The sequence below is a fragment of the Lutra lutra genome, chromosome 7 (genome assembly GCF_902655055.1).
Source record: "Lutra lutra chromosome 7, mLutLut1.2, whole genome shotgun sequence".
NCBI lineage: Eukaryota > Metazoa > Chordata > Mammalia > Carnivora > Mustelidae > Lutra > Lutra lutra.
In genome coordinates this window covers 59,968,562-60,020,736 of record NC_062284.1, presented here as the reverse complement: position 1 = coordinate 60,020,736, position 52,175 = coordinate 59,968,562, and the positions used below count along the sequence as shown (strand labels likewise).

At 55.7% G+C, this 52,175-nt stretch overlaps 2 protein-coding genes across 4 annotated transcripts; one reads left to right on the top strand and one right to left on the bottom strand.

The window, feature by feature from the left end:
* The first annotated feature begins 3,698 nt into the window (after window positions 1-3,698).
* On the top strand, window positions 3,699-5,444 carry ANKRD63 (ankyrin repeat domain 63). The gene has a single exon (XM_047738454.1). The coding sequence runs from the start codon at window positions 4,160-4,162 to the stop codon at window positions 5,306-5,308; it is 1,149 nt and encodes a 382-aa protein (XP_047594410.1). The 5' UTR covers window positions 3,699-4,159; the 3' UTR covers window positions 5,309-5,444.
* A 4,143-nt stretch (window positions 5,445-9,587) lies between these two features.
* PAK6 (p21 (RAC1) activated kinase 6) lies at window positions 9,588-45,650 on the bottom strand. Of its 3 annotated transcripts, none has more exons than XM_047738911.1 (11): window positions 44,937-45,650; window positions 44,076-44,158; window positions 32,796-32,913; window positions 21,842-22,050; window positions 20,265-20,924; window positions 14,115-14,621; window positions 13,869-14,002; window positions 13,392-13,518; window positions 13,147-13,272; window positions 12,569-12,703; window positions 9,588-11,180 (listed from the first exon to the last, which is right to left on the bottom strand). In XM_047738911.1, the coding sequence occupies exons 4-11, from the start codon at window positions 22,043-22,045 to the stop codon at window positions 11,013-11,015; spliced, it is 2,061 nt and encodes a 686-aa protein (XP_047594867.1). In that variant the 5' UTR covers window positions 22,046-22,050; window positions 32,796-32,913; window positions 44,076-44,158; window positions 44,937-45,650; the 3' UTR covers window positions 9,588-11,012. The 3 variants fall into 3 exon arrangements, with proteins under 3 accessions (XP_047594867.1, XP_047594868.1, XP_047594869.1); XM_047738912.1 differs by lacking the exon at window positions 44,937-45,650 and adding an exon at window positions 44,299-44,518; XM_047738913.1 differs by lacking the exons at window positions 44,076-44,158; window positions 44,937-45,650 and adding an exon at window positions 33,480-33,598.
* Between the last annotated feature and the right edge of the window lie 6,525 nt (window positions 45,651-52,175).

Here is a 52,175-nt window from a genome sequence, read left to right as displayed (position 1 = left end):
CCGAAGAGAGCCCACAGGAGAGTCCCCAGCTTCTGCCAATGACTGCTGAGGGCAAGGAGACCAGACCAGGCAGTCTTTGGGCCCCCAGGAATGGGCTAGGAGAGCACAAGAGGCTGGGAGCTTCCTAGGAAGCCCAGATACCCACCTCTCTGCTTCCTGTACTCTGGAAAAAGGGTGGGGTGCCCCCTGGGAAAATGCTGGAGTCTTTGGGCCCTGGAGATGACTTCATCTCTGGCTGCAGGGGAAGTGCTGGGGAGGAGTTAATGCCCTCCCTCAGGGCCCGGGGTAGGTGAATTCCTGTTGTGTACCCTTGAGGCAGGGGCAAGGTTCCCTGTCCACTCATTGTGCCTCAGTTTCACTTTTTACATTAAGGGAAGGGTTCCTACCCCCTTCTTAGTCCCATTGCTGACTCAGATACCAGAGTCCCCTGCTGACTCACCCCATCCCCTGCACCCCCCACTCCTCCTCAGCTCTCTGGATCTCCCAGCCATGTGCCACCAGGCCCAACCCTGCTGAGCTGGTGCAACGTGACAGGCTGAGGGGGCTGGTGATACTTGAGGAGGAAAGAAGGGGGTCTGGGAGGGGGTGGCCAGCGGCAGACGGAGTGACAGACTGCAGACAGGAGCCTAGGAACCTAGCTTAGCGCGCCTCTGGGAAGAAGCCCTTTTGCCAGCCTGGGGCCTGCAAAGGGTGAGGCTCGGTAGGTGGAGGGGAAGTGAGGGGGGAGTGCCGATTGTGCGCCTGCCTGCTCCCTGCCGCAGCTCCTTCTCCTGTCAGCCTTGGGCTCCCAGCTCCCTAAGCGACAGCTTCTAATTCCGGCTGTCGGCTGTCGGGGCCTCAGTGCTCTGCAGCACACGCACAGCGGTTTTCTCCCCCCTCCCCCTTTCAGTTTTGCTATTTCTTTTCTGTTCAGAACGTACTGAGCCTACGGAAAAGTCAGAGCAAAGGCTCTGGGGCCTGAGACCTGCCACTATCCCATCCCACCACAGGCCTGGCCCGGCTGGGGGTACCAGTTGGAGCAAATGCACTGGCTGCTCCTTCCGGAACAGTGGCCAGCAGGGCGCTCTGGAACAGGCCAGGGCGAGGCCCTAACAGGGACCTGCTTCCGCTCCTCAGCTTCCCTGCAACTGTCTCCATCCACCCCAGCAGGAGGGACACAAATGAGGCAGAGTTGTCTCAGAGTAGCTCACAGAGGAGGGGCCCTGGTTCTTTAGGACCAAGCAGGCACCCATGCCATCTTCCCACTGCTTTTCTCCTCTCCCTGCACTGGGTCACCTCCAATTTGTTAGGCTGGCCTGCCACACACAGATTCCAGGGTTACCTCCTTCTCTGACTCTGGAAACAGAAGGAAAGGAAGAAAGCAATTTCCCTCATGCTGCAGAAAAGGGCAATCAATTCATGAAGGGAAGGAAAGCCTTTCTTCTGCTATCTGAGTAGAAGGAGAGCTTTCCTGAAACCCTCCTGGGGTTGGATAGTCTGTGCCCGCCCAGGGTGACACTCCAGGTGAGGCCCCCACGTCTGGGGGTGAGATGTGGCTTTCTACACTCTGAATAACCTAACCGTACAGCTCTTTCCCTGACACTCTCTAGCTTCATCTTGCCTAAAGCAGGCAGAGCTAGTACTCTGGGCTTCGTTTTGCTGAGACGAAGGCCTTGAAGCTGGGACTTAATTCTGAGGTCAAATGCCGTACCCTTTCTGTGGCACCATGAGAGAAAATTGGCAGAGCAGAGGGATTAGAGAATGCAAAAATGATAAAGGGGGTAGGTGCTTGACAGTATATACAGGCATACATCACATGCACTGCCCACCCCCCCCCCCCATAGAGGGAAGTGGGATACCCTGCTCCATGGCTGGGCCCAGGATGCTAGGTGGGCTTCCCTGAAGCCTAGGAGCTAGAGAAAGGCAAGAAGCCTGCAGCGCAGGGCCCTGTGTGCTCTTCGCCACTCACCTATCTGGGCCCACTGTCTCCTTCCCAAAGGTGAATCCTCTCCTTGCCCAGAACCTTTTCCCAGACAGCATCTTATCATGGCTCCGCCCAGCATCACGACAGCTTTATCATTCCCCTCATTTTATATCTTCCATAGGAAGGTACTTGGTAAAGCAGACCTCAGTACTGTCCCCTAGAGGTGTTTTTCTTGCTTCCATGTCTTTGCCTCAGGAACCCTCAGGAATGTCTTATTTCCTGGAAGCCAGATCCCCCCACATCCTTGAAGACCACCTCCAGATTGCCCCAGAGCCCCTCACACCCAGCTCTACCTTTTCCTCTAAGCAGAGGCTTGGTTTTGTTTGGATATAACAGGTGTAGCCAGCCCTCTGCTGATAGCCTCTACATTTTTATGCTGGTCTTGTCTTCCTGCTTGAGAGGGATGGTCTCTTCTATCCAGAACTGAGCTTCTGCTTCTGTATGTCCTACAGCTGGGGAACACAATGCCCAGCTCGGGAAAAGTCTCAGTAAATTCTGTTATGAGTTGATAACTGATTCACTTCTTTAGATTTCACAAATAATTCATTCTACCCCTATACACCTCCACCCCCCCCTACTATCCCCCTCTGAGGAGCCCTGACTCCCCTCAACACAGGCCTGAGCACCACCGCCCCCCACCTCAGGAGGGAGAGGGGATGCGGTAGTTTTTCCACTCCCCAGTGACGCTGGCTCTCTCCTTCCCTTCGAAAGGGGTCAGCTAGTAGTCAAAATCAGAGCCCGGTGGGCTGGGGGTGGTTTTGTGCTTGGGAGGGAGGCGAGGACCGTAGGGGAGCCTTGCGTAGGTCTCTCACATTTTTCCGGGGTGGCGGCCGGCCCCGAAGCGGCGGGGAGGCGGCGCGGGGGAGTCGTGAAAGCGGCAGCAGCACTCTCGAATCCCCAGGCGCCCGCCCTGGCCGCCGCGTCTCGGCTCCGCCCGCCTGTCAACCGCCGGGAACCTGCGCTCGGGCGCGTGGTCGGGGTTGGAGACGTCGGAGATTGGAGGGCGCAGTCTCCCCGCCACCCCCGCTCCGAACGAGCGTGTGCGGGAGGAACAATTGTGTGCGAGTGCGTGATTCGCTACACTTCGAGTGGCAGTTCTCAGCCAGAATAAGCGCCCCTCACCCCGCGCGCAGCGCAGGTACCCCCACACCGCCGCCAATTACTCGCGGTTCGCCTTTTGCCGCCGCCACCCAGCTCCATTATGGTCAGTTCTGCCCTAATGGGGTCCCATTTCCTTCCACCTGGACCGCTGGGAGGCAGTCCTCCGCCTTCCTCGACGGACGCGAGGTCCTAAGTTTGTAAGGCTCGGAGGGCACCGACTCCTGTAGGGGCGGAGGGCGGGGAGACGAGAAGAGACGACTGTGACTTTGGGATTGGCCTGGCCTGGTGCATGTGGCCCCCCAGCTAGCAGCCGCCGCCCGCGCCCCGCAACCGCCGCGGCAGCCCCAGGGGAGCGCGGAGGAGGAGCCGCTCCCCGACTTCGTGGCCCACGAAAGGGTGGGGGTCAGGGGCGGTCTCTCCCGCCGGGTGCGCTTCTGCCCTGAAGGCCCAGCCCGCTTCCAGGGCAGCCATTGCCATGGAGATCCCCGAGGCTATAAAGCCAGATAAGCAGGCAGGCGGCGACTTCCGCGCCGCTGAGCCCCCCAAGTAAGGAGCAAGCGCCCCGGTGTGGCCCGGCCCCCGCGAGCGGGGAGGAGGCGGAGGAGCGGCGCCAGCAGCTTGAGGAGCGGCGCGCCCCGCCAGGGCTGGAGGCAGGCGCTCACGGCGAACGCCACCGTCTCATCGGGGGAGCGGGGGCTGTCCCGGGTGAGGGTGAGTGGCGCGGCTCCAAGCCACAAGGGGCGGAGGGGCACCGGACAAGCGGAAAGCAGCGGGACAGACAGAAGGGGGCCGAGCTTTGGCTCCCGTAGTCTCGTGGCGGGCCAGTCGCGGAGCCCAGAGTAGCAAGCAACCTACACCTCCAGGCGGGAAGCCCAGGGAAGGAGCTGCGAGACGCCAGGCGTGCGGCCCAGGAGCGGCAGGGAAAAGGGATCCACTGGGGCACAAGAGTGGAAACGTCAGGACCCTCGGCTGCAGCCGCCCACGCGCTGAGGGAGCCACACCAGAGCACCAGTGGGGCCCAGAGCCCAGCGGGGCGCGGGAACAGGGGCGCCCCCGTGCGGAGCTGCCGGCCGCCTAGGAGCGGCGGCCCGGGCCATGCTCAAGCCCAAGGACCTGTGCCCCCGAGCGGGTACGCGCACCTTCCTGGAGGCCATGCAGGCGGGCAAAGTGCACCTGGCCCGCTTTGTACTGGATGCGCTGGACCGCAGCATCATCGACTGCCGCGCGGAGCAGGGCCGCACGCCGCTCATGGTGGCGGTGGGGCTGCCGGACCCCGCGCTGCGCTCCCGCTTCGTGCGGCTACTGCTGGAGCAGGGTGCGGCCGTGAACCTGCGGGACGAGCGCGGCCGCACAGCGCTCAGCCTGGCGTGCGAGCGCGGCCACCTGGACGCTGTGCAGCTGTTGGTGCAGTTCAGCGGCGACCCCGAAGCGGCCGACTCGGCGGGCAACAGCCCAGTGATGTGGGCGGCGGCGTGCGGCCACGGGGCGGTGCTCGAGTTCCTGGTGCGCTCTTTCCGCCGCCTCGGCCTGCGCCTCGACCGCACCAACCGAGCGGGTCTCACGGCGCTGCAGCTGGCAGCCGCTCGCGGCCACGGGACCTGCGTGCAAGCCCTCACCGGGCCCTGGGGCCGCGCAGCTGCCGCCGCCGCGGCCCGGGGCTCCAACTCCGACAGCCCCCCCGGCCGTCCGGCTCCCGCGCCCAGCCCGGAGCGCCGACGACCCAGCCCCCGCCGCTTACCTCGGCCTCTCCTGGCGCGCTTTGCGCGAGCTGCCGGCGGCCACGGTCATGGCGGCGAGGCTGGGTCAGGGGGCAAGGGCTCTGGCCGGCACCGCGCACAGGGCAGCGAGAGGCCCGAGCTGGGCCGGAGCATGAGCCTGGCGCTGGGTGCTGTAACCGAGGAGGAAGCGGCTCGGCTGCGGGCGGGAGCACTGATGGCCCGACCACACTCGCCCCAGTCTTCAGGGACCGGGCGGTGGCGTTCGCAGGAGGTGCTGGAGGGAGCGCCTCCGACCTTAGTGCAAGCCCCCATTGGCCTGAGCCCCCACCCGGAGGGCGGCCCCGGCTCTGGCCGTTTGGGTTTGCGCCGACGCTCCACAGCTCCAGACATCCCCAGCCTGGTCGGGGAGGCCTCAGGGCCCGAAAGCGGCGCGGAGTTAGAGGCCAACGCTCTGCCCCACTCGGTGCCTGGGCCTCAGCCTTGGCAGGGGGCCACGGAGGCCGTGGTGCTGCACGCTCAGCGGTAAACAGCGTCGAGGTTGAGCCCTGCTCCCCCTCCTCTTATGTCTCTTCTCTGCTGGGATTTCTTTTTTCCAGGTCCTTCACTTTCCTGGCAGTTTCCCTGGCCTGTGATCCCATAATCTGTCCCCACTGCCCAGACCAGACCCCTAATCCTCTCTCTGAAAAGAAGCCCTATTTTATTTATTTATTTATTTATTTATTTATTTATTTATTTGTGCTCGTCGGTATTCCCTGCCTAGGTCTCTCACCTTCCCTACAGCGTACCTTTCCTGTCCTAGAGGGGAGGAATAGAAGATGGATTCTGGAGGCTAGATAGCCTTTCAGCCAGGAAGATGGACCCCCTACCCTGAGCCCTAAGGCATGGTTCTGAGCCTTGCCGACTCCTGCTGGGTCACCTCCTCCTTACCCCTTTCCCACACCCTGGCAGCCAGGCAGCAGAAGAGCTTGACTTGTAGAACAAAGACCTAGCTTACCCCCGTTGCCTAGTGATGTGCCCCATAATGCCGCAGGCTACTGAAGTCTCCCTCCCTAGGTGTTGGAGACAGAAAGCAAGATCAGCCTTTGAGCCCTTCTGGACAGGAGGGCTGATGATGAAGGAATCTGGAGGTTAAGGTTTTCTGGGGGAAAAGCTCCTGCCTCCAGAAGATGAGATCATATTTAGGGGTGGGAGAAGCCCTGGTATTGAAGGCTAATTGTCCCCTGAAATAGCTTCTGGGTAATTTCAGTTCCCACCGGCAGACCCAGTTTTCACCTTCATGATGTGGGGTCATTGGACTACAGCAACGCCTGGCGAGCCCAGCTCCCAGCACTGAGCCCAGCTTCAGCTGGGCAGCATCTGAGTTGTACCTTTGAGGTCTCACCCCTCAGGGTCCAGCCTTGTTTCCTCTCACTCTTAGAGCCTGAAATGGAAAGGACTTGGCCCTTCCCCGCTCCCACCACTTCCCAGCTCCCCTGGCGGTGCACGTGGGTTCCCCCCCTAGGGTGGAATGGTTGCGAAGGCTTGGCTTAATTGTATTTCTTCCAATCCTCAAAGAACTCGTGTTTTGAGTCTTTGTATATGAAGCCGAAAGCAGCGGGTCTGATCCGAGGCTTAAGAACCTGACAATATCTCTTTAAATAGAAGCTCTGCGAGGGGGATAATTGACTGAAGTGTTTGCCACGTTAAACGGCGGCGCGCGGGAGTCTGGAAGCCCACACGAGCCGCAGGTCCGGGTTTAAATTACATCAAACTCCTGAGAAAGCTAGAAGGGGGCTGTTAAAGGGCTCCTGCTTCTCGCTGGGCCGTTAATGGAGGGCAGGGCGGATGATGGATCCTGGAGGTCGAGACAGGAACCCCTGCCTCTGCCGAGGCGCGTGGGACGCCGGCCCGGCCCAGCTTCATTACTGGGCAGATTAGTGAGTCAGAGGCAACCGTGGAGAGGTGGTTAAATGCCCTTTCCGGCGTGGTCCTTCCTCCTCCCCTCCCTCCCTGCCTTCCCCTTTGTGCAGGCCTGAGAGGCTGGCAGGGGTGGGGAGAGTTTTAGCGGGTCTGGAGAATGCGTGCCCCCAGGATCTTGCGGAAGCGCTAGCACAGGTATCTGTGCGTCCAGCCCGCGGGATCGTTGGCGCTTGGGGGCTCTCTTTGTGAACCCGGAAGGTTGAACGTGCAGCGCCTCACCCGTCTGAAGTGGGGTCCTTTCAAGACGTCGATCTATACGCCTTTGCAGAACGGAAGGTTTCTCACATGAACTCTAAGGAAACTGCCCGGAGCGAGAGTGATCTGTGCTGAGAAACTGGTCCCGGAGGTGAGCGGGCCTGGTGTAGATGTCAGACTGCTCCCCAATCATTCCACTTCCCTAAGGTCTGCAAGGCCGCGCCCTCTCCCCGCGCCCTGCGCTGGACGTGATCTCTGGTGCCCCCTGGTGGCAGCGCTGCGCTTTCCTCGCGGCGCCCGGGCTAGGAGTTTGGACTTCTGGTTTTGCTAGGGATCGTCGCAATGTACTTCTCTCTGTGTGTGCATTGACCCTCTTCCTCTAGTAGTATGTTAAATCCGGATACTTGAAGTCATTTCCCAGCAGTGAAGTGAGGGACAGTAAACACAAAAACTCGGATTTGGAATAGCAGGCGCCCAGACCTGTCTTCACTAAGGACCCCAAGATCTTCCAAGTTAAGGCTCCCAAGTTCAGAGAGCTTCTGCTCTGTTCTGAACAATAGGAATCTCCAACCCCTTGTTTATAATTTCTGAAGCTTGGGACCTGCACTGTTTTCTTCTGATGAGATTTGCTTTCATTTGGGGGTGTTTTGCCCTCCCCCTACTCGTTTCTTCCCACACAACTGCCTCTCCTCAGTACCACTGTCTGGGTGGTGGAACAATACAGATGCACTTGAAAAGCCAGAAGGAGAGGATCTGGGGTGGGATGGGGGATAATTGGACATCCCAAGTACAAACTACGTTTGTTTGTTTTTTTTCCCCTGATCCTGGCTTGCTCACTTATTCCCTGTCTGTGTTTAATTTTCACAGAGTTTTTTTTTTTTTTTTTTAAGATTTTATTTATCTATTTGACAGACAGAGACCACAAGTAGGCAGAGAGGCAGGCAGAGACAGAGAGACGGGGAAGCAGGCTCCCTGCTGAGCAGACAGCCCAATGCAGGGCTTGATCCCATGACCCTGGGACCATGACCCAAGCCCAAGGCAGAGGCTTTTACCCACTGAGCCACCCAGGTGCCACCTTCACGGAGTTTTTTAATGGTGTAAGGATCCAAGTATTTGGCTTCTTCAGAACACCATAAGGTCTGGGTTGAACATTAGGTAGGAGGTGCTCTCATCTTTCAAATGTCGCTGACCTGTGACTTTCTGGTTCATTGTCACCCTGGGGCCTTCCTTCCTTATTGAATAAACAACCATGAGGGCTCCTCTCCACCGAATTGCCAAGGGCTTGGTGGTTGAAAGCAATGTTCTTAAAAAACCCACAGTAGATCTTTCCTGTCTGCACTGAATTGTGTTTGAATGACTTGCTGTTCTTGCAGATTCTTACTGGGCCCAGCTCCGTGCAGAAGTTCTCTGTGTCCCTGCATTTTGCTCTCCTGCTCTTCCTACTCATTGTCAGCCCCAGAGCTTTGACGCTGGTGTCCTCTAGAGCTCACTCCATTTTAGAAGAGACTTTTCTAAATCGTTTTCTTTTCCCAACTCTTGTTGCTTTCATCATTGTGCAGAATTGCCCAGGCCACGGGATCTCGGTACCCTAACATCAAGCTCAGAACTAGTCTGTGTGGGAGGCTAAGTGACGTACACATATGCTTTTGGAATGACACTGCGTGGTGGAAGGACTATTAGAACTCAGAAGAATAGTGAATAAATCCAGTATTATTCAGTTGCAAGAACTGGCCTCTCTTTGCCTTGCCAACGGCTCCTGATTGGGGGCTCCCTTTGGGGCGGCAGAAGGGTGTGCTTGTTCCTGACAAGCTTCCATCTTCCATCAGCCTCCATCCCTGCCTGTCCCACTAGGCACTGCGGCTGCATCCTGGAGGCAGGACTGAGTTGGTGGGACTAGGACCCTCCGACCAGGGCAGCTGTCTGGGTGGGACTGCTGCGGAGAGCAGGAAAAGGTCGGCATGACTCCAGGATGCTGCCTGAGAGGTTTCCCTGAACCCTGGGCTGGGGGGGAGGGTAGTGGAGCGGAGGGGGCTGGGGGACGCAGGATGAGCTCTCAGGAAGGCAGTGCTGGAACCAGAGTCAGAGCTAGAAGTTGAAAGAGAATTCCAGCCACCTCCCCTACCTGCAGGACTAGCACCAAGGTCTCTTGATTTTCAGCCATTGCACTGCTCTTTAATAACCCCTCAGTTCTGAGAACCGAAACAGAGACTGCTTTCTCTCTGGAAGCAGCTCCAGGCCACTTCCTAGAGACAGCCTGGGGAGAGCAGCCTCTGACTTGCCCTAGAGTGAGAAGCGAAAGGCAGAAGGGAGGCACTGAGGCAGAAAGTGGTTATAGCCCTGGTGGGTGCCCCCCAGAACCCCTCTGGTACCAGCAAGCACTGCCCATGGCCCTGGGCCTTCCTGGCTGGGTTCTGGTCCCTTAGAAGGAGAGCTCTGTCTCTTTCTCAGCTCTTTCAGCCCCTAAGGCCTTTTACTTCCTGTTTCCCTCCTTATCTTCACGGGCCCACAGGCCACCAGGGAGTTGGGTTTTCTGTGGACTTGGAGTGGCTGCTGGGGAGCTTACATGGTGGGGAGGGGGCAACTAGACCCCCACTGCAGGTGTCCAGCTTGAAGACAGCCTGGCTCCATTCTCAGAGACAACAGCCCAGAGGTTTTTGAACACTCAGTTTAATTTAAAACAGGCACAAGTGCAAACAATTCACAAAAGTTTCTAGGGAAGATGCTTTTGTTTTTAAAACTCTGACCTTTAAAAAAGTCCTTGCAATTTTTTTTTTCCGGCCCCAAAGCAGGCCATTGGGGAGCAGAGGAATCTAAAAATATTATCTAGATAGGGTCCTGACACCTGGAGTTCTTCCCTGGATTCCCTGACTCACAATATCCCTGAAGGTGGAGAGGGAAGAGGGAGGAGGGAAGGAGCAAGGGCATATGGTTTGCACAAAGGGGGTACCCATTTTCTTGACAGGATGGGGCCCCGGGAGGTGGTTCACCTCCCCCCAGACCAAGATTTTGAAAAGAACAGGTCCTTGATGACCTGGTTATTGAGAGGAAGCTCATAGCCGAAACAAAGTGTGTTCCCTCACCATTCCTGTCTCAGCTCTTAGACTCCAGTGTAGAGGAGAAACTTGGAAATCTGCCAAGCCCCTAGGATGTATTAGACTCAATGCAAACCTCTCTGCTGGTCAGGTAGAAGCAAAGGACTTGGGAGGTGGGAAGCCAGGGCAGGAAAGCAGGTCCCTTTGGAGTAGAACTTAGTGGCAAAAAGATTGGAAAAACTTTTCGGAAGCTGGCTGTGGGTGACCTGAAGGGAGCCAAGCTGTCGGAGTGACCATCTGTCACTTACACACACACACACACACACACACGTGCACGTGATGTTCTCTCCATCCTGTAACGTGAGACCACGTTTACCACCAACTCCATTCTTTCTCTTTCACCCAGAGCAACGCTCAACCTCCTTCCCTGGCCTGTGAGCAGGCTGGTCACACTTTGGGGCAGGCTGTGCAGGGAGAGTGGATGTCAGTGCAGGTGAGTTGGGAAGCAGGTGCAGGTTGGACTGTACCTTCAGGAAGTCAGACACGAGGGAGGAAGACAGCTTCAGGCAGTAGAAACCTTCCCCGTGGCCCTCTCGAGACCCCAGGGTCTAGAGTTGGAGCGGAGAACAGCAGCTATCCTGGGGAAGACCAGCAGTCTGCCCTCTTGGGTAGCCCAGGATGCTTGTGTACAACTATCTTTAAAAAACTGCAGCAGCCTTTTCGGCTGGGTTGGCCATAGTGGCCAGGAGTGCTGGTCTCCACGTTTCTTAGAAATATCCCTGTGCAAATGACAAAGGGTCATCCTGTAGAAGGGGTCTCCGTCATCCCAAAGGCAACTGGGGACTCTCTTGGGAGAGAGAGAGACCGAGGGGCAGGTCCGGCCTGGCCCAGTGGGCGGAAGGGCAGGAGGGTGTGGGTGGGGTTTCACATTCAATCTTTGGAGAGAATACTGAGAGAATGAGGCAGGCGGGCCCTGCTGGTGGGCTGGCAGCCCAGTGTCCCCTGCCTGGGGGTATTGGTGGCAGGTGCACTCTGCAGGTAGGCTCAGCAGGTGGAGGTCTGCTTGCGGTAGAGCTGGATCAGGGGGACCAGGCACTCAGGCAGCCCCGTCTGCAGCAGGAAAGGGTGGTCCAGGAGCTCCTGAGCCGTGGCTCTCTCCTGGGGGTCCCGCACCAGCATCCGTTCCAGGAAGTCTCGAAGCACTGGGGAGACCTGTGGAGACAGGGCAGCACTGAGAGCAAGCTGCCGCATGCAGTCACTTTGGGGTGACTCGTCTGCCCATCCCCACCATCACTGGAAGGTCTTAAATTCTCTTGTTTCTTACTTCCTGGCAGCTCCAAGGCTCAGCAGTTTTCAGATTATCAGTTAGGTAAAGAAACTTGGCCTCAGTCCAGAAAAATGGCTAGTTCACCTCTAGGGGGTGCTGCTGAGCAGAGGAAGGAAAATGCCCCGCTCCTGGGGAGCCTGGCTGCAAATACACAGCCCATTCCCCACCCGGCTGCTGGAGGCTCTCAACCTTCAGGCTCTGTGGCTTTGTGGAAGGGGCATGGCATTGGTATTAGTGATCCAGTCCTGGGTCTATCCCTGATCTTCAACAAGTTGTGATTTTCTCTAGACGTCAGTTTTCTTATCTGTCCAATGGGCTAATGATAAAATGTGCTTGCCCTGTCTTTAGTGAAGATCAAAAAAGAGGCTAGGGATGAAGTGTCTTGAAAAATAGAAAAGAGCAAAGTGAGACCTAACAAGGAAGATTTCTTTAATGCTCTAAGCCTTGGAGTCTAAGTCAAGGGCTTATCTTGGTTCATTTTTAGCCAGTATCTCGGGATGAGGCTAAGTCTTGGGCTGTTGCGGAAGGCTACGTCCTCTGGGGAATTAGCCAACTGGAAATCTCCTGTATGTGTTGGTCCTGGGGCTGGCAGTGCAGGCTCCAAGGACCAGTGGTCTGGGAAGGTGTTTCCTGACTGTCCTCCCATCCAGTTGTGCAGGGGCCACAGGAGTATTTTATCATTTAGGGACTGGTTTTCAACCCTCTGCGACATTTCTCACTCTGGCCACCAGATGGCAGGGCCATTTTGCCGCCCTGTGCTGACCTGGCCACCAGCAGGGGGTGTCCACAGGTAAGGCCTGTGGGGTTTGAGTGGATTTGGCAGAAAAGGGTTAAATGCAATGTGCACTCGCACATGTTCACTGGTTTTAAGGGAAAACCTGTGGCTCAGTTGTGGCCAGGATGTGCACTGGTGGAGGACAAACCGATCTGCTGAACGAGACTGGGAACACTGTGCCATGGGATGGCTCCCCTGACAGAGGGAGTGGAGGGGCTCCTGCTCAGTTAGCTTCTCTAGAATTCCTCCCCAGGATATCAGGGATTCCTGGCAACCTTGCTTTCCCTTCTCTCAGCCTCCTGTCAATTGACTGCAGGTGGAAACTTGTTTGAGGGGCCACAGGAGTTTGCCACAGGCTTTGTGTGGAGAAGGCAGAGCCTTTTCTGGGAGCCTCTGGCTTCCATGGAAGGGAGAGGGTGGGCCAAGGAACCCAGGCTCTGGTCCCCTCAGCCTCAGGAAGAATGGGGTCAGCAGGGTCCACCCTGAGCACTGACTGACCTTGTGGGAGTTTTTCAGCCTGGGTGGGGGGCTGTCCCGGAGCCTCTTCATGGCCTGCACTGGGGAGTCACTGAAGTACGGTGGCTCGCCGTCCACCATTTCAATCACCATGATGCCCAGGGACCAGATGTCCACCTGTAGGAAGAGAATGTCCTGGATGGTGCCGGCCAAAGTAGGGCTCCTGGGTAGCAGTGTGTTGCACAGGGATGGGAGCAGCTGGCCTCCTTCCTGGCCACCTGCCCTGTGACCAGTTACTTCCTGCACGAGTGCCCACTGACTAGAGGGACAGAGCTGTCAGCCATTCTCGAAGACTGGCCATCAGACGTGAGGAAGCCTGGTCATACCCCACCTTGCCCACGAGCTGCAGGAGGGAACAGTTTGTGGCAGCAAAGTCACAGGTGAGGGCAGACCCATTCATGAGCTGGTAGGGGGCATTGGGAAGTGGGGTAGGGTATGGACTAAGTGGGAATCTGAAAACCAGGGCTATTTGGGGGAGGGATGTCTCTGCAGGGACCACAGGAGCTGTTTGTTCCCAACTGGAACTTCTGGGAGGACGGGGGTATGGAGGGACTGCTCACCTCAGTCGCATACAGAGACCTGGAGATCACCTCAGGAGCCATCCAGTAGGGGGTTCCTACCAGGGACTTCCTCTTCGGCACATCTTTGCTGATCTGAGCACAGAAGCCAAAGTCCGAGAGTTTCACCTGTATTTGAGATGGGGCGGGGCGCGGAGGACAGGGAGTGGTGAACTAGGAGCAGGAGCTGAGTAGGCTCCAAGCACAGACACAGGGGGCAGGGCACGCCAGGCTGGGGAGGGCCCTACCCTGCCATCGAGGGTCAGAAGGATGGAGTCACTTTTGATGTCCCGGTGGATGACACCCTGGGCATGCAGGTAAGCCAGAGCCTGCAGCACGGCCTCACACACAGTGGCGATCTGCTCCTCGTTCAGCCTGGACAGGGAAGGCCAGGCCACAGACAGAAGAAGACATGAGCTTTGGCAGAGCTGCAGGGCTGGGCAGATCGGGTGCCCCTGGGCCCACGCCCCATAGCTCCTGGGCAATACACACGGGGATCCAGTCAGGCCAGAGCCTTGGTGGAAATGGGCCTGGACCGAGGCTGGAGACCCCCACCCCACTCCCCTGAACCCTCCTGGGTCTGTTAACCTGAACGGACAGGGGGTGCTCATGGTGATGTGACAGGCACCCTGAGTTTTCCTGGCCTGAGGCTGCTCAATCCCCCTACTGGGACAATGATGGGAGCAGCCAGTGCTCAGAGCCCAGCCCCTGCCCCAGCTGCTCACCTGACTTGGGAGACGATGTCCGTGAGGGCCCCGCCCTGCAGGAACTCCATAAGCACCCACAGCTCCTCACCCACCAGGTAGCTCTTATACATCTCCACCACGTTGAGGTGCTGGTAGTCTCGCATGATCACCACCTGGGGAGCAGAATGGGGAGGGAGGGTGCCTGAGTGCTGGGCCCCGTCCCCATGGCTCCACTCCCGGACAGTCATCCTCAGTGCCGGACCCTGTCCCGCCATCTCCTCCCACCTCATTAAAGAGCAGCTCCCTGCGCTGCTGCTTCCTGAGGTCCATCATCTTGACAGCCACCTGGCGGCCCGAGTGCTTCTCCCGGGCCAGGCAGACAATGCCCGTGGAGCCCTCGCCGATCTTCACGTAGCTGTCCAGCAGCATCCGGGGGTCACCCTGGTCCACCACCATCCTGAGTGCAGCCTTGAACTGCTCATGTGTCACAACACCTGTGTCCTCACCAGCCAGGGCGCCCTTGGCCGCTGCAGGGTCCTGGGGCAGGTACAGATTGCTGGTGCTGATCTGGGCTTGCCTGGTGCGTGGGGAGCCCGCGGGGGAAGACCGGCCTGGGGTGGGGCCGGCGGCGGGGGCTGTGCGGAGGGACTTCTGGGGGCTGCTGGTGTCCGAGGTGGTCAGAGGGCTGAAGGTCCCCATGGGTGGGTCCGAGGGCAAGGACTGGGCCTTGGCCACCAGGCTCGGTGGGGGGTCTTTCTGCAGTGGTGGTGGTGGTCGGAAGGAGGAGTTAGGCTGCAGGGAAGGAAAGAGGAACAGAGAAGGGTTTGGCTGTGGGAGCATTTGGAGTGACCTTCCCAGAAGCAGGGGGTGACCTCTGGACAGGGGCGTGTCTGGCAGGGCATTGGACCAAATAAGGGAGGTGCCATGGGCAAGGATATTCAAAGGGATCCGCCAAAGTTCATGCTCAGGAGCTCAGTCCCCAGGTTCCCAGGTGAGCAGTCCAAACATCGGCTCTTTATATCCGCTCCGCCTCGCCTGGGAAGCCAAAGAGAGCAGTCCCTGGGGTGTCCTCTGCTGGGTATTTCTTCCTGGGTAATTGACAGCCAGACCCCAGGGAGGCCACCAAGAGGCCGTCTTCCCTCTGTACTGCTGGGCTGTGTGGGGAATCTGGGTCAGAAACATTCTGCATTCCTGGGGCGCTCCCACCCAAGGGCCCACGTGGGCGGAAGAGGCCCTGGGCAGTGGCAGGGTGGCAGGGGGTCGGTGGGCAGCGCTGCAGCTGGGACTGCTCCCCAGCCCAGGGCAGGGAAGCCACAGCAAGGGGTCTGCTAGCCCCACTCGTGCCTGACAGCAGGAGCCTGCACGCCTGTCCTGAGAGTATGTCCCCAACAGAGGACCACAGAGCTGTGTTACCCTCTGGGGATTCATAGGTATGTCTCCCGGGGTTGGGAACTGGTGCCAGAGAGATCTGGAATTAGGAGGCCAGGGGTAGGGAGGTTTCCTAGAGGCCCCCAGAGCAGCCTCTGTCCCAAACATGACTCCTGGCTGATGACTGCCCGGCCCCCAAGGAAGGGAAGGAGGCACGCCCCCCACCCCCCCAATCCTTATGGCCTCTGGCAGGGAGGGAGGGAGGGAACATGGAACTGAGTGGCAGACTGGGCCTCAGTAAGCCCAAGGCCCAGCCCTGAAGCCTCTGAGGCTCCTCGCCTTTCAGGGCCCAAGCCCTCCAGCCCAAGCCCTCCAGCCAGCCTGGCAGGAAAGGGTTCCCTCCTTGGGTTCTCTCCAAGGAGCTGGCGAAGTGCAACGTGATTCTTCCCAGGGATTATATGATTTTAGAAGGGGCACCTGGAAAGGGCCCTAAGTAACCTAACAAGGGACACTTGAGGGGCTGCAGAGAACTTTCCAGAACATCTCAGAACCCATCATATGGCAGTGGTCTAATTGCCCTCTGGGTCCTGGCCCAGATCCCCAGAACTGCAGCAACCTCCAAGAAATCTCCCTAAGCGCTCAGCTTGGGCCGAGGGACCCCAAGTCTGGGCCTTGGATCCCACCAAGCTCAGCAGAGCCTTGTCAACCTCTTCTGCACCTTCTCCCCGGGCTTCAGGGTGCACCCCCTTACCCAGTGCCTGATCTTGCCTAGAGGGGAGCATGTACACAAATGCCCTTGCCAGCAGCAAGCCGAGCTGTGGCAGTCTGCCACCCCCGCCCCACCTGCACACCCCAAAATGTGCACCAGCCTCTGGCAGGCTATGCCTGGCTCGGGCTCAGCCTTCACAGCCAAGGAGCCAGGAGAGCCTTGCAGCACTGCTGCACAACTCCATCCTGCCCAGTGAGCACCTCTGGGGGGTAAAGAGACCCTCCCATGTCTTTGCCAGGCCCGACCCTCATCCATGTTTCCCCACTCTGTATAGTGGAGCAGTGGGACCTCTGGACTTGGGGTCATGACCTAGACTCCAGTATGGCTCCTGCTCTGACCAGCCGTGACTCTCAGGCAACTCACCCTCTCTGAGCCCACCTTGTCTGTCAGGGCACGGTGATCTGGGGAGCTGGAGAGAATGCAGAATCCTGCTCCACTAAGTCCTTAGAGCAGTGACTCTGCATTTTAATGAGGCCCCTGGGCTCTGATCCCAGAGGATTGTGGACCACCATGGGAGCAGCTTTGGACAAATGGGCTCTGTGATTCCTCGGCCTCATGGAGGCTGTGGCGGGGCTGGGACTGGGGGTGCGGGGAGCATGGTCACGTCTGAGGCTGGGAGGCCATGTCCTGGGAGCAGAGGTTTCACAGGACAGCACCCTACACAGCTCACTTGGTCACACAGTCACTGAGGCAGCCCCCAAGGCCCAGTAAAAAGGTTGCCTGCTGGCCTGCAAGGTGCGGCTCACAGAAAACATGCTCTCTGAGCATCTGTTTCGGACTGGATAGAATGTGGGGGCCCAGAAGCATCCAGAGCTGCTCTTGAGGTTGCTCTCATCACCCTTGATCTGTCTCTACTTGGATGTTGAAGGCAGGCTGTAAAATAATTCCCTTCACCTGCTGGCCTCTTGGCCCCCTACACAGGCCAGCTCTGTTCTCTGGTTGAGTTGGCTTGGGCGGCGGGGTAGGGGAGGTGAAGATAGGCCCTGAGATGGACCAAGGAGGGGATTTGCTCCCCCTCCGCTGTCAAGGCCCCTATGGAGACACTGTTGCAGGTGTCTGCTGAACTCAGGGGCCAAGGGTGCAGCAGGTGGGTGGCTGGCTGGCTGGAAGCGGCAAAGAGCAGGGATCCAGCCGAGGGCCCATCCCCAATGTGGCCTGGGACGTGGGCTGCAGGGTAGTCGGGCTGGGCTCCGGTCTTTACTTCCCCAAGCTCTGGACCCGAGCATCCCTTTGTTACCCTCTACAAGAAGGGAGCTTTGACTTAATGTCACCACAAGAAAAGTCCTGAGGAAACCTCTTAAGCCATACCAAGGGAAAGGGGGACAAGAGATGGAGTTAGTTGTTACAGGCTCTGGAGTTCGTTTTGTGACTGAGACATCTTCTTGGGTGGGAAGCCACCAGAAGGGGCGTGCATGCGGTTACAATGATGCCATCTTTCCTGCCTGGGCCATGGCAACAGGGCCAGGCTCTCCAGCCATGGCTTGGGGGGCTATAATCTAAGTGCCTTGGAGGCAAAGGTCATGTCCTTAATATTTTAAAAATAATAAAGCCATTTATTGAGGGTGTCCCACTTCGACAAGGCCCTTAAATGCATTATGTCATTTAATTCTCATAACCTCTGTGTTGTTTTATCTTTGCACGGGTGCTATTATTACCTGTATCTGTCGATAAGGAAATGGGCTCAGAGAGGTTAAGTAACTTGCCCAGAGGCACTAAATGGTAAGATCAAGGTTGACTTCAGTCCTGGTCAGCCTGACCCTTCATCCCTCAGCTGTGGTCCTAATGGATGTCCTTGACGTATAACAGAGTACAGGGTACACAGCAGGTGTTTAACCAAGATGTGCTGATTTTGTTGGGGTCTTTTGACTTAGCCTTTTTGCCTAAGAGGAACCACTTCTAAATCCCCCCAGTTCCTGTCTTAACGCTTTGGCCTCCCTGCCCCCAGTCAGGCCTCAAGGTCTTTTGCTTTTAGTCAAAGTGAGTAACTGCGGGTCACGCTTCCTGGGGCCAAGTACGAAAGCCCTAGAGCCGCACACCCTTCTGTAGCCTCTCCTGGCCTGAGGTGGCAATTGGTGGCTTGACCTCCCAGGGCACCAGTGTCCAACCAGGTGCTGAGGGTCCTGAAGCAAGCCCTGGGGTGCACGGAGGGGCAGAAGGCTGGCTGCTGGTTTGGTCTGGTGGTTCCTGGGGCTGTGGGAGTAGGCTAGGAAGCTGGACGCAGTGGTTCTCAACTGGGGCTGATTTTATTCCCTACCAAGGGACATCTGGCAATGTCTGAGGGCGATTTCCGGTTGTCCCAGCTGAGAAATACTATCTGCGACTAGTGGGTAGAAGCCAGAGATGCTATTACATATCCTACAATGCACAGGACAGCCCCTAGGACAAAGGATTATTTGACCCAAATGTCACTGGGGCAGGGGGTGAGAAGCGCTGGCCCAGATCAGCGGAGAGGAAGTCTCTCTCCTGGCTTTTAGAGGCCTGGCTCGAAAGTATTTCTCTAGAAATGTATGCTCCAGGTGCCGGGAAGGAAACCATCGCCCTGGGTTGGGAATGGTGGTGTCTCCAAGCCCTAGATGATGACCCCCTGTTTCCACTGCACACCCTGCTGCAGTGGCCTATGGTAGATCCTTGGTAAAATGAAGGATGGACAGGCCTACTGAGGCTGGCTGGACAGCCTGTTCCCTGCTGTGGGGTATTGGCAGGAGCTCAGAAACGTGGAGGTCACGCCCAGCCCAGTGTTGACAACCCCTTTTTCCAAATCCCCAAAGCCCCCCCACAGGATTCCCAAGAGGCCAGCGAGCGATCAAGTTCCAGTTCTCACCTCCTGGGCACTTGTTTGGCCCTCCACCCCCCCACTCCATGGGGGAGCCTAGCCCGCGTCCTTCATCCCAGTAACGGTACAAAGCCCAGAACCTTCCCTGGGTGCCTTGGGCTGGCAGTGACTTAGAAAGGTTGAGGGTCCAGGCCACTCCCCAAACTCTCCACCCAAGTCCTGGCTGGAGCACACTCAGATAGCACCACCGCTGGGGAGGCGCCAGGCTTGCTCTGAAGCTCTGTCACTCGTGTCACTGTCACCTATTGTTTCTTAGGTCTGACTTCCCAACCTCGTGCTGCAGCATAAGGTCATTTCTGCCTGTTCCTCATGGAGGAGGTGCAGATGCCATGATCAGAAAGCCTTGGGGAGCAAGAGCCCGGAGGGCCCTCTCACTGCTGCCTTCCCTGACTGCACCCCTGAGGCTTCCCCAACCCTCTCTGAGCCCACCTTCTCGTTGGCCAAATGGGAAAGGATGGTGCTATCACCACAGACAGGACATCACAGGGCATGGAAGAAACAAGTGCAGTCTCCTCTGCCTGCCAAGAAATGTCCCTTCACTGTTTCCTATTTCACAAGAAAAATCTGTGCATTCCAGGCTGTGGCACGTGCCAAAAGTTGGCTTTCCTGCTGCTCCCGGGCCTAGGCCAACTCAACCCCCCAGCTTTTCACAGAGCACACGAACCCCAAAACAAATCATTACAGAAACGGTAAACGAAACAACCTCTCCAGAAAAGGGGAGGGGGATGCCTGGGTGGCTCAGCCTGTTAAGCGTCGGACTCTTAGTTTTCCATTTAGGTCATCATCTCAGCGTTGTGGGACTGAGCCCCACATCAGGCTCTGAGCTCAGCAAGGAGTCTGCTCAAATTTCTCTCTCCCTCCACCCCTCCCTGCACTTGTCCTCTCTCTCTCAAATAAATAAGTAAATCTTAAAAAAAAAAAAAAAAAAAAGTGGGGGCAGGGGAGGAAGGGAAGAATCCTCCTCACCAGAGAAGGGGTTCACATGAACATCTGTGACTCCTGAGGGAGAAGCAGTTCAGGGAACCTCTGGTCGCCCTCAGGAGGGCACTGGGGCAAGCGAGGGGTGGAGACGGAAAGAAGCTCTGAGGAGAGGGAGGCCAAGACCCTGCCGCCAACCAGTGTTGGAGCACCCGTCTCTGCCACGGCCTGGCTGGGGGTATCTGGGCTTATCATTAAAGGTGATTGCCTCCCACTGTGATCTACGCAGACACACAGTAGGGGGCAGGAATGTAAATTGGGGTGTACTGAAAGTCCCTCGGAGGCCCCCCAGAAAATGAGCGGGCCTGCAACCTCTTGACTCGCCAGGGCTAAGCGCCTGGAAGACCAGAGCTCAGCTGGTTCAGGGAAGACTCCTCAGCTGAGGCTCTTGGTCACTCTGTTCTCTTTCGCTCTCCCTAGCCTGACCCTGTAAATGGGGACGGCTGGGCTCCCAGGCCCTGCTGAGGGCGGCCCCAGCCCCACCTACCTTGTTCTGGGAGGGAGGGCCCGGCTTGCTGCTGCTCGCAGTGGCCATGGCCGTGGCAGGAGTAGACAGGAACATGCTTCTGAACAGCCTGCGCTTCAGGCTGCTCTCCTGGGTCTTGGGGCTGGGGCTGCCCTCCCCGCCTGGCCTGCCTGCGGCCGAGCCCACCAGGCAGGACTGTGGCCGGGCCTCCTCGGAACCATGCCTGGCAGCCTTGGTCCTGCGCCTGCTGGCGGCTGCGGGGGGCGAGGCGCTGGGTGGCGAGTTCTGTAGGCAGGCCCCCAGCTGCAGACAGCGCTGTGTGGCGCCCTGGAACTCTGCAGGGCCTAACGACTGGGCCTTGGTGGCCAGCCCATTGGGGAGGACCCTTGGGCTCTGTGGCTCTGGCCACGGCATCGGCCTGCGGCCTGCTGGTGTGTCCCCGTTGCAGCTGAGGTAGAGGCCATGGGGGTCTGTGCGCTCAGACTGGGGGCTCTGCAGGTACATGTCTGGGTCCGTGGCCCAGTGCTCGTCCCCCAGCAGCCCCAGGGACTGTGCCCGCCGCCGGCTGGTGGGGCTGCGGCCACGCAGGGTGTTGGAGCTGATGACCGACAGCTTCTGGATGTCGTTGAGCAGCCCTGAGATGTAGCCATCCGTGGGCACCGAGCTGCCCCGCACCACAGTCTGTGGGGGAGGGAGAAGAGCATGAGCCAGAGGCCTGTTCATAGTAGGAAGCCTCCATGGGGTGGGGTGGGGGGGCTTCTTGGGGAAGGACCCCTAAGGACCTCCCTTCCTGTGTCATCCATCTGTTCCTTAACTTTTCAGCTACTCGTCAGGACCATGGCAGGTCAGACCCTTGCAGGGGCGGCGGGGCAAGGGGAGGGGCAGAAGAGGGGACAGACCCTTGTGGGGCGGTGGGGTGGGGGGGCGGGGACGGAGGCAGAGATCCAAGGAGAAAGCCTATTGTCATGGGGCTCGCAGTCCAACAGCACAGACAGCGGGTAAACCCCTGAAATGGAGGGGGCAGCTGAGCTTGGGGAGCTGAGGGGGCGGGGTGGGGGAGTCCCTCCTGCCTCGGGGGGCCTGCTGTCATTCTCTAACTCTATCTGCGGCTTTATGGGAGATGTACGGAGCTCCCAGAGGAGGCAGCAACCAGGGCAGGGCTCTCTTCCACATACACTGACAGGCCCCTGACTCCAACTCCTCTTGCCCTTCTTGACCCACACACCAAAATCCCCCTAGTCTGGGAGTCCCAGCCCCAGCTGTGGGTCCGAATATTGCACAGGACACACTTAATGCTAAAAGATTATGTGTTGTTACCTGAAATTCAAATTTTGCTGGGCATCCTGTAATTTGATTTGCTAAATCTGGCAACACTCTCAGCCTACAGAGAGGGGCGCCCCAGGCTCCTTCTCCCTGGAAATGGAGTCCTCGCCCCAGGTGAGGCTCATGGGGGGGGTGGGGATATGAAAACAGCCGATTGATAGCTGGTGATGAGGTGGTCCCTCCAGGGCCTCTGTGGTCTGGCCAGGCATGGGCTTCTGCGGAGTGGGAAAGGCTAACCTCAGCAGCCCCCGACCTCCCGCCCCTGCCCACCTTACCTTCATGGGCTGGAGCTGTACCCGCGTAATGCGAGAAGGGTCCACCACAGGCTTGGGCCGTCTCAGGGTGTCCAGGATGTTCTGCCATTGTGGCGGGAGGCCCACAAACTTGCCTTCTTTGGGGTCGAAGGAGGTGTGGACGCGGTGCTGGAAGTTCTGTGGGGCTGAGATCTCAGGGCGTTTCTTCTTTTTCTTCCGGAACATTGTGCCTGCGTGGGGAGGGTCGGGCTGAGCTCTAGGGAGGGGCCTCATGGCTGCCTGGTCCCCAGGAAGCATAGTTGGCTGCAGTGGGTGCTGGGGTCCCCCCACCCCCACCCCACTCAGGGCTCCCTCCCGCCAGCCCAGGGCTTCCCCTCACCTCTCGTCCCTACTGCTTCAGGGATATGGCTAGCTCCCAGCGAAGCAGTCCCAGAAACAACAAAAGTGCCAGAAATAAGCCAACACAGACTATAAACAAGGAAAAGAGGTGTCTGTCTTCTTGTCTGTGCCAAGTCTCCTGCCGAGCAGGCAGACTCTGGGGGTGTGTTTTTATAAGCTCCAAAGCCCATTACAAATATCATTCCACTGTCGAATAATTTAAAAAGGGGAAAGAGGGAAGCAAGCAGGCAAATTCCTTTTATGAGGCAAGTACGACTTTCACTCTTAAACCAGGTAAGAATAGGGCAAGAAAATGAAAATTTGAACCAATACCACGTATGAACAAAAGTTAAGGTCCGAAACAAAATGAATAAACTGAATCCAACAGCATGTTACAGTTTTTTTTTTTGTTGTTGTTGTTGTTGTTTAACTCTGATTAGTCCTGTGATGGTCCAATGACAGAAAACCTATTTATGTGATAAGCAACATTCATAAAAAGCCAACATGTTATCCAGCCTGGGGCCACGTATCATAGGAGCAGGAACCCCCAAAAGGGCCCTCTTGGTCACCAAGTGCTTGGCCCTAATTCCAGCAGGGTCCTGAGTCAAGGGCACATCTGGTGTGGGTGAGGACAGCTGTCTAGGGGTAAGTCTCCCCAGGGAAGAAAGCGCCTCTCCACTTTGGGCCCTTTTCCCTGGAGTCTTAGAACTCCGGGCAAAATATCACTTGCAGCCAAACCTCTGTCCCTTGCTGATCTGGGCTTTGCCTAAGGCTCTCTGAGCAATGTCGACAGGGACGTGGGCATGCAGATGTGAGACGGGAAGACTGCAAACCCAGGGTGAAGTGAGGACTCCGGCTTACCTTCCGGGAGTCCTGAGCCAAGACCACATGTGGATGGAAGACTCACTTGAATGCTTCTGTCTCCGAAGGAGCTCAAAGCAGCTCAATGGGGTTTGTTTGTTTTTAATTTTTTTTTCCTTATCGTGGAAAATACACTCAGTGGGCTCTACTGTCCCTTAGAAAGGTCACTTCTAGGTTTTAAGAAGCAGACATATTTGTTTCTTGAATTGCATGCTTGCCTCATTCATCTGTCCCACAGCTTTGCCACGAGGAATTCAGCACCTGGGAGTCAATGTGAATCCACATCCGGAGTCTTGGGAGTGTCAGCCTCTTTGGTGGCCTTGACACTGGGCGTCTACCAAATGCTCCCTATAGGCAAACCCACGTGTGCAGGAGCCCCACAGAGAGAGCCCTTAGGAATGAAATACACCTGCTGAGCTGCAGGCGATTGAGGGGAGTCTTCCACTAACTTGGGGAGGCTCTGAGCAAGCTCCTTAAACGATTTGTGCCTCAGGGCTCTTCACTTATAAAACAGGGTTAGTAAAGGCTGTCTCACAAAGCTTCGGGAGGCTTCAGTGGGCAGACCCCCAACGAACGGGGGCTGATTCTCTTTTCGTTGCCTCTCTGTGCACCTCAGGGCCCTGCAGCTACGGGATGGGAACAGATCCAAATCCAAGAGAGATGTCCAATGCCTTTCCTTGCAGATTCGCTGGTCAAGGGACCATACCTCATTTGGGGGACCTGGGAGCCTCACTGCCTCTCCATTGTGTAGACACTTTGTGGTTTGGTAAAATACCCTCCTCCCTCTCAGCCTTTGGCTCCCAGAGTCCTCATTCTGCAGTCCTGTGCTCATGGCCTCACAGATAGACCCTCTGTCCCTAAATTAGCTTCACTGATGGCTTCACCGCCGCCGCCCACCCCCCCAGCCTCTTTGTGAACTCAAACTCTTTTGCAGGTGTGGGGACATACCTGCAAGCTAAAGAAGAGTGGGCTAATACTTTTAGCCCCAAACATCCTCTTCCCAACTCCCCCAGCCCCACCTGAGTGCCCAGCTTTTTCTGCAGGAATGCATAGAGACAGCATCATTAGCAAATGGTAAATAGCTCTGGGATCCCCCTCCTGAGAACCGGTTTTTCCCAAGAGGCAGTAGGAGAAGTCTGAGGAAAAAGGACACTGCAGAGTCATAGGACCCAAGGTTGTGGTAGTGAGGGTGGGGAGCTGCTGGAAGCAATGACCAGAGCTCAAGCTTTGGAGGAGGGGGGAGTAGAGCCAGTTACTTTGCTAACGGAAATCCCCACCTCAAGAGAGGCTGCTAAGACTCACCCAGAATGTGGTGAGGCTAATACTGCCTGGGACAACACGATTGTGTACACAGAAAATCGTGAAAGATCTACATACAAACTGCTGGAATTAGATAAGTGAATTTAGACGGTCCCTGATTCAAGGTCAATATAAAGAAAAAAATCAGTTTTATTTCTTCATACCAACAGCAAACAAATATATACATATATATATTTTTTAAAGATTCTGTGGTACAATGGGGAATAGATTCTTAGTCTCAGTTTCCTGTTCCTGGCATACAACTCCTAACACCCTTGCAATCCCAGATGGAAAGAATGCTCCAACTTTTGGCCCTGCCCCACCTCTGGGGAGGGAGTGGGGCTGATGATTGGGTTAATTGTCAGTGGCCAATGATTTAATCAATCGTGCCTATGTAATGAAGCCTCCATAGAATAACCCCTCAATGACAGGATTCTGGGAGCTTCTGGGTTGGTGCACACATCAAGGCTGTGGGAGGGTGAGGCAGCTGGGCAGGGCATGGAAGCAGATCTGTGCCTCCTACCCCAGCCCTTCCCATATGCATCTCTCCCTTGGGTTGTGCCTGGCTTGTATCTTTTATAATGAGTGAGTTCCATGAGCCATTCCAGCAAATTATAGAACCTGAGGCGGGGCTCATGGGAACCCTCAACTCGTACCCAGCTGGTCAGAAGTACGGGAGTCCTGAGACTCACAACTGGCATCTGAGGCGGAGGATGGCTTGTGGGACTGAGCCCTTGGGGTCTGTGCTGACTCCAAGTACTGCCAGAATTGAACAGAATTGTTGAATAGCCAGTTGGTGTCTGAAAGTCGAAGAAATGGCCTCAAGAGGGAAAAAACCCTTCTCATTTGCTGTCAAAAGTGTTATTAGGGAGACAACCCCTCAGACACCATTTACCATTTTACATTAAAAATGTCAAATACCTAGGAATAAACCTAATCAAAGATGTGCCAGGTCTCTACATTGAGAAGCAGAAAACATTATTAAAGAAATTAAAGAACGTTCATAGATTGGAAAACTCAATGATATAAAGATATCAATTATTTCCAAATTAACCTACAGATTTGTTTCAATCTCAATCAAAATCCCAGCATAGTTCTTTTGGTAGAAATTGACAAACAGGGAGCCTGGGTGGCTCAGTCAGCTAAGCATCTGCCTTTGGCTCAGGTCATGATCCCAGGGTTCTGGGACTGAGCCCCACATTGGGCTGCCTGCTTAGTGAGGAGCCTGCTTCTCCCTCCCCCTCTGCCTCTCTCCCTGCTTGTGTTTTCTCTCTTGCTCCCTCACTCTCTCTCAAATAAAGAAAATCTTTAAAAAAAAAGAAATTGACAAGCTGACTCTGCTCCAAAATGTACAGAGAAACATAAAGAATCAGGAATAGTAGACACCATCTTGAAGAACAAGGTTGAAGGATTACACTACTAAAATCAAGATTTATGGTAACAGTACAATAATTGATATAGTGTGGAACCGGCACAAAGACTGACAAATCGCCCAATGGTACAGAAGAGAGAATCTAGAAATAGATCCAGCCATAGAAGGTCACTTGATTTATGACAAAGGTGACACTGCAATATGGTAGGGAACAGATGATCTTTTCAAAAAATGTAGCTGAAACAATTAGATATCCATATGGGAAAAAAAAAGAATCCTGAAAAATGAATTCATGTCATACCCCCAAATTAATCAGATCTAAATGTGAACGGTAAAATAATAAGCTGGAAGCAGTGATGGGGGGATGGGAGAGGAGGAAACCCACAGTCTGGCTATCGCCTGCCCCAGGTCCAGTGTGGATGACTATGTGGGGGCCTAAGTTTGGTGGGCTCTCCTGGAACCCCTCACATGCTGGGGCCAAAACCTCTACACCCACGGGTCCCAGGGATAAATTAAACTACCAAGGTTTTCTTTGTCCAAAATAGAATTCTTGATGGCAAATGTTAGGAGGAGGGGACTCTTCCTAGGATCTTTCTTCCTTCCATTCTTCCTTTCTCCCTCCTTCCCTCCCTCCCTTCCTTCCAGATTTTATTTATCTGTTTCGGGGGCAAGGGGTGGGGGACAAGCAGACTCTTTGCTAAGCGCTGAGCCCAATATGGGGCTCCATCTCAGGACCCTGAGATCATGACCTGAGCTGAAAGAGCTGGACGCTTAACCTTGACTGAGATACCTGGGCGCTCCTCTAGAATTTCTTTCTAAAGAAAACAGAACATTTTAGAATAAAGAGTGATCATGAGGTCTGAGTTTCTAGGAGACACACTCACCCACTCAGGGGTCCAACGCTGCCAAGTCATTGAGTGTGAAACCCCCGAGACGCAGACATCCCACATCTCACCATCAACAGGCCCTGTGTCCTTGGAGCACACCACCCCCCAAGACAGAGGCATTGATTTTCTATTTCTAGGGCTCCATTTTCCAGCCCAGTTTCCCACCTACTGACCCAAGGCTGGGGGCCCAGGGGCCGAGGGAGGGTGGTTGCTACTTCCGCCATGGGGCTGTAGTAGTAAATGAGCCTGCGCCAGCCTTTCAAGCTGCAATCCCAGTATCTCCACCTCCTTGCATGCACACTCAATTCACCTAGTAGAGGAGCTTTCCTCAAAGAAGACATCCTGAGGAGGGAGGGAGGAGGAGGGAGGGAGGAAGGAAGATGATCCCGCTGAGAGCGAGCCCTGCCTCTTCTTCTGCCTAGTCTGATAGAAATCACCCGGACCGACACTCAGCAGTAGAAACGGCCAGAAACAGGGCACCAGCTCAGGCTCAGGGTACCCTCTGCTGCCCCAGACCCTCCTGCCGGATTCCTCATCCCAACAAAGGGGAGAGAGGTGCCCATGCTGGGATCCATCCTTGTGATTGGGGAATGCTTTGAACTTCCCTCTTCTGAATGGCTACAGCCGTCACCTGCTAGCTGGCCGGTTGGCCAGCTGGCCCCAAACTGGACCAGAGCGGGGATGCCCAGCACCGGGAGGGGAAGAACCCTGCCCAAACCAGTTTGGGAAGGAATCTCCCCAGGCACAGTTGCTACTGAGACTGCTTCCTCCAGCCAGAGCTGGCAGATGGGGAGCCTGGCAGTTCCTGGCAGACGCTTTCTGGAGGAAATCCTGCCACACCCAGCTCCCGAGGGTGGAACTGGGGAGAGAGTTCGGGGAGCCATAAGCCGGACATCCCTGAGGGGCACGGCTGTCATGTTAGAGAAGCAGGAGCCGCAGAGGGAATGTGCTCGGCTCTTTCCAAGGATATATTCATTTCATTTTCCCGCCAACCCCGGAGGGTAGGAATTACTATTATCCACGATTCTAGATGAGGCTCAGAGAGCCTAAATAACTTGCCCAAGGGGACAGAGTCTTGAAAGGACTGAGTTGGGGGTCTGAACCTACATTTGGTTCCAAAGCCCCTGCTCTGTCCACCATGCTAGTTCTGAGGGAGTTGGGCTGTTGTTCCTCTCTTTCCTGGGGGTCTCCATGAACATCCGTGGGGCCGAGCTGCCTACATAGAATCATAGAGAAGCGGGGGGGCAGCAGGGCCAGCTCCTTCAATCAAGATTGCTAGGCCTTTTCCCTGGGCTCCTCTGTGAGTCAGAGGCCAGAGGAGATTGGGGCTGTCCTGACTTGTCGGCTGACCCTTACTTTGTTTGGCATCAGGTTTTGGTTTTACCCTGCAAGGGGTGGGTAGAATGTTCCAGAGAGCTCACGTGGATGGCTGTGATATGAGGGCCTGGTATATATGAGAAAAGCTGCAGAAGCAGGAGGGGTGTATTCTCTCTAGCACAGATCCACGGTCCCTCGGGGTGGGGGGGCAGTCCTCAGCTGAAAGCCAGGCAACCTGCAGGCTTGGCTTAAGGAGTGGGGAGCAGGGCTTTGTGGTTGATGCCACTGTTCCATGACTCCGAGAGGTCTGGGTGCTGTGGTGAGGCTGGTCTAGAGACCACATCAGGAATAAGCAAAAGAGCTTACTGTGGGTGGGTCACCCTCTCAAACTGCTCCTCGGGGGGAGGAGACAGCCACTTGCTCAGGCCTGGCGTGCCAAAGCCATCAAGCTGTTTGCCCAGCAGTGCTGGTGGCCCACTGAGTCACCTACCTTACCTTCCACGCCCAGCTTGGAGTGGGGTTTGGCTATTGCCCCATATCAAATCCCTTTCAAAGGAAGACTTGTAGCCCACTGAAGGGATCCACAAGAAGGGACTGCAGGCTGGGGAGTGGCTTCCAGAATGTGAGTCTAGAGGAGTTTGCAGTTAATCTGGGGATGGGGGTGGGCAGGATTTAGTTGGTTGTGTCAGTCCTGAGATCTTGGTAAATTCTGAGGAACGAGGTCAGCAGGATTCCCCTCCACACTGGGTGACTGGGAAGGAGGCATCATGGGCTCCATTCCAAGTGCTATGAAGCCAGACTGGAAGGACACATGGGCTGCCTCTGAAGGAGGCTTGGTGGCTGCTTGTCACTACTGAATGCTGGCTTGGGGTGGCCCCAGAGTATGGGGTTCCTGAGTTCCTGCTTGTAACCTCAGCTTACTCTCTTCCTTTCTAGGCTGTAGCATTTCCAGTGGCGGCCAGGCAATGGACCATTCCCCTCTGCCAGCTTCTCTAGGTACATGAGGAGAGAAACAGTACCTGTTCTAGCTCAAGGGGCAATTTGAGGTATTTGTAGTAAATACCCACTCAGTCATCACTCAGGAAGTGCTTGGTGTAAGTACCAGGCTCTGGGCTGATCATGTCACAAACACGCTCTGCTCCCCAGCCCTATAAGGCAGGGCTGTTATTGTGCCCATTACACAGACAAGGAAACCCATGTTCACAGAGATCAAGGCATTGCCCAAGTAAAGCAGCAAAGAAGGGGAAGACCTGTGTCTGTCTGGCCTGATGTGAACACTGCTGCAGGTGGCTGCCATCCTCCATCACCAGCCCCTGTCTCGTTCTCAGACCCATTCATGATGCTTTGGGAAGGCACGATTCTAGAAGCAAGATGCTGAGATAGAGGCCAGCCCCCTGCTTCCCTCCCTTCCATCCATCCATCCATCCATCCTTCCTCCCTCCCTCCTTCCTTCTTTTTTTCTAAAAGTAGGCTCTATGCCCAGCATGGAGCCCGATGCGGGGCTTGAACTTACAACCCTGAGTTCAAGACCTGAGCTGAGAACAGTAGTCAGACACCTAAATGACTGAGCCACCCAGGCAGGCGCCACCCCTACCCAAGTTCTAGAGCACTTAGAAAGGTACCTCCACTACTGCCACCATCCAGGCACAGAGTGGCCTAAAAAGGACCATGTCACCTCCAGAGCTGGGCCCTTCCTCTCAGAGATTTGTGGCTGGGTTGCCCGACCTCTTTGTGACCCACGTGGGAACTGTCATCCCACACCGACTTCAATGAAGAATGATGGGTCTCACTGGACCCTGGCCGAGAATACCAGCCTTTCACTGAGGAGTTCTTATTGGCCAGGAATATTTTTCTCAAATGTTACTTTCTGGAGTTTGTTTAAATGTAAAAGTATGTTATTCATTCATTAATTCAATAAATTCGTTTATTGTACATCAACTCTGCTCCAGGTCCTAGGGACTGTGGTGGATACAACAAAATCCTGGGGCTCATGCAGTTTGGCTTGCTTTTCCAAATAGACGAGGCTAGACCCCACCACCTGCCAGAAGAGTGCACATGCTTGGGGACTTGCTCATGGGGTCTAGCCTCTCCTCTGTCCCTGGTCAACTTTCAGTCACTCAGTGGCATTCCTGACAGGGACGTGCCTGTGGCCTGTTCCTGTGGCCTGCTAGAATACATTCAGTGATGGGGAGCTCCCCCCTGCTCCCCGAGGCCCCTGACCTCTGTCCCTCTGTCCCCTTGCTGCTCACCCTTTATATGGAGCTGATCTCTGTCCTCCCTCAGCCTCTAGCGGGGGTCTGGGCCTGCTGTCTACCCCTCTTCACATGACATGAGTCAGGAGACTCCTTTCCTGGCCACCGAAGTCTCACCAGGGGGAAGGGCCTGAAGAGAATTTCATGTGCTTTTCTGCTCAATGGTCACCTGCAGGGTGGCTGGGTCCTAGACCCAGGCTGTGCCCCTCACTGCCATGGCTTGCGGGCCTCATAAGATCTGCCCAGGGCCTCTGTGCTGAAGTATGCGGAGTCCCCAGGATGCTCAGCAAGACCTTGAGGTTTCTTTGTCACCCTGGACAGGCCCAGAGAAAAGCTGAGTGTGCAGGGCAGAGGACATTATGCTCATAAGCCAAAATGCCTCAGTTCCCTGCCCTTGTCACCATTCCCACACTACAGGTCTCAGCAAATCCCCAGGGGAGAGATAATGGGGCTGTTGTTGAAAAGAATATGATAATAAAGCTCATTCAATCTCTTGTGTCAACACTCCAGCTGAATGAGAGGCCAAAGAGCCAGGCTGGCCAGCCAGGAAGGTCAATATTGACTCAGGCCTGCCTCGGGCCCACTCCAGCCTACCAATGCTGTGCTGTGGTCCAGCAGTGGCCCGAGTCAGAGCAGCCCCTCTGACCCCTGTTCACTGCACTTAGAACCCACAGCAGTGGGCTCTCCCTCTCGGCACGGTATTATCTCCAAGGCAAGAGTAAAGAATGGCCTTCCCGGGAGGGTTGTAGGCCAAGCACCTCTTCCCTTTCCCCAATTTTTAGCAGCCTCCACATGCAGAGGCCCGAGTCCTCATCACAGAGTCCTTAGAGTCTGGCCAGAAAGAGCACCTCGAGTCCCCAGTCACGGGCTTAGGGCCCCTAACCACACTAAAAGATTACATTTCACAGCTCTTATTTTCGATATCTCCATTTTGTTCCCCTCTTTCTGCTCACACTACTGTGAGACGGGTCAAACCTGCTTTACTGGGAGCATTGTAAAGATGACAGGTGGCCGGGGAGAGGACAGAGGAGACCAGAAAGGGAATATACACACACATACGGGTGTAAAGTGTGTGGCATATGTCAGATGCTGCGCTAAGGGCTTCTTAGAGTGCATTTAAGGGCCACAACCCTACAAGCTCGTTATTATGAGCTCTGCTTTACGGGTGAAGAAACCAAGGCTCGGAGAGAAAGGCTGTCTGAGATGGTAAGCATGGAGCTTGTATTCAAACCCAGTGTATCTAAGCTTCTCTAACATGCTTGGTGCCCAGAGAAGTCAAACAACCTGCCCCAGGTCACACAGCCGCTGAGGGCGGGGCTAGGACTAGAAGCCTCAAGCCAGAGGCTCCCTGTGCCCAAGGCAGCCCTGTGGCAATGGTGTGTCTGGGCCTCCCATGGACATGTGAGCATATGTGACATGTACAGGTGTGTCCGGGTCTCCCATGGACATGTGAGCACAGGTGACACATGCTGTCTGGGCCTCCACAGCTGGATCCTCTTCCAGAAATGGCCCCTTCTCCAGGCCACCTCACTACCTGCCCTCCACAGACCCCCTGACTTGACTTTATTCCCATGGCTTTGCTCTTAACACCCCAGAGTCTCCCGCCACAGAGCCAGACCATTCTCAGAGTTCTCCAGAATTCAGGGCTTGGGTAGTTCAACCTTTCCTAAGTAATAATTAGAGGCTGGAGAGGGGGCTCACAGCCAGGGCTGTCCAACATTTATTATTTAATCACTGGGATGTCTCATAACTATCCTCTGAGGCAGGCTTGATTGCCATGTTTTATAGGTGAGGACATTCAAGTTTGAAGAGACATAAAACAACTTGCTTGAGGAATAGAAGGCAAAGTCAGAATTTGAACCCAGCTCTTTCCAATTCCAAATGTGTTCTCAGCTACTGTCCTATGTATTATGGTATATGCTGCAACCGTTCCAAAAGAGCTGAGCACAAGACATAGGCTTGACCCCCCCCCTCTTTTCCCCTGCCTAGAAAAAGAGACCAGGGGAGGCTAAAACACACGAGAAAAGGACATGACACAGAAAACACAGCCCACACCCCAAGAGCTCTTCAGGTCTTAGCCCTTGGTGTTCCTAGTAGCATCTATATCCCAGATGGGGCCAGCTGCTCATCATTTGCAGGTGTGGGAAAAGCTGGATCCATTTTAGCAGTTTGGAGATGTGGGGAATGAGCTAGGAGGCAGGATGTGCGGAGCAGCGCCTCTGCCTGGGGCTGCCTCCTGGTGGGCTCGGCACAGACACTGGGCAGGCTACTGCCCTTCCTGTTTGGGAGCATCTTTCCCAAGCAAGAATTCAGGGCATTGGGCTTGGTCACACCGTCTCCCCGCAGACAGGCATCACACTTGAGGCCAGCAGAGGCTGGGCCAGGGGCAGGCAGGGCATCTGCTGTGGGCTGGGCTGGTGGAAATTACAATGCCCATCCACTAAGGATGGAGAAATGGCACCTGGAAGGGACCACTGCCCCTGCCTTAGGGTACCAAGAACATCCCAGGAGGGCCACCTGCCTGCCCACTGCCCCTTCCAGCCTTGTCCCTCAAGGAGGTCTGAGAAGGCTCCTGGACACCTTACCAGGGCTGAAGGCCCCTCACTCACCTCCTGGCCTCCTTCCTTGCCTCCTCTTCCTCCCGACTCCTCACCCTTTCCTTGGCAGAGCTCTCAGGCACCGAGGAGAGGGAAGACTGAGGACCTTCCCTGGCCAGTCCTCCGAGGCCTGGGTGGAAACAGATGAGAAATGCATTGTGACAAATGTAGTAGGTGTCTCCCTGGATTTTGCGACTGGCCGGAATCCAGAGCATTCGGAACCGCCCCAGGCCTGCCTCCCGACAGAGCCACCATCTCAGGTACGAGGGGAGGTGGCGGGCTCCCCGCGCCGCTCACGGGGAGGAGGGGCCGTGGGCGCAGCAGGGCTTTGGGGCCCCTGTCTTCACCACGCTCGGACTTAGCGCGGCCACCAGCCCCACCTCGCAGACCCCAGTGGGGCGCCCTCTGGGAAGCGAATCCCCCAGCCCCGAGTCCCGGCAGCCCCGGCAGCCGGGCCGGAAGCGCCCGAGCACACGCGGAGGTCGGTCTCGGTCCCGGTCCCCGCGCTCAGGGCCCCTCCGCCCCGCGCCCTCCCCACGGCCTCTCCTGGGTGCACCGGGCGCCGGCCAGCCCTGAACTTTGGGGAATGAAAACCCAGGGAAAGGGGCCCGCGCGGGCGGGAGAGCTGTTCCCGCGTCCCGGGCCCCGCCCGGGGGGAGAGGGTCGCCGGTCTCCCGGGGTGGCGGGAGCACCCACCTGCCCAGCGGGAAGTCCCTGGAGAGCTCTGGGAGGCGGCGGGAGCCGGGCCCGCCCTCCGCGGGAGGGACCTCGGCGCCGGGAACGGCGAAGAGAGGCCGCGCTGACTTGTTTGTGCAGCGCCGGCTTCACCTGGCCGCGAGTTTGATTTCAGGGTGTGGCCTCAGGTAGGACAGGGCGCACACAAAGCCCGGGAAAAGTCGCCGAGGGGTGCAGGGGCCGCGGCCAGGAGCCTCCTCGCCGGAGGGGCGCCCCCCACCACCACCCCCTTGCTCGACCCTTTTCCTCTAATCCCTCGGCTCCAGCTCTGACCGGCCCTTTGCCTTGGGACCCTGATCCGGGTCGGGCCCGCTGCGACCTGCTGGTGGCCCCGTGGCCCTTGAATGGCCGTGCAGGGGCCTGACCTGGATTATCCGCTGAGCGCCTCCCGCTGTAATTAAATCATTAATTTGCATTGCAGATGCACATCTGGAGGCCGCGGGCCGACTCCTCCTGGATTCCAGAGGTGCAGCGGGGCGAGGGCACCCACCTACGTACGCTGGGGAGTCTCAGCCGGAGGCCTTAAACCTGACGTCTTGGTATGCCTGTCCCATCTGGACCTGGCCCTGAGACAGTTTTGAGGAGTTCCCATGCGCTGGCAGGAAAGCCAGGATTTACAGAGGTTCCCATTGCCTTGTCAGACCTGGCTGCGATCTGCTAGCCTCTGCCCCAGAATTCCCACCCTCCCACCTCCTCACCAAGGGGACCTCTGGAAAAAAGAAAGCCTCCGCGTGCCCTGCAGTCTCAGGGAATGGGCATGGTGACAGAGCTGGCATCCCCTGTTTGTCCCCTGGAATGACCTGACCTGGGAGCAGGAAGGTCATTCAGTGGGTCACTCCTGGCTGCATTTTACCCTGCTTCTTTTGAATTAGAGGGTAGAGATGCTGTGGGGGACAGGAATGGCCACCTGTCTGTCCTTTTCCTAAACAAGTGAGCAGACCCTTGCTGTCCTAGACTTGGACCCCCAGAGAGGGCTGTATCCCACTTAGTACTGAGGGGATTCTGGCATGGAAATTCCAGTATATCTAGCCCTTGAGTGGCTGCCTCCAGGCAGTGGCTGGATGACTACCAATGTCACAGTGGGGACTGAGGACAGTGCTGAGATTTTTGCCATTGTTGGTGGCCTCAAACTTTCATTATTGAATTCACCAATGCCAAGTCTTGTATTTTTTCACTGATTCTTTAGATCAATGCAATTTCTAGATAAAGCATTTGCATATGGGCACTATTGCTTATGAATGATCTGCTCTAGGCTCCTGCCAAACCCAGTTAAGGTGGCTAGGGGGAAGTTGCCAGCCCAGAACTCCTGCACCCTGTGTGGGTACACCACAGCCCCCCACCCCGGGGAAAGTATGGTAGTGGAGATACTGTCCCTGGTGAGTTTTGGGTTAGTGGTGTAGAAGCTGGGCAGCTCAGTGCAGGTCCCCTGCCTGCCTCCAGACACTCATACTTACATTTAGTCTCTGCTCCTTTCCTTGCCCTCTGCCTCCCTTCCTCCTCTTTACATCTTTCCCAAGAGGATTCCTTCACTTTCCTCTGACAGGGCCTGATTCTGTGAGCCAACCCCTGACCTCCTGTGGCCCCTCAGGAAACTGCCTGCTGACCCTAGGCTCAGGGGGCCATGTGGGGAGGGGGCAGCAGGTACAAGGGTGACTTTCCCCACAGAGTAGAGTACCTAGCCATGTACGAATGCTGGCTCAGTGCTGGCTACCAGGAGCAGGTTGTGCTGGGTGTGAGGGCTCGGGAAACTGGTTGCTGAGGATTTTAGATGAACCAGGAACAAAGCTAGAATGAACAGCATGATGTTGTTGAGCCTAGATTGAACACCCTAAATTATTTTTTACTGACTCACAAATGCACACATGAATTATTTTCTTTTAATACAAATAATTTATAAAAAATACAAACAACTCATATACCAACACCAGCACTCCAAGCAGTACTCTTGACCTGTTGAACTACGAAAAAGTGTGTCTGATCATTAGAATATTATCAGAATTGAACTGGTATTTAATTTGATTTGAATCTAGGCTTGGGTGTCCCAGAAAGACTACTAGACAAGTCTCATCCTCACCCTGTAGGAGTGACTCTAGGAAACCCTGGGGTCCTTTGGGAGCAGAGGTGAGTTTGGGGCCTCAAGAGAGGCAGAGACTCTCAAATACAACTGGCCTGGGAGGTAATGAATCCCCTATCACTGGAAGTGTTCAAGAACCCAGATAACTATCAGTCAGATACGCTAGAGAAAAGGTTTTCATACTGGATACTAGACAAGACTAGGGGACCTCTCGGGCTGATCCCAACCCCAAGTCTCTGCATGTCTAATTCCATCTACAGGTGGGTCTGCTGCCCTGTGTTGGATGACCTTGTGCAAAATGGGACAACTGGCATGTGAAGATTGGGTTCTCAGTGATTAAGTGTGGTATGTGAATTCCCTCCCCCACCCCCCACACCCCATCCTCTTCTGACCTACGCACCAACTCAGCCCTGCCCAGGCAGTGGCAGGAACAGTCTGGGGCACTGGCCAGCGGTACCATCTGAGAGGGCAGGGGAACAGGGCGGGTGCGGTACGCCCAGCTAGCTCTCTCTCTCTCTCTCTCTCTCTCTCTCAGCCTTTGGCTGTTGGGGCCTGTTGGAACATCTGAGCACCTCCAGCCAGGGCTGAGAGCCCAGGTTAGGGCCAAAGAGGAAAGATACACATCTGCTTGTGGTTTAGAAACAAAAACACATTATCCTTTCCCTGTACCTTTCTGCTCCGTGCCTTGAGAATCTTCCCGGGGATCAAGAACTGCTGACAGGCTCACTTACTCCTTCCAGGGCGCCTTCCTGCGGGTGACTCTGCCCTCCTCTAGTAACCGAACTAGTAATGCCTGCCAGTGAGTATTTACACATGTCTCCCTCAAGTCTCACAACAGCCCTGGCACAGAAACCCTATACTATTATATTCTCACTTCGCAGGCGAGGAAACAGGCTCCGAGTGGGTAAGGAACTAGTTCAAGGCCTTGTAGTCACTGAAGGGCGGAGCCAGAATCTCAACCCAGCTGTATCTGCCCCCCAGCTTGTGCTCTGATCTGGGCTCTTCAGAGGTCCCTGGTTCCAAGGACTGTCGGATATGACTTGACCATGTGGAGTCAGGTCCCAGGAAACAGTTGGCAAGGGTGGGGGAGAACGTTGGCCTCCTTGTGTCAACTCTGACCACCACCCAGAAAGGGTGGGTCACGTGATGTAGAGTGTTTGTGGGGAATATTGCTCCCCCATTTCTGACAAGGGCATGAGGGCCCCTGCATGACAAGTGGGTATGTGGGGCAGGGAAGCCTCCGTTTCTTCCACCCTGTCCCTGAGCTCCCTGCTAGGAGCCAGGCGCTAGATTTTGCCAGTCATGAAGTCCCTGCAACAAGCCATCTGGCCTTCACAGACCTAGACCAGGCTGGGCGCTCTCGGGCCCGCATGCACGCCTCTGGGCCAGTGGGCGCTGGTGCACCCACTTGCTACCTGGCTGGGGGAGCTCCTGGAGTCTGGGTCCCAGGAGGGGTAGCTGCTCACTCAGACTGCAGCCCTCAGTCCCAAGAGAGAGGCACACTTGGGAAAAGACCCCGCTTCCTCTCCCTCTCCTCCGGGGTGCCTGATACCTGTCCCTTCCTGCTCGTGGGGCAGCCTGTGCCAGTGCCCCTTACCTGATGGGATTGCCTGTCTGTTTCTGGGGCCAAGAGGCAGGTGCAGACCTCTGAGGGTCTGGGAGTATGAATGGAGGGAGCGGACACTACCAAGCCCTTGGGGCCCTTAGGCGGGAGAGAGGTGGGCACTGTTGCTGGAGAGACCCAGGGATATTGCAGGATAGGAGCCCTGTGCCTCTCTAGGCTTCCAGCATGTCTCAGTTTCAGTTTTTTGATGTGCATAACAGGGGTTATGGGAAGGGGATAGAATGGCAAGGCTAGAGCCTTGGGGTACCAGAGTCCCGAGGACCTGCACTCCCAGACAGGGTGAGAGATTCTTGACCCCCGGCCCTCATAGCTGCTAAAGGGACCCAGGCAGAAACTCCCCTCCCCTAGGCCGTGCGCACACACAGCTGCTACAGGGAAGCAGTAAGAGCCCAGTGTGGGGGCCGCAGGGGCAGAAGCCCTGGGTTCTTCCAGGGGAACTCACGGCTATGTCAGCCCATGGTCTATCCACCACAGATCCCAGAGAGAGAACCCTAGCCCCGGGTGGCAGCCCCACCTGGACCCAGTTAGGTGTTTGGGAAAAGCTTCTGGGACTCACCTGCCCAGAGGCTGGACAGATGTGTCCTTATGCCGTGCTGAACCTCAGCAGAGGTGAGCCATACCCAGAAGGCTCCAGGCATCTCATCTGCTTTTTCCTCAAGTTCTGCATCTGTACTAGATTTCCTGTGCCCCTGGGACCACAGAGGCCTGTCCTCCCCAGATGCAAACTGCCCCTGTGGGCTGAGCTGGCCCGATAGCCCTAAGCGGCCCAGGGATGTGGGTGAGCTCTCAGATGGGGGGGCCACCGTCCACCCACCTCACAGGGCAGATGCAGGGACAGAGCCAGCGGCTGTGACACACCCTTCCCAGCTTCACGGGGGTAGGGGCTACCCGGGGTGGGATGCTGGAAACAGAAAGGGCCACCTACCTGCCAAGGGCACTCGTTTTAGAAACATGATGAATTCATTTAATATCTTCTCACTGTGATCGCTTTGCGCCCTTGCTCTTAATGGGCTCCAAAGCTCCATCCAGATGTCTGTTGCCGGGAGTTTCACTCTCTGGCTGGCATCTTTTCTGGCAGAACTAACAGCTGGAAGCTGCTTGGATGGAAACCCTTCATTGTCCTTCCCTCTCTCTTCTGAGCCTCTCGCAGTTGTCCCTGGTCTAAGGTTGGGTCAGGCCCATGTCTGGCACCCAGGCCCTGGGTCCCAGGGCCTGAGGACAGGTGAGTCGGGGGAGAGCTGAAGGCTGTATCTGACCAGGTGAGGTTAAGGCCAGAGCCCCAGGAAAGGGAAGAATCTGAGGACACATGCTATTGGTTGCCCAAGCCCCATCTGCAACCCTCTGGGGGTCAACACCTTAGCTCTGGATGTGCCAAGTTCACACATTCTGGGCTGTAGTGCTCCCAGAATTCTGCCTTCTGCATCAGCCCTGGGTCAGTGTTAGAAGGCATGACCTATCTAAGTCATGGGTGGGCTCATGTCTAGAGGGGCCTGGAGGGCCCAGGAAGCTACTGCCATCCCTTCGTGGGGGCTTTCCTGCCTTATTCTCTGGCTCATGCTTTGACCACCCCAGGGATGGTGCCTGAGGGAACTTGATGTGAACATGGACATGAGAGGGGTCCTGGTGTGCACTGCCGTCCTCACTAGCGGCTGGCATGATAGCCTTCTTCAGGATGAGGGACTGTGTGAGGCCAGCTCCTCCTGTCTGACTGTCCTCTCCTCCACAGGAGCTCTGCATGCAGGCTAACTCCTGGCCTTGCCTTCTTGCCTCTGGGCCTGGCTTCATCCCTCCCCAGGGTATGGGACCCCATGGATCTGGATCCCAGACACACTGTCTTCCAGCAAGACCCACCATAACAGAAAATAAAAGTTTTCTTGTCCAGCTTGGGCCTGGTGACAGGGTCACCGATGACAGGCGACAGGCATCCTGCTTCTGGGATTTAACCTCTGGTGATGGCCGTTGGATATTTAATTTCCTGCCTGGGGTCACAGTATATACTGGTGAAAAGACCACTGGAAATAAGGGGTCTCCTGTGGGCCGCATCTGAATTCTGCCCCAGAATATCTTTCATTCCTAGATACCTTCATCATTGCTTTCTTCTTTGGCTTAAGACACCGCCAGCCTTAAGGCTAAAAGGTAAAATGCTTTGTGGGACAAGGAGAACATAAATCAATCCATTTACGAATGAGCTGGGTCCGTTTATCAGAGAGAATCTGGGAAGGGGGCTGGGGTGGGGTAGGGTGGGACAAAGCCTCTCCTTGGGGGCCACTGAGGAATGAACTTGGGCTGAGCTGGGGCTGCACGCTAACAAGGTGCAAGGGGGAGGACGGCGGGGGGCAGGTGTGGCAGGGCTGGGCCCCTATTGGGGCAGGAGGCACAGACAAGCATCAGGGCCTGTCTGGCCTCTTAGTGCATTGGGCCGCGCTGTCTCCTCAAGCCATCAGGTTACACTGCAGCTTTTTTCCTGCCCCTGCTTTGGGGGGCCCCTTGGATGCCGCTGCTGACAGGAAGGCAGCCTGGGTAGTAAGGGGGTGTAGGACTGGGAGGTGGGGATCCCCAAGACCTGAAACCAAGGCTCTGCCTCCAGCTAGCTGTGTGATCTCTTGGACCCAATTTCCTTCTCTGGGCCTCTGCTTCCCTTTATAAAATTATGGGGCTTGATTAAACATGCTTAGGGAATCCTTTTGGCTTGAAGGTGCTGTGACCCTCCAAGGCGGTGAGCTACTTTCGAGGGCAGTCCTTTCCTCCTCGGCACCCCACCTCACTGACCCCAGACTGGGCTCTGGCTGCCGGTGAGGCCATGGAATAAATGGTCCCCTGCTCCCGCTCCCCTCTGTGCCTTCCTGTGCAATTCCTCATTTGAAGCTAGAAGAAAGAAAATGGAGGCTGGAGGCTCCAGGCCAGAAAGCTGAAGCAGAGAACCAGTCCTCCCAGTTTTAACCCTGCAGCTGCTCCTACAGCCTTCAGGAGCTGGGGCAGGCCGGCAGGCAGCAGGCAGCAGGCAGCACCTTAACTTACCTTGAGTAAAGGTGACAGGCTGGTTGCTATTTGCCCCGGGGGCGAGGGGTGGAGCGGGCTGGGCTGGTCCCTGGGCGCTGGGATGGAAGACCAGAACAACTCACTAGCTGACCTGAGGTTTCCGGACCTGCTTCCCTGAGCACCTGGAGGTCTCTCTCTCCACGTCCTAATCAGCCTGACTGTGCAAGAGAACCCAGATCTGCCTCCACCTGCTTAGCCAGCAGCCCCCAGGGGCTGGAGTGCTCTGAGACTTGGGCAAATCAGAGCCAAGCAGAAAGACGCCAGCATTTGCTGACTGAGGCAGCACTTCAAGGAGGGAAGGTTGCCACAGAAAACCCACAGGTGGGGATGCCTGGGTGGCTCAGTTGGTTAAGCGCCTGCCTTTCACTCAAGTCATGATCCCAGGGTCCTGGGATCGAGTCCTGCCCGCATTGGGCTCCGCACTCAGCGAGGAGTCTGCTTCTCCCTCTCACAGCGGGGAGTCTGCTCGCCCTCTCACTCTCCCTCTGCACTCTCTCTCTCTTTCGAATAAATAAAATCTTAAAAAAAAAAGCAAACAACCCACAGGTGTGCAAAAAAACTGTCACTGTCTTCCTTCTATGAAGACCTGGTTCTCTGCCCTGGCTGATGTGTTACAATGAGGTTTTATAGAAAATGCCAGCATGGGTATCCCTTTGCTGGGGCTGATGTGGCCCCATGCAGTTACAGGGGAACCAGAACCCATTTTTTGCATGCTAATTGCTCCCCCTGCATACGAAAGTATGTCATGTTCTGGTTCGTACTTTGTTCTTGTTCTTTCAGGTGAAGAGAATCTGGGATTACCTTTCCCAAAGAACAGATAACTTTGGCAAAAAAAAGCATAAAGTCTCTTGAGTCTGAACCTTATGGTTCCTGGGCATTTCAAAGTCACCTGCTGGAGTGATTGAGAAGCCCCCTGTGGTCTTCGGTCTGGCCCCTGCATGCAGCCACTCCAGGTTTGTGCTTCAGATGGGGCTCATGAGTACATAGTTCCTCAATGAATCAGGGCCACCCTGTGATAAAATTCCAGACTCAAAGAGGGGATCAGGCCTCTTGATTCCTTCCTTGTCTCTGGCCTGTTCTAAGTCCTTAAGACCTGAAACTAGACCCCCGCTGGAGAAGGCAACTCTCAACAGACTCAAGTCATTCCTTAGAGAAACTCAGCGGCAGGCGACTTGCTCTCCAGGAAAAACTGGAGCCGGTGCTGCGTCGCTTCCCCGCCTTCTCCCTCTTCTTACATTTGTCGGTCTCCCTGAGCCCGCATCCTCTGCCCACTGCTGTTCACAACGCTTCTTTCTCTGCTTTCCATTCCCAACGAATCTGTTTTTGTCCATCTTTGCTAAGTTCTGTGTTAAGATCCATCTCCCAGTGGTGGTCTAAATTTATAAATTCGCTAGACTGGATGGGTCACGGAGGACAGCTTCAGCCAGGAGTCTGGGGCTCAGGGTGGGCAAAAGACCACCACCACCCCGTGGCTGGTTGATCAACGCTCGGTAGCTCAGCGGGTTTCTGGTGGGCTTGGCTCCAGGTTCAGGTTCCCTTTCCACTCCTCTGTTAAGAGCTGTTAGCTCCCCAGGGGAAGGGCTGGGTCCTTCATGTATCAGCACTTTCCCCCACCACCTGTCCCCGCCACCTGGGTGTTGTATGAGTCAGGCAAGCCCTGTTCCCTCCCTGCACGCCGGGGAGCCAGGACCAGGTGCCAACTGCCATCTCCATGTGCTGCCTTGACCCTGCGTCTTGCCAAGAACAGACAAGTCAAGTTCCCCTTTATCTCACATCTCCTGCTGTCTCACCATAGCCCTGTGGGGCCCTCAAGCAGAGCTCAGAAGGGGACAGCTGCTTCCAGTCAGGGTGCTCCCCCGGGGCAACAGGGCCAACTCGGCTTCAGGAAGCGGAGAGTTCTTTCTGCCTTCCAAAGCAGCTCCTCCTTCCATGCTCCATTCTAACCTGTAGGCTATGCCTGTTTATAAGGTTTGCTAGCAACCTTCCTACTGCCTAAGGCAGTCCTGAATCCTGGGCCTTCCCCCTGATGGTATGGAGGGTCTCCTACAGGAAGGGCCCTGCTCAGGCCACCGGACAGTGCACCCAGGATGCTGTGTGTTAGAAGCATCTCTGGGGGCGCCTGGGTGGCTCAGTTGGTTAACCGTCTGCCTTCGGGACAGCGTCTGCCTCCTGCTCAGCGGGAGTCTGCTTCTGGTTCTCTCTCTCCCTCTGTCCTTCCCCCTCCTCGTGCTCTCTCGCTCTCTCACTCTCTCTCAAATAAATAAAATCTCAAAAAAAAAAAAAAATACAGAAGCAGCATCTGGGGGACTGTTTGGGTAAGGGGCACAGTCTCTCAGTGTCTCTACCTCTTTCCTGCCCAGGCTGCCTCCCACAGAGGTGAGCAGGTGTAAGAAAGCCAGCCATCCAGAGCCCTCCCTGAGCCCTCTTAAAAATCCAGGCAACCTTTTCTCCTCCTGCCCCTCCTGCCCCCCACCCACCGTGCCCTGGCCTCTATCTTCTGCTTTTTCCTCGCCCAGGCAGCTGGTCTGCTCTGTGTCTGCCCTCCATAGCCTCTGCCACTTGGCCCCTAGCTGGTGACCAGCGGCTGCTCAACTCTGCATATGTGCCCGAGGCTTGGCGTCACCTTTTGCAAGGAGGCAAATACCCCCACAACTGGGTCATTTTCCTCATACTGGAGCCAGGTGTGGGGATCAATTGCACAGGAGACACTTAGGATTCTATCTGCACTGCAGTCCCATGTGCTCCTCTAGGACCGAGGGCATTCCTGGTCATCCTTGGGAATTGTGCTGAGTGGGCTTTGCTGTGTCTAGAGCCCCCAGACCTGCCTGCACTTTCCCTGTGCCTGGGACATCCCAGAGAGCTCAGCTCACAAGCAATCAGTCTGTCTTTGGGTGACTAGAAGGTCTGCGCAGTCCCCACACTCCCACCTTGTGCCCATTCTCAGGTGTGCAATGCAAAGCTCTTCACCCCAGTCTTGGTGTTTCCAGAAGCCTTGTTCCTGGTGCCAAACTTAGGAGTGGCAAACCTAAGCTGCAGAGGAGACCCCTTGCTTGGCCCAAAGGCCTTATTCCTAACTCCTTGAGCTTCTGTGGAGCTGAGTCCATCCTGGAGCCCTGTTCCCACCAGAACCAGCTTAGGGAAAGACCCTCAAGCAAGACCCTCCAACCTTGCTGTGGGACACCAGGGAAAGAACAAACTGTGTACACTGGATTTGTCTGGCTTCTCGGTGAGGTCCCAGCACTTTAAACCCCAAATTCAGTGGGTTTGACCCCGTGGAGCCAACCAGGTCATTAACCCTGCAGCAGAGCTGGGGAGCCTGAGGCCTGTGAGAAGGGCTGGTGCTCAGCCAGGCAGCCCCCCTTGAACCTGACCTGATGCCAAGTTTCAGAGTCAGAACCTCTGCCAGGTCAAACTCTGCATCAGGGCGTGACTGGGAGCTGGGTCCCAGCAATGCTCCATAAATATTTGTGGGATGACTAGTTGAGTGGAGTATCTCAGAGGTGGTGGGGTGAGAAGGGTCTCCCTGAGGGGCATCCCGGAGGCCCCACACCAGCTCTGACGGGCAGGAGGGGGAGGTAAAGGCAGGAATAGCAGAAACAAGCCTTTCTTCCTCCACCCGGGAAGCCAGACGCCAGCTTACAAGGGGCTGTTTCCAAATGAACCAGGAAAGGCGGCACCAGGTTGGGTGGGGTGTGGGGGCTCCTTGTCCTAGAAACCCTCAACCTCTGGCCCTGTCCTGGGTGGTGGGCAGCCTGGACGCTTGGGTCCCCCCCAGCCCTGCCTGTGGAGCCTGAACACACCGCGGCCGCAGGAACCTTACCGTGGCCACTGCTGGGGGGCTGCCGGGCCTCGAGCTCCTCACTGCAGGCTGGTGCTTGTCTCTAGCCCAGGAAGAGGCACTCCCTTCAGGCAGGAGAGGAGAAAAAGGAAAAGAAGGAAACCTTGGTGCTTTGCTCGCCGAGCCGCTTCTCCTGAAGGCTCCTGGTTGGTGTCGTCCTGCCTCTGCGGGCACACAGCCTTCCTCCCCCTGATGGCTTACTCACCGGTGTGCCCGTGAGGCTGCCAGCTCCACGGGGGCGGCCTTGGTGGGGGGGATGCGGCGGGAGGTGGCCCACGCCCCTCTGCCTGACACACTGGAGCATGCCCTGTGGGGACCAGGGGACTCCAGGGGCCAAGCGGTGTCCCCCAGCTGGGTCCTGAGTGTGGGGAAGCCATGTCCCGCCCGCCCCTGTGCAGGGAATGTGTCCCTGTGGGCTGGCCAGAGGACACACTTAGGTGCTGGCTGGCACTACACGGGTGAATGACGGAATTCCTTGGGAGGAGGCTGTCAAAAGAGGGGGCGGCCAAGGCTTCGTCTGGCCCCCTGGCAGGTTGGCTTCCATCCTTGGGCTGCCCCTCTGGACCATTTCCTACTTGGAAATCCTCCCGGGTCTCTGTCCTGGGGGCTCAGAGAGGGCCTGGGCCTGTCTGAGCTGGAGCTTCATCCTGTTTAGGCTGCCTCGTCGTCCTTTTCCACAGCAGCCACATCAGGGCCTGGGTGGGCCCAGCATCAGTTAGGACAAAGTGTTCCCAAGCCCCCCACCGTCCCCAGCCCTCTGTCCTCAGCCGAGGGTGTGTGTGTGGGGGGGGCATGCACAGTCTCACACACACATGGGGCCACACCCAGCACAGAGCCACCTACCTGCCCAGGCCAGCCTAAGCCAATCCAGCCTTGCTCTTCAAATGCCACTCTGACCCTACAAGCCACTCGTGTACAGCGGTGTCCTGTGGGAGGTGAGTTCAAAGCCAGCCCGGGAGGACTCCAGTTAGCACGGACCAGTCTCCCCTTCTCTCCTGACACCTCCAGAGGACACGGCAGCCCGATCACCATATCTGCTATTGCACTTGGCCGGCCAGCATCTCTCTCCCGGAACCTCGGCCCCCCACAGCATCTTCCATATCCTTACAGGGTGGCAGCAGATTGCTGATAGGTCCCATCTTCCTCGGAGCCCAAAGGAGAGAGGAGAACTAGAAGGGGTGGGACCCAGGTGCAGCTCCGAGTTTTCAGCTCCCAGAACAATCAGACGCAAAAGGGAAGGAAGAAATCCCAGGCCAGCAGGTGACTCAGTGCCGGTGGGCCGGCTTAGTCACCTGGATGGCTGCTCCCAGCTCCTGACACATCAGGCCGGTGCCCTCCCCCAGCTGCTATCGACAGCAGGGCTGTCAAAGGGAGCGTGGCCTTGGCCCGAGAGAGCCAGCTGGCCGGGGGCTGCCTGGCAGACTGTACTGGGAGCGGGAGCGAGCTCCGGCCTCCTTTCCAGCCGCAGCGTGCCCCTCCTCCCCCACGCACCCAGGCTCACTTTGGGATTTCTCCATTAAATCCTCAGGCAACGACCTGCTCGTTTGGGGCGCTGAGCCGCTCCAACGTTGCTTGGCAATTTTGATATCGTCGGGGGTTGCTATGGGGAGGAGGGTGATGTCATTGACACAAAAAACCCACTGAATTTACAAATCAGCTGGGGCTGCAGCTATTTATAAAAACACGTTTTTCCCTGCCTTCCTTTACTGAGGGGGAGGGAAAGGAAGGGCTGCCTGCCAGGCTCAGTGGAAGCCTTCCCCAGCCTGAAGAAGCCAGACCCCCCCCCCACCTCTCTGCAACCCCCATGCTCTCCCCCACACCACAGAACTGGCTGGCCCCGGCCACAGCTGGGCTGAATGCCCCTTTCAGGGTCTCAGCTGGTGTCGGCATGAAGGGCACAGGGAGCACGGCACATGGTGGGTGCTGGGCAGCAATGCCAGCTTCCTGGGTGGGCAGGGGCCAGAAGCCAGCCACTCAGCCGGACTGTTTATAGCCAGGGGGATGTGCGGGTCGGCAGCTTGAGCCCCTCTGGGTGCCTGCAGGCCAGCTCCCCTGAATACACCAGGGGGAGCCTGGCCTTCCAAAACGCACTCCTGGTTTCTGAGCCTTGCTGTATCCTTCCCTAGCTCCTTTTCTCCTCCCAGTGTCCAACGGGGGGGGGGCCCTGAGTCCCCCAGTCTTGGCCCCCTGCTCCTTTCTCACCACACTCGCTGAAACACCATCTTGTCTGTGGTGTTGACTGCCAACCTGGGCAGGCTCTCCCAAAATTCGTGTCTGGCTCCCCCACTGCAGACCCCAGCCCTGATGAGCCAGGGGCCTAGCTGCCAGGGCCCGCTGTGGCTGACGGCTGGTGGAGACTGCTGTTCCCCTTGCCCATCCTTCCCAGCCCTAGGCCCTTACATCCAAGGTGGCACTAGGTTGCTCACATTATTTTTGAGAACACTTTTTTTTTTTAAAGATTTTATTTATTTATTTGACAGAGAGAAATCACAAGCAGGTAGAGAGGCAGGCAGAGAGAGAGGAGGAAGCAGGCTCCCTGCAGAGCAGAAAGCCCAATGCGGGGCTTGAACCCAGGACTTGGGATCATGACCTGAGCCGAAGGCAGCGGCTTAACCCACTGAGCCACCCAGGCGCCCCGAGAACACTTTCATAAATCTCCCAGAGTGAAGCAATGTGGTATCTGGTTAAAAACCCAGATTCTGAGTTTCCACAGTCCTGAGTTCACATCCCAGCTGTTGGTCATCAGCTGAGTGACCTTTGGTCTGTGATTTAACCAGCTGGACTCAATTTCCCCATCCACAAAATGGGGATGCTTTCACCTGCCTCCTAGGGCTGTGGGAATTAAATGAACAAAGCTCCTGGCATAGGGACTGCTCATCCTGAAAGCTCAATAAACATTAATCTGTCTCTACTTTCATGACTGTGTTTTTTGTCGCTCATCCTTAGCCACCCACCAAAGGGTGGCAGGTTCACCTTCTAAAACCATGACCATCCCCTCGTGAGCTAAGGTCACAAGCTGCACACACAGACACTTCAACTGAACTGCACAATACTGGACCTCATGGCATTAAGCACAAAAATTTCGTTAAGTCAGGTCCCCCAACTCCCAGCCACAGAACCCACTCCAGCTCCATCTGAGCAGGAAAGGAGTTTTTTGGTGACTGTCAGGTAATGGAGTCCTAGTCCTGCTGAGAAGCCTGGAGAATGAAGTCCAGGGCAGAAGCCAGTGCTCCCGGCATCAGGATTGGCCGCACCTGGTGCCCTACCACGTGTATCACCGAAGGCATCCCAGCATCTACTCCAAGAGCAAGGGGAGTGGCTGGCAGGCTCAGGTCATGTGTGTGTGTGTGTGGGGGGGGGGTCCCCTGGGCACAGTGCTCTTGTTCTCACACATGAGGTGGGGAAGAAAACTAGGGTGCTGTTATTGAAGGAAAGGGGAATGGGTGCCAGGGGCCAAAAACCAGCTGATGCTCCAAACAGCATCTTTGCTATTTTTTTTTAAGATTGTATTTATTTATTTGAGCAAGAGAGAGAGAGTGTGTGTGTGTACACGAGTGTGCCCAAGAGCAGAGGGAGCGGCAGAGGGAGAAGGAGAAGCAGACTCTCCACTGAGCAAGGAACCCGATGCAGAGCTTGATCCCGGGACCCTGAGATCATGACCTGAGCTGAAGGCAGCGACTTAACGGACTGAGCCACCCAGGCGCCTCTTTGCTTTTTTTTTTTTTTTTTTTCTATTTATTTTCAGTTCCTGAGCCTGATGATTGCTAATTGCTGATTCTTTTATTCTTCTTGTCTTCCTGAGCTTCTGGAAACGGATGGCCCCCACGCACAGAGACCTCCTCTGCTCCATCCTGTGGTGTGACTTCCTGATTGGGTGAGAATACCTGCCCACTGGGATCCATTTCTTTCACAGGTGGTGCAAGGGGCAGGGGGACCTGCCAGCCATTGGGAGACTCCCTGCCTAGCTGGACCGCCCATTGTAGGGACGGGTGGGCAGATGCCCAGATGTTTCTGGGCCAGTGGCTATGTCCTGTGCCCTCCTTTATCCCAGCCAAGTCACATCTCTGCTAGTTCCAGCAGGCTCTGAGCTCCCCAGGGCAGGAAAGCCAGCATGGGGCTTGGCACATAGTAAACGCTCCTGGAAACGTGGTGGAATGAATGAACATCTGAAGAGGTTCTGTGCTCTGGCCAGCCTTACTTAGAATACGGTGAATCATGGAACTGAAAGGGATTCTAGAATCACTAACCTCCTCCCCCCTTCACCCCCCTCCCCCCTCTACAAGTGTGAAAACTGCGGCCCTGAGAGATTAAGTGACTCAGCAAAGCCACAGAGGAAATGAGAGGCAGAGTCATGACTGGAACTCCGCTTTCCCTCCTCACAGGCCTGGATTGTTCCCTTGGCTGCCCACACAGACCTGCTCTGGCTCCAGCCCTGAGTGTGTGATGTCTCTGTAATTCAGTCAGAAGCAGCGTGTGCTGTCACTGGGGGACCTTTCTGCCTTTGAGTCTTGGCTCCCTGGGAGTGGCAGCCTTGAGAATCTGCCAAGACAGTGGTCTTACAATTTAACAGAAGTTTGTCACTTGATTTTTTTGTTCTTGAAAATGGAGATACAGCCTCAAAGGTAACCTGCCTCATTTTGGGTCAGTCAGGTTCAGCTGGAAGGATTGCTTATATCAGGAGTGTCCTGCTGCTGCACGGTTTAAAGAAATCACTGGAGATGTGCTCAGAAAGGCCGTGCAGCAGGGAAGTCCAAAAATTTTCATAAACGAATGCTTCCCAGGTTTTCCCAAAGGATAAAAATTTCCAGAAACAACATTGAGGGTCCTAGTCTGTGGTAAAAATTCCTCTCTCTAGACGAATTGTTCTAGACTTTTAGGTTCTTCTCCAGGCTTTCCCCTGCGCTGAGTGTATATAGGAAGCTTTCCGAAGACCTTCCTAATGGCTGTGTGGGCCTGTCTCCACCTGCCTACACTTGTCAACAGCTCTACTGCAGGGCCAGGAAGGGAGGGACAATTCTTGCCACCTTCATCCCCTACCGGGAAAGGAAGGGCTTGGATTAATGACCATGTGTTGCCACTGGAGCCCTGTGCGTCCTACATTCCAGGCCAGCCTCACATTAGAGGGGCCCCTAAGCCTCAGGCCTCCAGGAGAACCAGACCAGAGGGAGAGGCCCACCTTCAAGAGATTTTCCCAGATGGCTTTCTACATGGCAGGTAGGGTGTCTGGGAAGAAGAGGTTTCTGGGATACCTGCACACCCTCCAAGGTGTTGGTAGTGAAGGGTTAGGGTTAGATGGTCAATAAAGGTCCTCAGTGGGAAGGAATCTTAAGGGCCTTGTTCGATAGGGGTGCTGTGGGTCCCTTATGTGCCCTCTCTCTGGCCCTGCTCCTCTGTCCATCTTGTGAAGGGGGGAAAGGGAGCCCAGGGTCATGAGGTGCCCTGGGGGCTGGGCAAGGCGTGTGGAAGACAGATGGCAAGGGAATTTTCTCCACCATGCTCCGTGGAGTAGGGATGTCTGCGGGCTGCAGATTAGGCAATTTCTTCAGGAACTCTTCCTCAACAAAAGCAGATTGGAAAAGCCCAGGGGTAGTTACTGTTGCTGTGGGCTAACAGCCTTCCCATCTGGCCACTGACCCTCTGGCCTTGATCAGAAGGCCCAGTGCTGCCTAAAAGTGAAGAGGGAATGCTGAGGCCTCCTGGTAGCCCCGTCTGGGTCGCAGAACCTACCTGGATACCAATGGGCGTGGGAAGCTGGGAGGAGGCCAAGGGACCATAGTGCAGTTTTGGGAAGACTGGGATTATTCCCTGAGAAACTGGTTTAGTGTCCCCCATGCTTCCATCCCCATAGTGTGCCCCTGTTCTGGGTCAACTAGGGGGAGCAGGAAGAGAGGATGATGGGGCATGGCCAGTGGGGAAAGAGACCCAGAGGAGAGGCCGGTGGCAGCAGATGGCTGAGAGGGCAGAAGGTGGGCGCCATTTTGTATGGTCTTCCCTTCTTGCCATTATGCTCTATCACGATGCTATAGGGGATGTGAGGGAGAGGAGGACAGATCAGAATCTTAAAAGGATTAGGAATGACCCTGGCTGGGGACTCTGCTATTGCCCTGCAGGGGATCCCCCAAGAGAAACAGGCTGAGCCTTTCCTGGGAGCATGGCCCCTTCTGTCAGACTGGCTGGGACCTCACTTGAGATGGGAGTGGGTTGGGGTGGGAAGCTTTCTGTCAGAGTGAAAAAGGCACCCTCCCATTCTGGCCTTAGAAGTGAGTTGAGCTGGTCCCAGTGGTGGTGGTGGTGGTTTCAGGGGATCTGCCCTGAGGAGTTAACAACAATGTGAAGGCCGGCTCAGAAACTGGTCAGAGCTACAAACTAGAGTCCCAAGTATTGAATTCACAAGTGTTATCCTCTTTCCAGCTGAGGGCGTGATGGGCCTTCGCTGTCCCAGCCCCAGTCCACTAGGAGCAGAGCTTTCTTGACACATCTCAGCTTCTGCACGAGCAAGGGCTTTGTGATCATGTGGCAGCCCAGGCGGGACAAAACAGCAAAAGGACACGTATAGGAGAGGGTTCCCAAGGTCTCTATCATGTGGCTAAAATCTAATTTTCTTGGGCACAATGTATAGGCTATGCACTGGGCTAAACCCTTGCCATATAATAACTCAGTTAATCCTCACAACAATCTAATTTATCAATCTATTCAGTAAGTATCTACTGAGTAGCTGCTAGGGGCAAAGGTGCTAGGTGCTGAGCATAGCTCGGTGAACAAGTTGCTGTCCTCATAAAGTTTATAATCTAGGTAGGACCTATTATTCCATTCCAGAGATGAGAAAACTGAGGTCTCCTGAATTTAACTTACTTGCTCAGGTCACTAAGTGACAGGGCAGGGCATTGAACGCAGGCAGTCTGCTTCAGAGTCCAGGATGCTATTTGTTACCAAATGCTTCCTTCTTTTCTTCCCAACACCACTCATGTGGCAGACACGGTTGGTTGCCTCTTGGAATCCATCTCCCTTCTTACTTGCTGGAAGATTCCCAATTTATTTGGACTTGCACTTTCATACCTGTGTGCTTGGGGAAGGGCCCCTTCCCAGCCCCAGCCCCATGAGTGAATCTTGCCTAGTTTGAACCAACCTTCTTAATTCCCTTCCTTTTGCCAGGGATTAGTTAGGCCCCAGGGATCCCCAGGTGGGTGACAAAAGGAGAAGGTTGCTGGGAGGGTTTCTGGGCAAAGTTTTCTTGTGCTGTTCCAAGTGGTGGATCTGGGAACTGGGGTGCCAGCTGGGTTCCATAAGGTGACCAGCCTGAAGATGCTGAAGATGATGGAATGGAAATGGGCCCTCCACATTTGCTGAGCTCTGGGCTTGTTATGGGAGGTAACAGATCTTCTTACCCTTATGAAATTTTGCATTATTTTCCTGATTTTTGTAGTTGAAAACTACCTAATACCACCGAGCTCCAGTCCCTGCCATGCCATGACACCCCAACCTCATCTGGCCCTCACTTCCTGAGTGTCTTAAAACACTTCAGCTCTGCTCCTTTGACCTTTGGTTGCTTACCTTGGCAGGTCCTTTGACTTTCTTCTCGCTACATCTATTGGTTTTAACCTGTAATATCCTGTTTCTTTAAATCATAAACTCCCTGAAGAGAGTGAGCATTCTTATATTTCTTTCTGCCCTTCGTGGTGCCTGTCATTAATATGGAACTCCAATAGAGTTTAATAACTATTTCTTGGCTCATCTTCTTTGACACATTCCGAGAGATTATTTGCTGCCCTAGAGGGGTAAGTGAACACATCAGCAAAGAATATAACAGGCGTCAACAGGTTGTAGCTGGAGGCCTGAGTCAGTCACAATGTCAGGTGTCTCCATCTTGGTTTAGAGTCCACAGTGGATGATGCCACCTCCAGCCACCTCCTGTGCACTCAACTATGGGGGCTGCTGGGGAGACAGAGGAATCTGCTGCTTGCCATGAGCCAAGGAACCTTCGTGCTGAGCAACCACATCTTATTTTCAATTCTCACAACGGCCCTTTGGGGTAGGAGCCATTGACATTCGTTTCTAGATGGAATACCGGCTCAAGTAGCTGGT

Excerpts from the sequence above, each read along its gene's own strand:
- ANKRD63 (XM_047738454.1), top strand. The coding sequence starts at position 4,160 with ATGCTCAAGCCCAAGGACCTGTGCCCCCGAGCGGGTACGCGCACCTTC.
- PAK6 (XM_047738911.1), bottom strand. The coding sequence starts at position 22,045 with ATGTTCCGGAAGAAAAAGAAGAAACGCCCTGAGATCTCAGCCCCACAG. Across the intron at positions 13,273-13,391 it reads TTCTGACCCTCGATGGCAGG|GTGAAACTCTCGGACTTTGG; the intron begins GTAGGGCCCTCC and ends TCTCAAATACAG. Across the intron at positions 11,181-12,568 it reads GGCTGAAAAACTCCCACAAG|GTCTCCCCAGTGCTTCGAGA; the intron begins GTCAGTCAGTGC and ends CTGTCTCCACAG.